General features: G+C 32.6%; 1 protein-coding gene and 1 long non-coding RNA gene across 3 annotated transcripts; both read left to right on the forward strand.

Annotated features, from left to right (window-relative positions):
• Positions 1 to 11,073: 11,073 nt before the first annotated feature.
• Positions 11,074 to 41,565, forward strand: LOC127737405 (transcription initiation factor TFIID subunit 9-like). Its single transcript, XM_052248059.1, has 6 exons — positions 11,074 to 11,201; positions 17,306 to 17,442; positions 19,955 to 20,095; positions 30,972 to 31,056; positions 31,377 to 31,502; positions 37,497 to 41,565. The coding sequence occupies exons 1-6, from the start codon at positions 11,081 to 11,083 to the stop codon at positions 37,655 to 37,657; spliced, it is 771 nt and encodes a 256-aa protein (XP_052104019.1). The 5' UTR covers positions 11,074 to 11,080; the 3' UTR covers positions 37,658 to 41,565.
• LOC127737406 (uncharacterized) lies at positions 24,030 to 26,313 on the forward strand. 2 transcript variants are annotated; one of them, XR_007999479.1, is made up of 3 exons: positions 24,030 to 25,930; positions 26,006 to 26,262; positions 26,302 to 26,313. It is a non-coding gene; the product is annotated as an uncharacterized LOC127737406 (long non-coding RNA). The 2 variants fall into 2 exon arrangements; XR_007999478.1 differs by lacking the exon at positions 26,302 to 26,313 and having other exon boundaries at positions 24,030 to 25,852; positions 25,892 to 25,930; positions 26,006 to 26,284.
• Positions 41,566 to 72,089: the final 30,524 nt, after the last annotated feature.

The following is a 72,089-nucleotide window of genomic DNA, read 5'->3' on the forward strand; positions in this document are numbered from 1 at the left end:
GGATATTGCTTGTGTGTATAAGCAGACGTTTTCTATAATCGGTTGTAAGAATTCCGAAGAGCTAATATTACTTTTTTGTTTTGTATATATATATGCCTACTCTAAACAAAATCTGTTTACTTACTTACAAATGAAATTATTTCTTCCAGACCACTTTAGGATAATAAAACAAAAAATCAAAATCTTAATTTATTCTTGTTATGTTTTGAAATGACGCTGTTTCACACAAGTTTAACTCTTTCCTGCGTCGGTTTTGATTTAATATTGTCAAATCTGCAATATCCAAACATCACTTAAAGATACCAAGTCGAAGAGAAACACCTCACACCGCCATCGCCGGCAAAGAACGAAAACTGATGACTAAAAAACAAAAAAAACATAACATGAAAAAATTAAAAACAAAGCAACGCGAATCACATAAAAAAAACCTGGGATGATCTCAGGTGCACCGAAATTGTAAGCAGATTTTGCTCCACATGTGACATCTGATGTGATACTCGTGCCACTCTTATTTATGTATCTTACATCGAACATTTCAATTAGGGGGAGAGGGTATATTAAACTATTTGTTTGATTATGAATTTCCTGAGAAAAAATATATAATTGATTCAGAATGGTAGTGAAAGAAAATAGTTTGTTTCAAATGAAAATAAACTGGGAAATTAGAAACAAAAATAAATTATTGTTTCTGCATTTTATTGAAAAATAGCAATCCGAGACGATTTTTTTTATATATGAATATACTCAAAGTTGGTGTTTGAGTAAATGTATTTACCTTACCTCCTATACATTTCTGGGAATATGATCGGTTAAAAGCAACCGCGTGGAAGCCGTGTATATTCCATATTGGGTTAGAAGGCGGGGCTTATTTCAATACACGGTTAGTAGTGGTGTTACGTCCCTTTATAAAAACAACACGGTGTTGAGGAAAAATCTTAAAGGTTTCAACAGACGAAGAAAGTGAATTCTTGGTAGAGGGGTATAAAAATTGCGGTTTTTATCCAACGCAATCATAGGTTTGAACGTTGTTTTCAATTTAGACTTGTTTATACAGAATGTACATAGCCATGTATCACCATCTCTGCTGGTGATCCGATGGATAAATCTGTTGTAGAGTTGTCACTGGTTCAGACGTACTTATAAATATATATGCATACGAGTCTAAATTGAAAACAACGTTCAAACCTATGATTGCGTTGGATAAAAACCGCAATTTTTATACGTGTGCATGCAAAACAGATTTCTTGTAAGAGGGGTCTAAATACAACACAAACAACATTTTCCAAAAGACCAAAAAAGTGAAAAAGTATATTTTAACAAAACGCATTTGACTAACAGGTCGAACAACTTATGTTCTTAAACCCTGCTGCCTGCCATTGACGATTGCCAAATAGATTGTTCACAAGATAAAATGGATCTTTATATTAATTTAATACCAAACAGAAAACAATAAACTTGCGGCAAAGATGGTAAACCACGAACATGAGGTGCTAAACCCTGCTGACTGCCATTGGCGATTGCCAAATAAACGGACCACCGATGTAATAAATGGATCTTAATCATAAATTTTATACTAAACAGAAAACAATTATATATATATATAATTCGTCTAAACAACAGCCCAACAATGTTAGATCTGTAAATTTGCGGAAACAAATCTTTTGTTCTTCCCTGGCCGGGATTCGAACTCATGCAAAATCTGTTGTAGAGTCGTCACTGGTTCAGACGTACTTATATATATTTATATATATATATATATATATATATATGTAGGACTCTAAAGTGCGATGGGGACGCTAAAGTACGATGGTCACGCTAAAGTGCGATGCCCCCATTCGCTGAAGTCCGAAGGTCCGCGAAAGTATAGACGTAAGAAACGTAGTTTGATTATGACGTAAAAAGTCGTTTATACAAACCAAAAATGTACATGCCGGAAGATAAATTAAGAATATTTGATTAACAACTTTTAAACCAAATGTCCATTACTTAATTGATTTAAACCTAACCGTGCTTTTTCGGCTGAAGCAAATGTATTTTTTTCGGGTGCTGGAAGAAGGACTTGTATCCTGCAGTCGACCATTTTACTATATAGATACAAAATAGTATACGCATAAGTATCCGGTATCCTGCTTCTATTTGAAGCGAACGGATACATTTAAATCATTGTTTACGTTGCAGTTTACTTTGCGGTCACCGTTAAACTATTGTCGATTTTATTGAAAAGTGACGTCAGTAAAATGAAGGTACATATTTTCAAGCGTAAATTATAAATTGTCGGCTAAAACATAAGTTTGTACATTGTAGGAAAATATAACATGTATTTGTACTCGCTACGAAAAAGGAGAAAGCTCGGCGAACATCGCCTTTCTCTCGCATTTAAATAAATGTTACATATTCCGACAATGGACGAATTTTGTATTTGTAATTTTTACAATGACGACCGTAAGGAAGGTGTTCACATTAGTGATAGACTGTGTGAACGGCAAGCTACACAAATTATCCAAATATTTAATCCGCCCGAATTGTTAACAACCGACCAAAGAGCAGAAAACAGCCGAAGTCCACCAATGGGTCTTCAACACAGCGGAAAAATCCCGCACCCGGAGGCGGGCTTCAGCTCGCCCCTAAATAAAAATGTGTACTAGCTAGTTCAGTGAAAATGGACGTCATATTAAACTCCAAAATATATAAATGAACTAAAATTAAAAGACATACAAGACTAACAAAGGCCAGAGGGTGCTGGAAGAAAAACTTGTATCCTGCAGTCGACCATTTTACGATATAGATACAAAATAGTATACGCATAAGTATACTGTAACCTGCTGTCAATTTCATTAAAAAGTAACGCCAGTAAAATAAAGGTACATGTTTTCAAGAGTAAATTACAAATTGTCGGCTTAAACATTAGTTTGTACATTGTAGGAAAATAAAACATACTTGCTACGAAAAAGGAGAAAGCTCGGCGAACATCGCCTTTCTCTCGCATTTGAATTAAAGCTTATACAAATAAATGTTACATATTCCGACAATGAACGAACTTTGTATTTGTAATTTACATTGACGACTGTAAGGGAGGGGTTCTCATTAGTGATAGACTGTGTGAACGGCAAGCTACACCAATTATCCAAATATTTGATACGCCCGAATTGTTAAAAAAATCATTGTGACACCTAAATTACCTTTTTAGCAATTTTTGCAATTATTACGTGGTCGGTCTTCTAAATTTAAAAACAATCACTTAAGCCTACCGGAAAATTGTAAAGGCTATCACATATGTTATACCTTAGCGTACTAGCTTTTGCAAAAAAAACTCCTTTTTAACATCCATTTACTTTAACGTGTTAGGCCCTCGAACCTTACCCTATTGGTCCATTGCACTTTAGCGTGATATACTATCGTACTTTAACAAACACACAACCATCGCACTTTAGCGGGAGACACCATCGTACTTTAGCGTAGAGCATCGCACTTTAGCATACCATCGCACTTTAGAGTCCTACATATATACAACTCGTCTAAACATCAGCCCAACAATGTTAGATCTGTAATTTTGCTTTCGCAAATGTTTTGTTCTTCCCTCGCCGGGATTCGAACTCATGCTACTCAGATATCGTGACACCAAATCGCCTGCACTGCATCCGACGCGCAAGACCACACGACCACCTAGGCTTCACAAAAATAAAGCTTTCGGTGGCCGGGTGTTACCTTTCCTCGTCAGTTTTAATCTAGCGTCGTAATACAGTACATGATATATAAGGCATGAAGATGGAATTGTTACAGATCAGCTGAAATATCTATTGTAAAGGATCCTACAAATTAATGCAAGATACAATCACAGAAATAATTATATTTATAAGTACGTCTGAACCAGTGACAACTCTACAACAGATTTATCCATCGGATCACCAGAAGAGATGGTGATACATGGCTGTGTACATTCTGTATAAACAAGTCTAAATTGAAAACAACGTTCAAACCTATGATTGCGTTGGATAAAAATCGCAATTTTTATACATGTGCATGTTAAACAAATTTCGTACTAGAGGGGTCTAAATACAGCACAAACAACATTTTCCAAAAGACCAAAAAAGTGAAAAAGTATATTTGAACAAAGCGCATTTGACTAACAGGTCGAACAACTGATGTTCTTAAACCCTGCTGCCTGCCATTGACGATTGCCAAATAGATTGTTCACAAGATAAAATGGATCTTTATATTAATTTAATACCAAACAGAAAACAATAAACTTGCGGCAAAGATGGTAAACCACGAACATGAGGTGCTAATCAGTTTTTTTTTACACCATGTCCGGATTTCGACAATTAATGTCTCTTCAGTGATGTTAGGGATCGAAACAATATTTAGAAGGCCATATAATTTACCTCAATTTAGGATAGACTCTTGAATTTTAATGGACAAAAATCGCAATTTTTATACATGTGCAGTTTTTTTGTTGTAGAGGGGTCTAAATATATATATATATATGAAAAAAAATCTCATCTCGCACCTGGGGATGATATACTCGATCATACTCGTGTATAAAATTAAGATCATATTAGAGTTATCTCTCTTTATACAGCTGACCGGTGTGCTTGTAATGTGTAGTCACAGTGTGTGTATTGTTCTGATCCCAGACATCAATCATATAGCTTTATCATCACAAAAAACTTATAGCTTCAAAACTAATATGAAAAAAAAATTTAAATCATATTACATAGATTGATGACACACTGAACGGATAAAGTATTCAGAGGATAAACTTAGAACTTATGTTACATTCAAATCAAATTTTAGAACAGAAAACTATCTTTCCATTATGAGGAATTTTGAACAGGGACGACCCTTAACAAAGCTCAGAATTTCATCACACCACTTTAAAATTGAGTCCGGAAGGTATCGGGGTACTCTCCTAAATGATATAACTTGTACTCGTTGTAACTCTGTAGATGTGGAGGTTGAATATCATTTTCTATTTCAATGTGTTAAATTTGATGATGACCGCATGCATCTATTTCAAGAAACAACTAAAAGTTGACCCAATTTTCCAAATCTTAACTCAAGGGATAATGGTGTGGCTTTCTTGTCTGCCTCAGACACGAGGAGGACTGTGTGAATAACACAGCTTCTTGAGCACCACCCTAGGTGTCTGTTGCAGTAGGGAAACATACACTATTCTCAAAACCTTTTACTTGCAGTATATGTTATGCTGTGAATAAACTTGAACTTTTCTTACCTTTATAGATATAAGAAGATGTGGTATGAGTGCCAATGAGACAACTCTCCATCCAAGTAAAAATCTACAAAAGCAAACCACCACAGGCCAAAGCCCAACACGGAGCCCTGGCCCACACCGAACAGCAAGCCACAAAGGGCCCCAAAAACCAATAGTGCAAAACCATTCAAACGGTAAAACCAACGGTCCAATCCACACAAAAAATGTTTGTTTCTCCGCATCAGATACGAGGAGGTTTGTTAGATCTCTTAATTATAAGCTCACAATCCTAGAGCATCGTCCCTTGGTATCTGTTTCAGCTAAACAATCAAATATAGATATACATTTCCAGCCATGAAATATAAAAAATAAATAAAGAAAAAATAAAATAAAAATAACTGCAAATAAAATCTAGATAGAGGTCATTTGCCACATCTCTGGAGCAAGGCAACTTTTATTAAAATAATTTTTTTTATTTAATATATAATAGCCTGTACCACTCTATATCAATATTTTAGGTGTATTACATGACTGTTATGTAAAATACTGTATGTTGTAAAGATTATATTTGTATGCCCCCCTGGGACCTAATTTGGAAAATCAAATATCTTATATTTTATCTTATATAATTGTCAGGCTCATTTAAAATTATCAAATTCAGTTTGAGTGTTTTCTGTTAAAGATGTACAAGTGTTTGTGAATCAGTTTTATTTTTCTTTTCTCTTGATTCTGAGACTACTATAACACAATATTATTTATCAATATAATGTGTTATAGTAGTCTCAGCTTGATTGTATGCTTGTAATGCGTCCTTTGATGATTAGCTTTCAATAAAGTTTCGGGTGTTGGTTTCATATATGTGTGCTGAGATGTAAGTCTCAGATGTGCGGAATACTTTGTTTTATTTATTTATTTCGTAAACATTTTTATATTCGGTCAAAAGCTTTCCAGAGTCTTTTTTATCTTTCTAGAGCGAACGTACCAGTAACCCAGTAACCCGGAAAAAAACGCAACCGGTTCGGGTTACACTAATGTCCTGACAATGTCCTGACAATGTCCTGACAAAGTCCTGACGGATATGAAAATGCTAATTACGTTTTCATTATTTAAAGGATTTACTTTAAATTTGGAACCAAGCAAGATGACAACATTAATTTATTAAATAAAAGAAAAAAAATTAAAAAAAATATTTTTAAGAGTTAGAAAACTTGACCTGACCAACTTCGACTTTGAAATCACTAATGTCCTGACCGATATGAAACGGCTTAATACTTTTTTATTATTCACAGGATAGACTTCAAATTCGATATCAAGGAAGATTAAAACATTTAATCCAAAAATATAAGAAAAAAATGCAAAAAAAATAATTTTTAGAGTTAGAAAACTTGACCTGACCAACTACGACTTTGCCGCGATTAATGTCCGGACCGATATAAAACTGCTAATTTCCTTTTTTTCTTTGGAAGGATTGACTTCAAATTTGACACCAGACAAGAAAGTAATATTGATTTAATACTTATTTGAAAAGAATTGGGAAAAAAATACTTTAAGGGTAAAAAAACTTGACCTGACCAACATCGACTTTGTCGTGACTAATGTCCTGACCGATATAAAAGTGCTAATACTTGTAACATTGTTGGTATGATTGAGTTCTTATTTGAAACCAAGTCAAATTATAACGTTTTCTTTTTAATACTTTTTATAAAGTAATTGGAAAACAATATTTCATACGAAATAAAAACTTGACCTAACCACCTTCAATTTATTAAACTTAATACACAAACAAAAACGTTTTTAGTTCTTACCTTATATTGTCATTGAATTTATATTTATCTTATCCATAAAACACAACATCCAAAGCAAATAAATTTTGTTAAATGAAAAGATAGGGGAAATATGAGTACAAGTTGCTGACTGTGAGTATTGTTTACCCCTCATCACAACTCTACTTCATTTGATTTGATTAATAAGTGTGACTAATGAAACTAATTATTGAATTATTAAACCCAATTAAATAATTATAAAAGTGAAATGTAATTAGTTACCTACATTAATGATTTTAATAACTAAGTAAATGGAAAGGTTTTTTCTTCTTGATGTAACAATTAAATAAAAAAAAACTGTATAAAAGTAAACGCAAAGGAAGGTGATATGAACCATTAAAATAAAATCACACCTATATTAATTACTATAATCACAAATTGGAATGTTTTCTTTCCTATCTGATTATTTATTTTTTGTTTATCTAGTTATTGAGTGATTATACATGTCATATAAAGGCAGGAAATGAGATTCGTATTGTTTAAAAACGATGTATATACAAGCATATAAATTACAATTATGTTAGAATCACAAAGAAATAAAATAAATTAATACACACAATTTTCACTAACAGAAAAAAAGAAGACATTCAATTAAATTGAGTTCAATAAAGATAAATGGAAAAGAACAATTTAGTCACGATTACCTACCACAATGAAAAACGTTCATATCTAATATATAGGAGTTAACACAATACAACACAACACAACACAACACAACACAATACAATACAATACAATACAATACAATACAATACAATACAATACAATACAATACAATACAATACAATACAATACAATACAATACAATACAATACAATACAATACAATACAATACAATACAATACAATACAATACAATACAATACAATACAATACAATACAATACAATACAATACAATACAATACAATACAATACAATACAATACAATACAATACAATACAATACAATACAATACAATACAATACAATACAATACAATACAATACAATACAATACAATACAATACAATGTTCAAGCATCGCGATGTTCATCACAGTACCAATCTTCTGAAACTCCTGAACATGTCTGATGAACCCACTTAGTACAGCTGATCCGTCCTCTTTTCGCTTCACATCCAATCATGTTCTCAAAAACATCTGGTTTACCACACTGACAACTACACTCAATTCTTCTGGCAAAAATCCTAACAAAGTCTGTACTTGATGTTGTATTTTGAGGAAATGGTGTAAAATGTCCTTTTTCCAAACACGATATTAAATGTGGTCGCATGTATTTCTCAATAAACTTCGTACGTCTTTGAGTGTTGAGTTTTTCTTTATGACAATATTCCACCATGTTGGCAATAGCATAAACACCACAGTCATATCCATTTGTTTGTTGTTGAACATCAGGTAATTTAACAAGCAAGTTCTTTTTTCCATGAGAATAAATAGCTGATAACTGAATTTCTGTCGATGGTGTTAATCTGAAATCTTTACTGTAACTATCTAACACATAAACGGCACTATCCTTTTTAGTCTGAAGAGATGTAATCCAATGAGATTTTCCGGTATGGTGAATTTGCACACATGGTGTATCTTGACTGGTGAATGTCCCGAAATTTTCTGTCCAACACTGTTTATCTTCATCAAAAAGAGGCGCTAAACCTGTTGATTGAAATCCAGATATAATTGGAAATTGTTTCGCTAGCATATTCATGCACACATTTATAATTTCGGAACATAGCCATGAATTATTCTCCAACATAAGTTTGTGTTCTGTATTTAAACTTGCAACCCAAGGTGTATGGTTTATACTTTTAGCGTCTGTTGTTAATTTACGCTTTTTCATCGGAAGTCGGCAGGTACTCTTCGGTGACACGGACGGCGATATAAGCTGTATTTCATCCTCATCCTCCGAAAATCGCAATTTCTTTCCTTGTTTAGGTGTATCACAAGTGTTCATATCCTGTTCCTTACATTTGAATTTATTTTTTTTCTTCGATTTAGGTGTTTCCGTTGTGGACGATTGTTTTCCTGGTGTTTCTGGCATATCGATATTTTCCACTATTTCTGAATCCGGCGCTGGTAAAACTTCGGTGTTATCATAATCATTCGCACGTGGTTTCTTTCTTCCCGATTTTTTGTCGTTCCTTTTCAAATTTCTCTTGGATAGTAGTCTTAAATTAACAACTCTCGGTTTATTATCGGTTTCATCACCTAAAAACATTTTTGCAGCTAATATATGGTAACACTGTGTTGTCGATGGACACTGACATGTTTCTTTCGGTAGTAAGGTTACAGCATATATGTTTCCTTGAGTTCCCTTCACCATAAATGCCTTCTGCTGTTGCACAAATGTTACATTGTCGTTTTCTACTGTAAGACGGGCTAACGATTTTTGCGACAGATTCTTATCAATAATTGACACAACTTTCGGAATTTCGGTTGTTATTTCTTCACTGTTTTTAGTACATTGTTCACTATCACAAACCACACTTTGTAGTTCATTACTTTCGATATCTTCAATTAACGGCACACACTTTGAATCTTCACTTAACGGCACAGAATTTGAATCTTGATTTAACGGCACAGTTGTTGATGTATTTTCAGTATATTCCTTAACGCATTCTTCTCGCACAGAATCTATTTCGGACATCACATGTTTCACAATATCATCAGGTTTAATCACACGTTTCGGTATACAAATTTCATCTTTTGGAATGCGGGCGTGTCTGAATTCATGTCTCAAATTGTAATTTCCTACACCGGCTAATCCTCTCTGAATTTCTGTTATGTAGTATACTTGAAGGTAATACATGCTTAAAACGAAGCAATCAACAGGAAGCTCTTTATATTTGTTTAATCGTTTGATAACGGCATTCATGCTTTCACACGCATTGTTGGTAACACCAGAAAACGGATCATAAAGATTTTCGTACTTGTTAATTATCCACTTCCCACAATGAAATAATATATCCTTTTCCATTTTGTTGAAATATGAAACAATCGGTTTTGACCACTTTACCATAAGCAATTGTTTTTTCTCCTTGTATTCTTCAACACTATCACAACGCAGTAATTCTCTTATGTTCGATAGATAAAACGCAATGTTTTCCTGATCGGCACCCATCTTATGTAAATTAAATTTGGCATCGGTTATCAAATGGTTCCAACACATTATAACATCGCTATTCGGAAAATTCTTTTCTATTGCATTCACTAATCCTGGTTCACGATCTGTAATAAATGGCACACACTTTCTGTTTAGCTTCGGAAACACTGATGACACAAATTCGAAAAATTTTGAATGCATTTTTTCTTTCTTCCTTCCATGTATAAGAAATGCTACTGGCATGATTGGGCGGTCTTCAAAAATTATGTTACGGAACACTAGCGGCGACACATAGAAATCTCATATACATAGTCTTTCTATTTTTTAAACGAACATGTCTTTTTTTGGTGAATAGCCTATGTTGGTCAGGTCAAGTTTTTTGGTCTTTTGAATATTTGCTTTCTTTTCATTTCTTTTTATTTCTTTGTTAAATGTCGAAATCTTCCTTGCTACTAAATTTGAAGTTAATCCTTCCAAAGATAAAAAAGAAATTAGCAGTTTTATATCGGTCCGGACATTAGTCGCGGCAAAATCGTATTGGTCAGGTCAAGTTTTCTAACTCTAAAAATTTTTTTTTTTTCATTTTTTTCTTATATTTTTGGATTAAATGTTTTAATCTTCCTTGATATCGAATTTGAAGTCTATCCTGTGAATAATAAAAAAGTATTTAGCCGTTTCATATCGGTCAGGACATTAGTGATTTCAAAGTCGAAGTTGGTCAGGTCAAGTTTTCTAACTCTTAAAAATATTTTTTTTAATATTTTTTCTTTTATTTATTAGATTAATGTTGTCATCTTGCTTGGTTCCAAATTTAAAGTAAATCCTTTATATAATGAAAACGTAATTAGCATTTTCATATCCGTCAGGACTTTGTCAGGACATTGTCAGGACATTGTCAGGACATTAGTGTAACCCAACCGGTTCTTCTTTTATAGTAGACTTTAAAAATAAAAATGGCCGCTCCGGCGAAAAGCTTGCCGAGAGATGCTCAAATTATGACTGCTATTTTGAAAGATCTTGGTGTTACTGAACATGAGCCACGAGTCATTAATCAAATGCTTGAATTTGTTTACAGTAATTATTGACCTATCTTTATTGTGTTTGCTGTTTGTCAATAATTTAAATTATGACACATAATTTGGACTTGGTTGTTGCTCTGCATTTTCAATTTTTACTGTCAGATGCTTCCTCATCTTCGCAAATTATATAAAAAAATATCCCAAATGACCACAAAAGCTGAAGTTCTACAGCTGCATATAATCGTGATACACATTTATGATAAGCAAACACACAAGCGTAAAATATGCATCTGATCACAATCATGACACTGACGGGGTCAAAAATATCCCAGAGAAATTGCGGTCCCACCAATAATTTAGCAATAAGAAGAAAAAAATTAGCGACAAGAAGAAAAAAATTAGCGACAAGAAGAAAAAGTTAGCTACAAGAAGACAAGTTTAGTGACAAGAAAGTTTATATTCTATCAAACATTTTGTCAAAACAATAATCATGATAATTGAATAAATTTTTATAGAAAAAGTCAATTACTTACAGCTGATTATTTGTTGTTTAATAAAGTTTCAAATTTTGTATTATTTAGTAGCGCTGCGCTACAGTTTCGTTATGAATTTGTAGTTAAAAAAATATATATATAAATTATTTTAAAATAAGAATACACAGAATAATTTGTGTCATGCATACATGTATATATATTATATCACAATTTTTTTTTTAATACTTTTATCACTAAAATTCAAGCGACTGTGATTATATATATATTTATGGTCCTCTTGAGTCTGAAATAAATAAAGATCTTATTATTTGGTTTGAATCTTTGATATGTCAACCCTTCCGATTCTTACATAGGTACTATAATGAAAATACACATATATTAAAAAAAACACCCTTTAATGCATGTTTCTATATTTATTATAATAATTAATATTAACATTTCTTGATGCTAAATTAGTCTTCTTGACGCTTCTTGTCGCTCGCTAATTAGTGAGACTCAGAATTTTGATAGTAATGATAGTAATATTAAAATCCTTAAATAAAATATGCAATACAAAATTTGATGGTGTTTAAATAAACATCATTTAATTAAATCATTATTGATTGTAGTTACATGCATTAATCAATATTTTATGTAAGTTAATAATGGGTTTTGATAATTTCTCAATGAAGATCAAAAGTGAACGGATTGTGTTTGCAGCTTGGGTTATTGTGTAATCCTTACAATTCCAAAGGCAACAAATAAAAAACCTGTAAACTAGATTTTATTGTTTTAACATTACAAGACATAAGCATATATAAGCCGTATTGACTAAAAGCCTAGAAAAGACATTAATTACATTTTTAACAGAAGGATTATGCTCTAAAAATCATTTCATAGTTTGAAGTTCACTTTTAAGGCTCTTTGGTACAAATCATTCTGAGCATATGAAATATCTAAAATTAGTTAGTACATTGAAATAAATTAAAAAGGATTAACAATGATTTTTGTTCAAATACAGCATGTACATATAATTAAATAACAAACAAAATTAAAACCTATTAACAATTCAATAAACAACAAAATCATTATTGCTGATACCATGGTTGAGGCTATTCAGATTTTCTCCCATGCTAAACTATTAAAGAATACACAAGTTATCTCCCTTATTACATACATTGTATCAATGAAAATGTATTGAAACTAAGTCGACAATAAAGTTCAACTAAATGAATGATTAATGTTATGTGTCTTGTTTTAAAGACTGATTCATAATCATACATCTTGTTAACACCCAAAATACATATTTTACATATATAGGGCTATATATGTTAAAAGGTTTTGAAATCGTTATAACCAGAACGAAATGCCTGTTCCTGAGTTTTTTCAAGTTTTTTTTAGTATTTTGTTCTCCAGAAAAATGCCAAAAACAGACAGCAAACTTTGAATTTGACATTAAAGTAAGAATGATAAATGGATTAAAGTTTGTCATGAAGGATCAACAGTTTCCTATCCATGTCATTTAATTGTCTTGTAGAGGGCATGTATAGTGATGCTCATGTCTGTCTGTCCATCAAGTTTATGAGTATTGCTCAGCTTAGTGGGAATTACTGGGAAAACCTGGTTTTGAATTAAGCATAAACTGGAATAATAAATTTTGTCCATTAGTGGAAAATTCATTAAACTATATATATAATTGTATTTGAAAATACTAAACACCCATTAAAATCACTTCAATAGCTTAATTACTAAAATTCTATATTTCTAAATTCTTTATTATCTTTAAGCCTTACGGCTCATCAGAATAATCAAATACATGTACAGTGTATAGATATGGCATATTACAAACAATATTAACAATATGCATAATTAACAATAGCTGACGTCAGAAGTTTCATCAATACAAAATATCTTTTATTACAATAAACTGTTTCGTAATTTAAAAGAGAAATGTATATACTTTCCTAAGTTACAAAGCTGTTTTGTGTTTTCACTGGACTATTAACTTACAAGTTGATGGCCTAGACCAGTAATATATTTTTATATATTTTTTCGCAAATCAGTATATCTACTACATTGAAGGATGAAATGAAATTCATCCTATATTACTCCTAAATCACAAAAAATACAATTTCTTTCATTTCTATTAGTACCAACATAACGTCCAGTTTCAAATACAAAGGTTATGTGAAGACAAACGAATCCTTGTTATACATTTACGAAAAAGTACAGGAATGCATTTCTGTAAATAAAATTGCAAAACTACATTTGTTACCACATACTTATATAATCTACACTTTGCAGAAGAATCTAATAAAAAATGTATCTCTTGGTTAGCTTGATCAAACAAACGCTGTCTTATCAAAGGTAAATATGAGCTGTCTACATTTAACAACCACTGATTATCCCACAATTTATTCATACCAAGACTATATATCAATCTTTTTACATATGTTGCCCAATTCATACATTTTGAACAATTTAACACAAGCTCTTTATAACAAGACCTTAATATACAATTGTCACTTACTAAAATTTTGAACCAAAATTTAAGTATCCTAAAGTTACGCTCATACTGCAGTGGAAATCTACCTATATTTAAAGAAGACAATTATCATTGCAACAAACCAATATGATAGCGCTAAAAAAATATTTAAAAGAAAACTTATTAATAGAAAAATATATATTTTATAAAAATAAATGACTCAGTAGGGGGGAGAACTGCTGGAACCCCTGGACTCTTTTATTGTCATAACAACAAAGATAAACAACAGACACCATATGTTGTATAAACTAAAAACATGGACTACATGTATCTATCTGAGCAACCTTTGTCTTGCAATCATATTCTGCAATGTACCAAACTATTTCAGCTGTGTTTACTTAATATTACTTTCTTAAATTAATTAATTGATGGTTGTCTATTAAACCGTTGTACATCTTTTGCCATATATTATATTATGCATAGAATGTGTATAAATTACTATTATGTTCATGTGCAAATAAAAAGAAATTCATTATAAAAAAAAAAAATTAAATCATAAAATTGAGCAATCACTAAAATAAGTGATAATCATTTGTTCTAGTAGTACATCTGACTGTTTACTGTTAATGAGTTATAACACTTACCTTCAAATTTTGATAAGGTGATATGAATTTAACATTTGAGAAAATCTGTTAGATTTGAACGCAATATTATGAAACATTAAATACAGATCACATTCAATAGAATTTTGGTTTTGCATTTACAGTTAAAAAGTTTCTGCAAGTGTGAGTAGGGCTGCAAGGGATATTGTAATGGTCCCTGTCTGTTCCACAGTCCATCCTTTCGAAATACATCAGCACTTATAGACAGCTGTTTGACAGAAAGCTTGCATACAATGTACATGATAGGATGATCAAAAAATGTACATGGCTGGAAAAAAATGGATAATGTTTTATTGAAATTTACTGTTTTGGAATTCATTTTAAATTATAAAAAATATCTCCCTCAGGCATAGATCTGCTTCCTTGTCGCCTCAGGCATTGATCTGCTTCCTTGTCCCCTCTGGTAGAGATCTGCTTCCTTGTCGCCTCGGACATAGATCTGCTTCCTTGTCCCGTCGGACATAGATCTGCTTCCTTGTCCCCTGGGACATAGGTCTGCTTCCTTGTCCCCTCGGACATAGATCTGCTTCCTTGTCCCCTCGGACATAGATCTGCTTCCTTGTCCCCTCGGACATAGATATGCTTCCTTGTCTCCTCGGACATAGATCTGCTTCCTTGTCCCCTAGGACATAGATCTGCTTCCTTGTCCCCTCGGACATAGATCTGCTTCCTTATCAGAGTTTGACTTAACCTTTGGTCCTGTTTGGTATTATAATCTCGTCAAAGTTTAAAGTAGCTTTTGGATTTTTATGCCCCCGCCATAGCGGTGGGGGCATTAAGTTTTACCCTTGTCCGTCTGTACGTACGTACATACGTCCCAAAATTGGTTTCCGTTCTCTAACTTGAGTTTGCCTCAACCAAATGTTATGAAACTTATACACAATGCTCATTACCACAAAACACAGATCAAGTTTGAATATTGGTGGCGTCACTTTAACCGTTCTAGAGTTATGCCCCTTTATAAATGGAAAAATTGCAAAAATTTTAGTTTCCATTCTCTAACTTAAGTTTGCCTCAACCAAATGTTATGAAACTTATACACAATGCTTATTACCTCAAAACACAGATCAAGTTTGAATTTTGGTGGCGTCACTTTAATGGTTCTAGAGTTATGCCTCTATAAATGGAAAAATTGCAAAATTTTTATTTTCTTCTAAATATCAAGTATTTTTAAAATTAGAGTTATCTTCCTTTGTCCATGATTATAGTTGAATCAACTACAATCAATGCTTTATTCAATGCAATGTTTAATTTTGACTTCCACTGATAAAACGCAGATCAAGTTGAATTTGGGTAGTGTCACTTTAACCATTATTGAGTTACGCCCCTTTATAAATTGAAAGATTGCAAAATTTTTAGCTTCCATTCTGTAACTTAAGTTTGCCCCAACCAAACATTATGAAACCTATACACAATATTCATTACCACAAAACTAAGATCAAGAACAAATTTTTTGTTTCCGTTTTCTAACTTTAGTTTGCCTCAACCAAATGTTATGAAGCTTATACACAATGCTTGTTACTACATAATACAAATTAAGTACGAAATTTGGTGGCGACACTTTTACCATTCTTGAGTTATGTCCCTTTATAAACATAAAAATTGCTGAATTTTTTGTTTCCATTCTCTAACTTTAGTTTGTCTCAACCAAATGTTATAAAACTTTAGTTTGTCTCAACCAAATGTTATAAAACTTATACACAACCATTCTAGAGTTATGCGTGTTTACAAATAGAAAAATTGCTGAATTTTTATTCAAAATATTTTGCCTCTAGCATCACTGAAGAGACGCTGATTGTCAAAATACGCTTCTGGTGCAGGAAGTTTGGTACTATTTGGTACTTCAATATTGGAACGAAAATACTTATATATTGTTTTATTTAGGTTAACTGTTTTCAAATTTTTGAAATCATTGTGAAATGAGAAATGTATCATTGTGAATTGAGGAATGTATCATTGTGAATTGAGAAATGTATCATTGTGAATTGAGGAATGTATCATTGTGTCAGAATTGAGGAATGTATCATTGTGAATTGAGGAATGTATCATTGTGAATTGAGAAATGTATCATTGTGAATTGAGAAATGTATCATTGTGAATTGAGGAATGTATCATTGTGAATTGAGGAATGTATCATTGTGAATTGAGAAATGTATCATTGTGAATTGAGGAATGTATCATTGTGAATTGAGGAATGTATCATTGTGAATTGAGGAATGTATCTCCCTCGTGCATAGATTTGTTTCCTTGTTTATATTTGGTTTTACATTTAGACCTGTTTGTTTTTTCTTCAACATTTGTAATTGATTTTGGATTTTCAAATATTTTGGCTTCCAGCATCACTTAAGAGACATTGCTTGTTGAAACGCTCATTTGGTACAGTAAATTTGGTATTGTTGATGTTATTTATTCACGGTATTATAATTATATACATGTAGTAGACTTCAATTACAAAAAAAAAGCCTAAAACACAATAAAACCTGTTATCTATGACACAATGTACAAAACATACATGTATATCTGACTGTATAATTAACAGGATATGTATCTGATATATTAGAAGATGCCAGAGTATACTCCAGTCATGCTAGCAAGAAAACTGTCGATGCTGATGATGTCAAGCTGGCCATACAATGTAGAATGGACCATTCCTTCACATCACCTCCACCAAGAGATGTAAATATAGTTGTAATTTAAGGTTTTTTTTTTTACAGTAGGGAGTTTGGTTATGTTGGCAGATCTTTGATAATCTCTGTTTTTTGGTAAAGATGGCATGAAATGCAATCAAAACCCTAAGTACTGACTTGATTTCTATATCTTCCAAGGTTTATCACTACCTTTGATAGCCCAAACAAAATAGTGCAGTGAAATGACCATTATTTAGATCCTATCCAGTCAAATGTCATGCAATTTATTGATGATATGTTATACTTTGATATTTAAGTTACAATATTATAATATGAGCAAGGAAGATAACTCCAACTCAAATTTTTAATTTGCCTAGCAAAATACAATGTTTAATTTAAAAATTCACAAAATTGCTAAATGAAAACAATCTTTACCCTTCATCGCTCACATAACCATACTGACTCATTAGACCTTGACACTTGATATAGACACTTGTTCAAAGATTGTATGTTTACAATTTGGTGTGTATTTGGTCTTCGTGTAGTTGGGTTTATCTCATTGATCAACAACTCTGCAACTGCTTGCAATTTTTTTCACTGTAACAGAGAATTGTATGTAAAAAAAAAATATTCATAAATAAATTGTTCAGCCTCTGAAATTGTGAACTATGATTAAATTCATCATAAGCCTGGTCACTTTAGTGTAGGAATGTCATTCATTATTTTCTATGACATAAGCATTTTTGATCTAACACAACCATTTAACACATTTTGTAGAATACAATATAATTAACAGCTGTACCCTGACAGATGTTTGATTCATAAACATGTCTCTTTGATATGAAACAACTTGTTTAGATTTCCACTGTTGAGCACATAGCAGATTGCTAGTCTTCTGTGGGTTTTTGTATTAATTAATTTTTGGTGTTCTCAAATGACATTTCTTGATTTTACTTAAATATGTGTATGTCACTCTAGGAGTGGGAACTAAATCACAATCACCTTTGTAAAATAGATAAGAATTTTATCAGTGTCACATTGATTTAATAAAGAATGCTGGTTGTTTGCATTGGCTCTTTGAAATGTTAATTTAAAATGTAAAATGGCTGTTAAAGTTCACACATGCTTAGAGTATACATGCATGGTATACAGTATGAAGGTGGCCATAATTAACCTTGTCGAGAACAGATTTACTTTAGTTATGCCTTAATTCATAGACAGTTTAGTTATTCATTTGTATTTCCATAAGAATAAAGGACATGGTGTAAAAAAAAAAAGCACCATCTGGCCTTAAACAATGAGAAAAAACCCTTCCATACACATGGAGCACGCTATTAAAAGGTACGGGAGAAACAATTTGAAAAAACCCTACCATACACACGGAGTAAGCTATTAAACATTGTTAAAAGGTCCGGGTTGAGCAATGAGTAAAAACCCTATCATACACACAGAGAAAGCTATAAAAGATCCTGCTGCTCTTTTCACAAAAAATCTTTAAGAGTATAAATACTTTTAAGTCATACACATTTCAGTATAAGATTTTTAGGCAGAAAAGTGTCACTGGATGAACAATGACAAAACCCCTACCATACACATATGATAACCTATAAAAGATTCTAGATTAAGAGAATGGAAAACTCCTACCATACACACACAGTAAGCTATAAAAGGTCCTGGATGAACAATGAGAAAAAACCCTATCATACACACGAAGTAAGCTATGTAAGGTCTTGGATTATAAACAAAATGGAAAACCCCTACCATACACATAGGGTAAGCTATAAAAGGTCCTTGATTAACAATTAGAAAAACCCCTACCATACACATGGGGTAAGCTTTAAAAAGTCCAGGAGGAACAATGAGAAAAACCCCTACCATTCTTGTGGAGTAAGCTATAAAAGGTCCTGGATGAATAAAATGGAATACTCCTACCATACACATTGAGTAAGTTATAAAAGGTCCAGGATTAACAAAATGGAAAACTCCTACCAAACACATGGAGTAAGTTATAAAAGGTCCTGGATGAACAAAATGGAAAACTCCTACCATACACATTGAGTAAGTTATAAAAGGTCCTGGATGAACAAAATGGAAAACTCCTACCATACACATTGAGTAAGTTATAAAAGGTCCTGGATGAACAAAATGGAAAACTCCTACCATACACATTGAGTAAGTTATAAAAGGTCCTGGATGAACAAAATGGAAAACTCCTACCATACACATTGAGTAAGTTATAAAAGGTCCTGGATGAACAAAATGGAAAACTCCTACCAAACACATGGAGTAAGTTATAAAAGGTCCTGGATGAACAAAATGAAAAACTCCCACCATACACATAGAGTAAGCTGTAAAAAGTCCTGGATTAACACAATGAAATAATTCAAAAGAGTCTATTAACAAAATCATGTGGTAAGCCACATTTGAATAATATTAGTTTATTGTCTTGATTTTTTCTAAATATATAAGTTTGAAGACTGAAGGAAAGAAATGGCAAATTCAAATATGATAAATATCTAAATAACAGGTTGTACATTATTATTTCTTGTAAATATTTCCAGCTTTTGATGGATATAGCTAAACATAAGAACAGCCAAGCTTTGCCTTTGATTAAACCTTACAGTGGACTGAGGCTTCCTCCAGATAGATACTGTTTATCTGCACCCAACTACAAGATGGCCAGTCATAGAACTGTCAAAAAGGTAGGTTAACAAACAAACAAACAAACCACTAAATTGTCAAAAAGGTAGGTTAACAACAAACAAACGAACCACTAAACTGTCAAAAAGGCAGGTTAACAACAAACAAACGAACCACTAAATTGTCAAAAAGGCAGGTTAACAACAAACAAACGAACCACTAAATTGTCAAAAAGGTAGGTTAACAACAAACAAACGAACCACTAAATTGTCAAAAAGGTAGGTTAACAACAAACAAACGAACCACTAAACTGTCAAAAAGGCAGGTTAACAGCAAACAAATGAACCACTTAACTGTCAAAAAGGCAGGGTTTTAGCTAGGATTTTGTCAAAAAGGCAGGGTTTTAGCTAGGATTTTGTCAAAAAGGCAGGGTTTAAGCTAGGATTTTGTCAAAAAGGTAGGGTTTAAGCTAGGATTTTGAGGGCTTTAGTCACTTTTGTATGATTGCTCGTCTGTTTCAAAATAACAAGCTTTTTAAAAGACAGTTATAAATGGATAGTATGTAAATAATAGAACTTAAAAAGCAGAAAAAATGAAAGGTCAGTGTCCTTTGTTTTTGAGATATAATCAATTGAAAATTTGGCAGGTGATAATTCTCTCTAAATTTTTTATACATTTAACATTGGCACATTTTTTCTTTCAAAAGTTATGAAAAAATAACAAGGATATTATAAGATTTTTAAAAATGGCTTTTTAAACTCATATGTTATAAAATTATGAAAAGAAAAGTAGGAGTTAGCAGGCAAACTTTTTATACTAGGCAGTACATGGATAAAACTATTGGATTCTGATTATCTGACAAAAAGTCATAAACAAGAGTAGCGAACATCCGTAACTTAAAGTCATATGAAACAAGTTTCTTGAGATTTTAATGTTATCGAAATTAATAAACCAATGCATGCATATATACTATACTAAGTCTTCCATGGACATTTTTTTTTATATTTATTACACATCTACATGTATAACATATTATCGACAAATAATATTTCATTCTGTGGTTGTTGATCACAAGCTAATTAACTTTCGAGTTTGTTGCCCAAGTTTACCGTATCGTGACATTGATAAACAATAAAAAGAGAGCATGTGGAAAACATGACAGATAAGTGAATTGAAAGAGCCATGACATTTGTTTTTATATTTTCCATAAGTTCCCATTTGTTAATTAAACTATTCCTTAACAGTTGTAAAATCTTTAGCTGTATTAAATTTGTTCTTTAAGAATCTTTTATTACTATTTACCTTCAAGAGCACTTTTTTTTACATTCTTTCATCCCGGTTTTGCCCTCGCACTTGTGATGTGTGGTGGCAGAAGTTATAATGAGAGGTCTCCTAGTTAAGGTCATTGCATCAGGAAAATAAAGGCAAATTAGTGTCTGGGAAGTCAATATCGGTACATTTATGAAGATTTTGATAATGTAAAGGATTATCTTTTTAAAAAAAAGTTCAGGTTCATTTCTTTTAGAGTAAAACATAGCCATTCAAGTATATAAAACATATTCAACTTTTTTTTTAATTTGAAGTTTCTTATGACTTTAAATTACAATTATCAGGAATTTGCTTGAAACACTAAACAAAATTATATAACATGAGCATTTTGTGCAATTAAATTTATTTGTTTATTCTCCATTACAAAAATGTATATTGAAATATTTAACAGTATAAATTATATTTGTACATATATATTTGAATACAGGAAATGTATTTTTTCTCAAAGAAAAATGAACACTGATTTAAATAAAAATTTGTTATTTAATTTTTATACAACGCAGTCGTATATTGGTATGACGTTGGCTTCGCCATCGTCGTCCAAAGACACATTGGTTTTCTCACAATAACTTAAGTTTAGGTGAATCGATCTCTATGAAATTTTACCCTAAGGTTCAATACCACAAAAGGAAGGTTGGGATTGATTTTGGGGGTTATGGTAATAACAGTTAAGGAATTAGGGGCAAAAAAAGCATTTTTGTAACTTCCAGACAATAACTTGTGTGTTAGTGTATGGATCTCTCTGACATTGTACCATAAGGTTCCATATCACAAAGGGAATGCTGGGATTGCTTTGGGGGGTAATTGCCTCAAAATTTTAGGAATTAGGGGCCAAAAAAGGGGGAAAAAACAATCATTTTTCTAGTTTCATGACAATAACTTGTGTGTAAGTGTATGGATCTTTCTGAAATTGTACTACAAGGTTCCATATCACAAAGGGAAAGCTGGAATTGAGTTTGGGGGTAATTGCCCAAAACGTTTAGGAATAAGGGGCCAAAAATAAACATTTTTCTAGTTTCAAGACAATAACTTGTGTTCAAGTGGATGGATCTCTCTGAAATTGTACTGCAAGGTACCATACCACAAAGGGAAGGCTGGGATTGATTTTTTTGGGTAATTGACTCAAAATTTTAGGAATTAGGGGCAAAAAACAAGTATTTTTCTAGTTTCAGGACAATAACTTGTGTGTAAGTGTATGGATCTTTTTGAAATTGTACTACAAGGTTCCATATCACAAAGGGAAAGCTGGGTTTGAGTTTTGGGTAATTGCCCTAAACGTTTAGGAATTTGGGGCCAAAAAACAAGCATTTTTACAGTTTTCAGACAATAACTTGTGTTCAAGTGTATGGATCTCTCTGAAATTGTACTGCAAGGTACCATACCACAAAGGGAAGGCTGTGGTTGATTTTGGGGGTAATTGCCTCAAAATTTTAGGAATTAGGGGCCAAAAAGGGGAAAAAAACAAGCATTATTGTCGAGCCTTCGACTTTTGTCGAAAAAGGGAGACATAGCGATCCTCTATTCTGTCGTCGTCGTTGTCGTCGTTGGCAGCGTCCACAAATATTCACTCTGTGGTTAAAGTTTTTAAAATTTTAATAACTTTCTTAAACTATCCTGGATTTCTACCAAACTTGGACAGAAGCTTGTTTATGATCTAAAGATAATATTCAAAAGTAAATTTTGTAAAAAAAAAATTCCATTTTATCCGTATTTTACTTATAAATGGACTTAGTTTTTCTGCCAGGAAACATTACATTCACTCTGTGGTTAAAGTTTTTGAAATTTTAATAACTTTCTTAAACTGTCCTGGATTTCTACCAAACTTGGAAAGAAGCTTGTTTATGATCATAAGATAGTATCCAGAAGTAAATTTTGTAAAAAAAAATTCCATTTTTTCAGTATTTTACTTATAAATGGACTTAGTTTTTCTGCCAGTTAACATTACATTCACTCTGTGGTTAAAGTTTTTAAAATTTTAACAACTTTCTTAAACTATCCTGGATTTGTACCAAACTTGGACAGAAGCTTGTTTATGATTAAAAGCTAGTATCTAGAAGGAAATTTTGTTAAAATGTTGTTCCATTTTTTTCGTATTTTACTTATAAATGGACTTAGTTTTTCTTCCAGTTAACATTACATACAGTCTGCAGTTTAAGTTTTTAAAACATTTATTAGATTCATAAACTATCCTGGATTTTTACCAAACTTGGACAGAAGCTACTTACAATCACAGATAATATAGAGAGGAATATTTTTATTAATTTTTTTCCTCATTTTTGTTGAGCCTGCGATTAACAGCAAAAGTAGGCGAGACACTAGGTTCCTCGGAACCCTTACAAATTTTTCTAGTTTCAGGACAATAACTTGTGTGTAAGTGTATGGATCTTTATGAAATTGTACTACAAGGTTCCATATCACAAAGGGAAAGCTGTGTTTGAGTTTGGGGGTAATTGCCCTTAATGTTTAGGAATTTGGGGCCAAAAAGGGGCCGAAAAACAAGCATTTTTACAGTTTCCAGACAATAACTTGTGTTCAACATGTTCAAGTGTATGGATCTCTGCAAGCTACCATACCACAAAGGGAAGGCTGGGATTGAGTTTGGGGGTGATGAATCATAAGGGGGTTCAAAAAATTGTGGGGGGGGGGGTTCTTTTTTTCCTTCTTTTTTTTTCTTTAAAATTTTCCATTTTAAGTTGGTTATTTTTTATTTATATATAACAGCAAATAATAATGATATGGTTTGATTTCATCAAAAATTGAAACATTGGGGTTCTTTGATATGCTGAATCTAACCGTGTATTTAGATTCTTAATTTTTGGTCCCATTTTCAAATTGGTCTACATTAAGGTCCAAAGGGTCCAAAATTAAACTTAGTTTGATTTTAACAAAAATTGAATTCTTGGGGTTCTTTGATATGCTGAATCTAACCATGTATTTAGATTTTGGATATTGGACCATAATAAGTAAATTAAAAAAATTTAAGTTCTTAGACCACATTCATTCTGTGTCAGAAACCTATGCTGTGTCAAATATTTAATCACAATCCAAATTCAGAGCTGTATCAAGCTTGAATGTTGTGTCCATACTTGACCCAACTCTTCAGGGTTCGACCTCTGCGGTCGTATCAAGCTGCGCCCAGAGGAGCATTTTATTTCATTTGCTACTAGCCATAATGTATGGTTTTTGCAACCTTTAATTTTTTATGAAGAAATTATCAAGTTGACATTTAAGTGTTAAACAACATTTTATTTGATTAAATTTATTAGATTTAGTAAAAAATATTTGAAAAGGTCAGGGTTGTAAGAGATGTGTTTAAAATTATAAACTGTATTATATATTGAACTTTTTTTTAACAAATTATCTGTTGCTAATGAATTCCGATGTATTCAACTTTGAATTTGTGGTATAGTCAAACCTGGGTAAATCAGACCCTGAATAAACTGGCTTCCTACATCCATTCTGGCTGAAGTCCCATTATTTCCCCTTCAATTCCTTCGCAATAATACCATCTTAAAACCAGATCCTGTGTATTCCGAATTCCAATCTTATTATGCAGCCCCAACACAATTAATTGCATTAAAAGTAACCTGTCAGATATAATTTAACAGTGACTATTGATCCAGTATTGATCGATGTGCACTCAAAACAAAGTTACTTACACAAGAATGATCCTTTAGAGTATAAAACTAGTAAAGACAAACATGAGTTTATTGTAGTCAACTGTTTTTACACACACAATTATGTTGTCATCTAAAAAATAAGTTAGCTCAAACAAGAAATGTAGAATTTATGTATGCCAAAAAGAGAAAAAAGGATTATGATAACAATCTAAATACACTGTCGATGAAAAGGTATTTTATTCAGGAATCTTAGGAAATCCCTAAGAAAACGCAGAAAGATTTTGCATTACAGTTTGCGATTGGAAAAAAAAACTGTCTGACACTTTAAGAGAAGTGATAAATGTAAGACAATTTATATGGACAATAAACTTGAGAATGTTTTGACTTAAGTAGTCTTTGTTTTGAGTGCACATCGATCAATACTGTATCATTATTCACTGTTAAATGAATTTAGAAAAGTTACTTTTACTGCAATTAATTGTATTGGGGCTGCATAGTAAGATTGGAATTCAAAATACACAGGAAACCAGTTTATTCAGGGTCCGGTTTACCCAGGTTTGACTGTACCACAAATTTAAAATTGAATACTTGTGAATTCATCAGCAAAAGCTTATTTGTGAGAAAGAAAAAAAAATAAAATTTAATATCAGTACATAAGTTTTAAGATATTTCTTATAAGACCCTGACCTTTTCAAAATATTTTCACTAAATCTAATAAACCTAATTTAAAAAAAAGGGTTGTTTAACACTTAAATGTCAACTAGATAATTTTCTTCAAAAAAAAGTTTTAAGGTGGCACAAGCCAAGTCTAATAAAAAAAAAAAGTTTTAAGGTGGCACAAGCCAAGTCTAATAAAAAAAAAGTTTTAAGGTGGCACTAGCCAAGTCTAATAAAAAAAAAAGTTTTAAGGTGGCACAAGCCAAGTCTAATAAAAAAAAAAGTTTTAAGGTGGCACAAGCCAAGTCTAATAAAAAAAAGTTTTAAGGTGGCACAAGCCAAGTCTAATACAAAAAAAGTTTTAAGGTGGCACAAGCCAAGTCTAATAAAAAAAAAAGTTTTAAGGTGGCACAAGCCAAGTCTAATAAAAAAAAAGTTTTAAGGTGGCACAAGCCAAGTCTAATATAAAAAAAAAAGTTTTAAGGTGACACAAGCCAAGTCTAATAAAAAATAAAGTTTTAAGGTGACACAAGCCAAGTCTAATAAAAAAAAAGTGACACAAGCCAAGTCTAATAAAAAAAAAAGTTTTAAGGTGACACAAGCCAAGTCTAATAAAAAAAAAAGTTTTAATGTGGCACAAGCCAAGTCTAATAAAAAAAAAGTTTTAAGGTGGCACAAACCAAGTCTAATTAAAAAAAAAGAAAGAATTCTTGTTCTGCTAAACTTTATAATTATTTCTGTAAAACTACTTTAACTCTTTTTTAACAAGACATCAGGTTCTGAGGTTCCTACTTTTGATCCTTACTGCAAAATCATTACAGGGAACCGCAACGTCGTCAAAGATAAAGAGGTTATGAACTTTCTCAAAAAGGACTAAAATATCATCCTTTATTGAAAATAAATCTATAGGAAAGAGCGTCCCCAGTTCATTTAAGATCTCTTTCATCCTATTGTTAAAATTGATATAAATGGGAGAAAAATAACTTCTAATACTCCCTTAGCATTTTATGTTCATACTAGGGGACGAAGAAGCCAGCAATGGGGTAATGTATGACGTAAATACTACATGGATGTTCTTGAGAATGAAATGATTAATTCTTCTACATTCAAGGCCAAGTGCTCCAAAGAGTCAAATAGTACACAATTATATCAATACCACGTCTCAATTTAAGGTCTCTTCTGAACATTTAAATAAAATTGAGAATGGAAATGGGGAATGTGTCAAAGAGACAACAACCCGACCATAGAGCAGACAACAGCCGAAGGCCACCAATGGGTCTTGAATGCAGCGAGAAACTCCCGCACCCGGAGGCGTCCTTTTATGGGTCCTTTATAAAAGGTCACTTTTATGTATTGGTTACCTAAACTAAAGCCTGTCAAATATCTTTTAATCGTCCACCAGTAAGTTTTCTACAACTAATCTTTCTGTACTTTAACTAGTTTCCTGGCTTAGATAAAAGAACTTATTAGTAAATTCCCGTTATAATGATGATATTTACCTTATATCAGACGCAATAATTGTCCTTTTTGTCAAACCTGAAAAATTATGTCCCAAAAGCAAGAGATAGCTATCCTAGAGTCCGTCCCCATCCGCAAATAAAATTTCAGCCAAATAAGATCTACAAATAAGTCAACATGGAATATGTCAATTACCCCTTTTAGTAGGGATTTCCCTTGAAAGACATTGTTTCTCATTTTTTGCAGAAATTAAATTGCAAAATTCTAAATTGTCCATCAAAATAAGATATACTATAGCGAGAAACAAATTAAGAGAAAAACTGTAATCAGCAAAATAATCTATGAATAAGTCAACATAGTAGAAACTGTAAATTGACCCCTTTTAGGAGTTATTGCCCTTAAAGATGATATTTGCCCATTTTTACAGAAACCATAATCATGATATTAGATAGAGAGAAATTGTAAATATCAATGATTTAAAGCATTATACATGTAAGATTCACAAATAAGTCAACATGACAGAAACTGGTAACTGACTCCTTATAGGACTTATTCCCCCTGAATATCCATTTATACACATTTTATGAATTTTATGTAGACCATAATATAATGAGAGCAACCATGATTAGCAAAAATATTCAGAAAAAATAAGATCTACAAATAAGTCAAATAAGTCACATTGTGTCCATTGGTCAACAAACACAATAATTTCTGTATTCTCGTCCTGAAAATGTATAAAAGATTTGCTACTGCAGCATTCAGCAAGCTACTTTTAATCAAGAAAATTTATAAAAGATTTGCCACTGCAGCATTCAGCAAGCTACTTTTAATCAAGAAAATGTATAAAAGATTTGCCACTGCAGCATTCAGCAAGCTACTTTTAATCAAGAAAATGTATAAAAGAATTGCCACTGCAGCATTCAGCAAGCTACTTTTAATCAAGAAAATGTATAAAAGAATTGCCACTGCAACATTCAGCAAGCTACAATTAATCAAGAAAATGTATAACAGAATTGCCACTGCAGCATTCAGCTAGCTACAATTAATCAAGAAAATGTATAACAGAATTGTCACTGCAGCATTCAGCTAGCTACAATTAATCAAGAAATCATATCAATTTAACACTAGTAAGATCTTGGAACATATTGTATATTGTCTTTATTGGTACTAGCATTGATTTTGTTTTTAATGATTTTAAACATAACTGAATATGAATTGCTTGACCTTTATGAACACTTATGGTACTACATCCTGTAGATACTTATATTTTAGCATTGCACAATGTCATGATTTTGTCATTGTGAACTTTCCATTTCTATTCCTCTTGTTAAAACCACCTTCATGTCCTGTTTTCCTGGATAGTACCTTTACCAAATGTAACTTATCACCTTATTTTTATTTGAAATGAGAAACAAGACGTGTGCCACTCTACTCCCTGTTTTAAGTTGGATTTGTGTTAATTATTTTTTGGTTTTTATACGACCGCAAAAAAATTTTGTGGTCGTATATTGGTATGACGTTGGCGTCGTCGTCGTCGTCCGAAGACATATTGGTTTTCGCACTCTAACTTTAGTTAAAGTGAATGGATCTCTATGAAATTTTATCTTAAGGTTCAATACCACAAAAGGAAGGTTGGGATTGATTTTGGGGGTTATGGTACAAACAGTTAAGGAATTAGGGGCCAAAAAAAAGCATTTTTGTAACTTCCAGACATAACTTGTGTGTTAGTGTATGGATCTCTCTGACATTGTACCACAAGGTTCCATATCACAAAAGGAATGCTGGGATTGATTTTGGGGGTAATTGCCTCAAAATTTTAGGAATTAGGGGCCAAAAAAGGGGCAAAAAACAAGCATTTTTCTAGTTTCATGACAATAACTTGTGTGTAAGTGTATGGATCTTTCTGAAATTGTACTATAAGGTTCCATATCACAAAGGGAATGCTGGGATTGATTTTGGGGGTAATTGCCTCAAAATTTTAGGAATTAGGGGCCAAAAAAGGGGCAAAAAACAAGCATTTTTCTAGTTTCATGACAATAACTTGTGTGTAAGTGTATGAATCTTTCTGAAATTGTACTATAAGGTTCCATATCACAAAGGGAAAGCTGGAATTGAGTTTGGGGGTAATTGCCCAAAACGTTTAGGAAAAAGGGGCCAAAAATAAGCATTTTTCTAGTTTCCAGACAATAACTTGTGTTCAAGTGTATGGATCTCTCTGAAATTGTACTGCAAGGTACCATACCTCAAAGGGAAGGCTGTTTTTGAGTTTTGGGGTGATGAATCATAAGGGGGTTCAAAAAGTTTGGGGGGGGATTTTTTTTTCTTTTTTTTGCTTTTTTTCTCTTTAAAATTTTCCATTTTAAATTGGGCCACATCTAAAAATATTTTGGTTTGCCCAAACCCTACCCAAAGGTAGAGACAGTGGGTAGGTAGGTAGGCATTTTCTTCTCTTTTTTCTGCAAAGAGAAATTGAAGTGTCAGATTGTGTTTAGTCTTCATGCCTATCTGATAAAAAAAAAAAATTCACATCAAGACAATAAAAGATTTTGAGTAGGCAGATATTTTCTGGGTAGGTAGGGTTAGGGCAAACAAACATATTCTTTTTGATGGCCTTGGTTATTTCTGATTTATATATAAAAGCAAATAATAATGATATGATTTGAATAGGTAAATTAAAATTTTTTAAGTTCCTAGACCACATTCATTCTGTGTCAGAAACCTATGCTGTGTCAAATATTTAATCACAATCCAAATTCAGAGCTGTATCAAGCTTGAATGTTGTGTCCATACTTGCCCCAACTGTTCAGGGTTCGACCTCTGCGGTCATATCAAGCTGCGCCCCAGCGGAGCATTTTATCTGTATTGTCGCTAGTGTTTTGTTGTTGTTTTATTTTGTCAATGTTTTTTACATTGGTGTTGTCTGTTTTGATAAGACTTGATGATTTTTATTTGTCATCCTGTCTCCTTTTTTTTAGCTACAACCATAGTCAACATGCACTAAAAACTTGGGAGCTTAGCCTTTTGAATTTGTCTGGTTAATCATCAAATTGACATTTAACTGTTTAACAGCTTTCTTTTTTTTGTAAATATTTTTTTTGTGAAAATATAATGGAAAGGTCAGGATTGTGTTGTATACGTGACAAGAAATGTGTTAACAGTTATTTTTTCATATATGTCAAATTTTAGTCTGGGTTCAATTTGTATCTTTAATGTTTCTCACAAGAATTATCAAGAATGAAACAAATATGTGCATTTTATTCAACACAGATATTCCTTTTGATAGCCCTCATACATAAACATGATAAATTATGGGTCAGAATTACATGATTTTTTATGATTCTTTTTAAGAGCGATCATCCAAATGAATGCCACATTTACATAAAAACTGAAAAATCTTGTTAATGGAAGTTGCATTGACCTTTTGCTATTAAGGAGATACATTTACTATTATTCAGAGTTGTATATTCATGATGCTATGCATCACTCTCAAGCATGGCTGCACACAGAAGCCTTTATATTATTATTGTAAAGTACAATGGATACTGTACATATTGTCTTTCATTTCTATACAAACAAACCCAGCTCAGTATCATCGCTCATCAACTCCTTTACCATGTTTACTGAATATTTATATATTATACTAACACATACAGGCCATTTATGAAATTTTCGTCACATTTTTCTACGGAATTACAAAAAAGACCTCCTGAAATTTGTTATGAGGCGTCATGTGAACATGGTTTACCATATAACAGGTTTTTGGAACAATTTCTCTTCAATTTCCCGTTAAACTTGAAGTGGGGGTATCATTAGTGAGCAATAGCTCTCAGTTCTACTTGTTTAGTATAGTAATTAACCGTATTTCTGATTTTAGCAACAAGCCAGGATACAGTTTGGTCTACCAATGAGTCAACAGTTTCCAGGTTCACAGAGAATTAGTATTACACCACATGGAATCGGTAAGTTTTTATTGGTAACATGTTGTTTTTAAATGACTAAATTAAACACTTTTTTTTAGGTTTTTGGTTGTAATCTTTAAAACAATAATAGATAAATAGAATTTTGAAACAACAAACTGATCAGCTAAACAAGATCTACAAATAAGTCTAAGGCCAAAATCTTCAGTCAACTCCTGCAAGCGGGCGCATCATCTGTGTACCATGAACACATTCTCCATTTATTTAAGTCATAATTATTATGCAACCAGTGTATTTCTGCATGTTCCCTCATTTTTCTCAAGAAAATGATTTTAAGAATTAAAAGATGTTTTTCTTTTCAGCCAAATCAAGTGGTAATCCAAACCTAAGTGTCGTTACCAAAAATATGTCAGTTCCAACTGTTACCATAGTTACTAAACCACAAGCATCAACAGTGGTACAAAGACCAGCATTTAGAATATCAGCAGGTATATATTAATTTTTGTATTACATTTATAAGGTAATGCCATAACATATAATATAGCAATTTTCAGATGAAGACTCTTTTGAAGCAAATGAAACGTTAGTAAACTTACAAGTTTTGTAGATTCTTGTTCTTTTTATACCCCTGCTTTAAAAAAGTGGGGGTATACTGTTTAACCTCTGTCTGTCTGTCGGTCCATCCGTCAGTCCGTCAGTCCGTCCCATGAATATTTACGTCGCATCTTTCTCAGGAACTACATTACAAGGATTTCTGAAATTTGGTTTCAGTGTTTATATAAGTCAGCTATACCGTGTGATGCGTTTTCAGATTCATCACTCAACAACTTCAGTGAGCATTAGCTCGCAGTTTCACTTGTTTTATCCCAATCGATTAAGTGAATTTCTGTCAGTTTTTAGTCTATCTATGATGTCTGCTACTTACTTTAGTTTTATATGTCTGTTTATTAGATATTTTAAATGTTAAGTAAACAAAATTCATGCACTTTTCAGATCTAGGGAAATTACAGAAATTGACTGCATTTGAATCCAATGTTTGGTATTTATCTCTCCCATTTTGAGACACATATGTTTTAGTAGTGTTTCTACTTCTTCATCTGTTTCTTTCAACCGTCTTGTCTTGGTCAAAACTTGTTTATCCTTTAAATTGACTTCTGATAATTCATGTATAGTGTATTACCATGGAATGGAATATTGCATATAAACATTACTTTTATCTGACCTGATCTTTGAATTGAAGGTCAAAATAGGATATCTTGATGTCCAAAAACATAAAAAACATTCTACATAATGGGTTGTTATATTTGGTACATTGGTGCAAGAGGATGTATGTGACATCTAACCATGACCTTTGAGTGCAAGGTAAAAAATAGAATTCAGGAATATTTTCATGTCAACTCCAATACCATGTTGGGCCAAATGAGCTTTTCTCATCACTTGGCGTCCGTCGTCGTCATCCGTCGTCAGCTTTTTACAAAAATCTTCTCCTCTGAAACCACTGGGCCAAATTTAACCAAACTTGGCCACAATCATCATTAGGGTATCTAGTTTAAAAAATGTTTTCGTAGACCTCGCCAACCAACCAAGATTGCCGCCATGGCTAAAAATAGAACATAGGGGTAAAATGTAGATTTTGGCTTATATCTCTGAAACCAAAGCATTTAGAGTAAATCTGACATAGGGTAAAACTGATTATCAGGTCAAGATCTATCTGCCCTGAAATTTTCAGACAAATCTGACAACCTGTTTGTGGGTTGCTGCCCCTGAATTGGTAATTTTAAGGAAATTTTGCAGTTTTTGGTAATTATCTTGAATATTATTATAGATAGAGATAAACTGTAAACAGCAATAATGTTCAGCAAAGTAAGATCTACAAATAAGTTGTCATGACCAAAATTGTCAGTTGACCCCTTTAGGAGTTATTGCCCTTAATAGTCAATTTTTAACAATTTTTTGTAAATTTTTGTAATCTTTTACAAAAATCTTCTTCTCTGAAACTACAGAGATAAATTTAACCATACTTGGCTATAATCATTATTAGGGTATATAGTTGAAAAAATTTGTCCGATGACCCCGCCTTCCAACCATCATGTCCGACTTGGTTAAAAATAGAACATAGGGGTAAAATTCAGTTTTTGGTTTATATCTCTGAAACTAAAGCATTTAGAGCAAATATGACAGGTGGAAAAAATGTTCATCAGATTTAGATTTATCTGCCCTGAAATTTTCAGACGAATCCGACAACCCGTTTTTGGGTTGCTGCCCCTGAGTTAGTAATTTTACAAAAATTTGGCAGTTTTTTGTTATTATCTTAGATATCATTATAATATCTAATATCTAATACTATTAATTATGATTTTAACCTTATTTTACATGATTTCCAAAGCATCAGTAAATACAGGTGAGCGACACAGGCTCTTGAGAGCCTCTAGTTTTGTTTTTTGTTTGCTAATGCAAGACCTTTTTAGTGCACCTTAGGGTTTAGACCTGAGAGGGGGTTTTCATCCTCTTCTCATATAATAAATTTATAAATATCTGTAGCTACTACTGCTGGATTGTTTAACAACCCTGACTACCCATGATGGTCTCTTACAGTCAGTTTAAATATCTTTAAAATGGTTCTTATCCCCACCTCTATACCATATGTCCTCTACTGCTTTGATCTGCCTTTTGAAGTCCACAATAGATGTCTCTTTCCATATCAATTGCTTAATATCTTACAATCTGTTCAGAATCCACCCAAAACCATAGACATTTTTAAATGCCATTGCAAGACCTTTACAATGCAATATGAGTTTTGTCCTTAGGAGTCATGATATTGTAAATTGTTAATTTTATCTTTAACAGTTTAGATTTCCTCCCCCAAACCATATGCATTCTGAATCACCTTGACAAGACCATACATGGTTGGGAGCTGGGAGTCATTCCCCACTATCTCAAGTTACAAATGGTAAAATGCATTGAAACAGTTTAAGATTCCCACCCAATAACCCTATATTTTATTCTTATTTGCCATGACAATACAGATTTTTATATATTTTTAATAAGGAAATTTATCTATCTGGCCTTACATTTACTAAAATCTGTGAATTTAAAAAGTTTTGCAGATAAATTGATGTAATTCATGATAACTATTCTTTCTTTAATGCCTAAATGTTTATGTGTATTTTATCCTTTATTGTCCCACGTGTGACACGTTGTGGGGGACATAGAAATACCGAGCGTCTGTCCATCCGTCCGGTCTTGTTAGCACTCTCATGTGTACAATTCTTGCCAGATTTTTATAAAACTTATATCATAGGTTTATATCAGCAATATCTCGGACATTTTCGAAAATCAGTGCCTATCAACTATTATAAAAAGAGTTATGCCCCTTGGAAATATTAATTATATGGAAAATTTCATTGTTAGCGCTCTCATGTGTACAATTCTTGCCAGATTTTTATGAAATTATATCATAGGTTAATATCAGCAATGTCTGGGACAAGTTTTTAAAATCAGTCCCAATCAATTAATTTTAAAAGAGTTATGCCCTTGGAAATATTAATTATATATAAAATTGCAAGCAATTTGAAAAAAAGTTTTAATGAACAAACAAAAAAAAGTTTTTTTTTAGTTATTGCCCTTGGATAGATGTGCAACACAGGGGACGTTGGAACTTTATACTTTTATTATTTACTTTTATTTCTATGTTAGTTTAATTTGCCAATATATGCATTTGCTGTTGCTTCTTAGATTTTAATTAACATTATTTTTCATTACTTCAAAATGTCAATAAAACAGTAAATATTAAATGACAGATATGTGTGTAAACCTCTTCACAAAAAAAGTAGTGAACTTAACAAGTAATACTCATGTTTTGATTGCTGATGGTCACAGAAAAGAAGAATAAGTTAAACAAACTTTTAATACCCTTTCATCATGTTCATATCTCTTTGGCATCATGAATGAACAGGAATCATGCATACTTTAAGATAACAATGTCCCTTAGTTTAAATTTTAACTAAAGGTAAGGAGCAAGGTTAAATCTGACTCATTTAACCAAGGATTAAAAAAAGGGTTGAATTTACCACAGGATGAACAACAGAAAATAATTGTGGGTTAAATTTTTATTTGCCCGTTTACGGGACATATTTTGGTATACTGTTTTCGTCAACATGTCGGACAATAACTCAAAAACACTTTAACCAATTTGCATGAAACTTTGGTGAATTGTTTATATCTATTGACGTAAGCTCCCTTACGATTTTTATAAATTTTAGATGGGGTTTTTATTTATTAAAAAAAGGGGATTTTCCAGTTATCGGACAATAACTCAAAAATGCTTTGAGCAGTTTTCATAAAATTTTGGTGAATTGTTTATATCTATTGACGTAAGCTCCCTTTCAGTATTTATAAATTTTAGATTTTACGTTTCTGAGTTATGGGGTTTTATTCATTAAAAAAGGGGGATTTTCCAGTTTTCGGACAATAACTCAAAAATGCTATGAGCAGTTTTCATGCAACTTTGGTGACTGGTTTTTATCTATTAAAATAACCTCCCTTTAGTTTAAATATCTGATATGACATTGGAGGAGTTATGTAACTTTATTTGTTGAAAAAGCGACGGACATATCATGCGCTCATGGTGCAGGTCTTTATTACCTATGCTATGATATTTTAACCCTAAATTAGGAAAGAACAACCTGGTGATGTTGGATGGGCAGACAGAGAAAAATGGATATCTAATTTGTGAAATCAAATCCTTCTACAGTTTTCAACCAATAGCCCTGAAATTCTACAAAGAAATTGCACAAATATTGAAGTTGTGCACCTGTCTTGGATTTTTTTCCCTTTTATGCAGACTTTGGAACTTTTTTGTGTTTTGTGTAATCAACTCCCCTTACAGTTTTCATTTCAGATCCCTGAAACTTCACAGAAAGATTGCACATATGTTGAACTTGTGCTAATATGGAATAATTTGAGGAACTTTTTCTCATTTTTCCAGACTTAAGAACTTGGTTGTTTTTCATTTAAATTTACAGAATGTGGAACCAATTTTTATAACCCGGATCCTTGAAACTGCACAGAAGTTGTGCTCCTGCTATTATGGAATTATTTGAATAATTTTTTCATGTTTCTCAAGACCTGGGAACTAAATGATTCAACAAAAATTTCAAAAGATGGAAACAATTTTTTGTTTTTAACTCAGATCAGACCATTCTCAATTGTTTAAGAAACAATCCATGCAATCTGCCAGCCATTTTAGTTTTTGATCTATTTTTTCAGGACAGCTTCATTTGGTATATAGAATCATTGCAATGTTTGCATGTCTGTCAAACATGTGTCACCTGACCTTTGACCTTATTTCAGAGTTCAGTGATCAATGTTATAATTTTGATGGATGGAAGAATGCCTGTTTAATGTTCAGTGGCAAATTAAATGCATTTCAGGACGGGAACATTATAATGTGATATGAATATGAACCCTGCTTTGTACTAGGCAGACACGCTGAGCCAGTTTTTTTAGAGTGCTAGTTCACAATCTAACAGCCTGCAGGAAGATATGTTACTTTACTTGGACACATTATTCTGACTCCAAGCTATAGTCTTTGCTCTAACTCCTAATTATATATAAACGCCACATGCTTAGAGAAGAAGCAGAAAATACAAATTTGAAAGTCTTTGGTTTAACCCTGCTAGGGATTTATGTTTTTGAGGTTAGGTTTTGTTTCAGATTCCATAAGTAATAGGTCAACTATATTTGATGTTTAGAATGAGTTGAACATGTCTATCTGACATTTGATCATTTTTACCTTGACCTCATTCTCATGTTAAGTCGGACTCTAAGTATTAGGTCAAATGTAATTGGTGTAAAGGAAGACTTCTAACATAAGATTCAATCACAATCAGTAAAGCAGGCAAGATATTTCAGTTTTGTACTCATGTGTAGACATTCAAGTCATCAAATTTGAATGCTGTGAGTTTGAACCCAGCACATGACAGGTAGGTTCAATTCCAGTCTTAATTGACTTAAGGATTGTCAGTTTTCCTGCCGAAGGTTGTGGTTCTCTCTGGGCACTATGGAACACCTGTGGTTCTCTCTGGGCACTATGGAACACATGAATATGTCTGTAAATTAACAAATTGAAGGACAAAGATAAAACTGATTACAGAAATTTGACTATTGTGATTCCAATTACAATCTTTTTTATCTCATATGTTACAGGTTACAAAAAAAGTAAACAAAACTTCATTCATTTGTTATTATCCTTTATTACAAAAGTGTTTTTCTTTGGATTTGGATACCTATTTGTTAAGAAACAATGAAGATAAGAATGTATTTCCAATTTTGTTTTCTCCTTGCACATGTCACATTAGTCTAAGCTAGGTAGGTGCTGTGCATGCAGAAACAGTACAGTAAAGAATGTGTTAATTAATTAATGCTAGCAAACATATTGTTTTATATTGCATCCTTGTGACTTTGTATTCTATATTTTCAAGGTACAAGTTTACAACCCATTCATGCCAGTCAGCCTATGTCATCCTCACTGCATCCTTCAGCTTTGTTGTCTAAGACATTACAGATATCACAGTCTACAGCCTCACTCATATCTAACAATTCTCTTAAAAGGAAGCATGATGATGATGATTATGATACATAACATGACAGATATTTTTATACATAACATGACAGATATTTTGATACATAACATCACGGATATTTTGATACATAATATAACCTCAAAGATATTTTGATACATAACATTCACAGATATTTTAAAAGTTTTTGAACAAGTGAAATAGACAAGATGTGTACTGCATTCATTTTGTTCATACTGTAAACTTAATACATATTTCAAAACTTCTCTATGAAAGATTGATTTTTCATTTGGTTGTCAGCCAGAGCTTTTTTCTTTTTAGCTCACGGGGCCCAAGGGGCCCCATGTGAGCTTATGCCATCACTTGGCGTCTGTCGTCCGTGTAAACTATTTCAAGAATCTCCTCCTCTGAAACTAACGGGCCAAATACCTTCAAACTTTAACTGAATGTTCCTTAGGGAATCGAGTTTATAAATTGTATCTGAAGTTTTGATCCATCAACAAACATGGCTGCCATGGCTAAAAATAGAACAAAGGGGTCAAATGCAGTTTTTGGCTTATATCTCAAAAACTAAAGCATTTATGGGCAAATCTGACAGAGTAAAAATGTTCAATAGGTCAAGATCTATCACCCCATGAAATTTTCAGACGAACCAAACAACCCATTGTTGAGTTGCTGCCACTAAATTGGTAATTTTAAGGGTATTTTGCAGTTTTTGGTTAATATCTTGAATATTATTGAAAATAAAGATAAACTGTAAACAGCAAAAATGTTCAGCAAAGTAAGATCTACAAAAAAGTTAAATGACCAAAATTGCCCAATTGACCCCTTAAGGAGGGAATGCCCTTTAAAGATGATTTTACACAATTTGTTCATCATGTTTGCTAATATTTAAAAATCTCCTCTGAAACTACTGTGCCAAATACTTCCAAACTTTAACTGAATGTTCCTTAGGGTATCGAGTTTATAAATTGTATCCGAAGTTTTGATCCATCAACAAACATGGCTGCCATGGTTAAAAATAGAACATAGGGGTCAAATGCAGTTTTTATACGACCGCAAAAACAATTTTGCGGTCGTATATTGGTATGACGTTGGCCTCGTCAGCGTGGTCATCGTCATTGTTGTAGTCGTCCTAAGACACATTGGTTTTCGCACTCTAACTTTAGTTTAAGTGAATGGATCTCTATGAAATTTTACCATAATGTTCAATACCACAAAAGGAAGGTTGGGATTGATTTTGGGGGTTATGGTACCAACAGTTAAGGAAATAGGGGCAAAAAATAAGCATTTTTGTAACTTCCAGACATAACTTGTGTGTAAGTGTATGGATCTTTATGAAATTGTACTACAAGGTTCCATATCACAAAGGGAAAGCTGGGTTTGAGTTTGGGGATAATTGCCCTAAACGTTTAGGAATTTGGGGCCTAAAAGGGGCCTAAAAACAAGCATTTTTCTAGAATCCAGACAATAACTTGTGTTCAAGTGTATGGATCTCTCTGAAATTGTACTGCAAGGTACCATACCACAAACGGAAGGCTGGGATTGAGTTTGGGGTGATGAATCATAAGGGGGTTCAAAAAATATGGGGGAGGGTTTTTTTTTTCTTTAAAATTTTCCATTTTAAATTGGTTATTTCTGATTTATATATAAAAGCAAATAATAATGATATGGTTTGAATAGGTAAATTAAAAAATTTTAAGTTCTTAGACCACATTCATTCTGTGTCAGAAACCTATGCTGTGTCAAATATTTAATCACAATCCAAATTCAGTGCTGTATCAAGCTTGAATGTTGTGTCCATACTTGCCCCAACTGTTCAGGGTCGTGGCGGTTTGCAGTGGTAACAAGCTGTGCCCAGCGGAGCATTTTATTGGCTTATATCTCAAAAACTAAAGCATTTATGGGCAAATTTGACGGGGTAAAAATGTTCAATAGGTCAAGATCTATCAGCCCTGAAATTTTCAGACGAACCGAACATCACATTGTTGGGTTACTGCCACTTAATTGGTAATTTTAAGGGTATTTTGCAGTTTTTGGATATTATCTTGAAGATAAAGATAAACTATAAACAGCAAAAATGTTCAGCAAAGTAAGATCTACAAAAAAGTTATATGACCAAAATTGTCAATTGACCCCTAAGGAGTTATTGCCCTTTATAGTCAATTTTTAACAATTTTTTGTAAATTTTTGTAATCTTTTACAAAAATCTTCTCCTTTGAAACTACTGAGACAAATTGAACCAAACTTAGCTGCAATCATCATTAGGGTATCTAGTTTAAAAATTGTATCCGATGACCCCACCTACCAACCAACATGGCCGACATGGCTAAAAATAGAACATAGGGGTAAAATTCAAGTTTTGTCTATTATTTTTTGAACCGTTATAAATAGAGAAAATCTGAAAGGGGCAAAAATTTTCTGAATAATGAGCTCTACCAATTGTCCATATATGTCAAAACTGTTAGAACTATTCTTATAGGAGTTATTGCCCATAAATGACAAATTTTACCATTTTTTTTCATTTTTGCCTATTACCATGAAAACTATGATATTTAGAGAGAAACATTTTTTTTTCCTGTTGTGCCTTATATGATTTAAATTGTAATAGATAAATAAACACTTTAAATCACATAAATGATCAGCAAGGCCAGATCTATTAAAAAGTCAAATTTTGCCGATGTAGTTAGTAGACTGTCACTCTTCATAGGAGTGATAGCCCTTAAATGAGGATTTTTTTTACCCTCTTTTGTGTTTTGAGCAAAAACTAAAGAAGATAGAGAGAAACTTAACAGACTAAAAGATCAGTAATACAAGATCAACAAAATAGAGATTTTTGTCATGAAGTCTATTCTCCTCTACAATGTTGGAGAGTGTCCTTTGTTTGATATGCACATAGACCAAGGTGAGCGACACAGGCTCTTTAGAGCCTCTAGTTATTAAATTTTACTGTTTTTGTTTATTTTCTTTAATATTATAATAGATAGAGAGAAAGCATAAATAACAATAAATGTTCAGCTAAGTAAGATCTCCAAATAAGTCAACATGATCAAAATAGCCAATTCACCCCTTAAGGAGTTATTGCCCTTAAAACGTTTTTTTATGCCCCATTTATGGACATTATGTTTTTTGGTCTGTGCGTCCGTTAGTTCGTTCGTCCGTCCGTCTGTCCTGCTTCAGGTTAAAGTTTTTGGTCAAGGTAGTTTTTGATGAAGTTGAAGTCCAATCAACTTGAAACTTAGTACACATGTTCCCTATGATATGATCTTTCTAATTTTGATGCCAAATTAGAGTTTTGACCCCAATTTCACGGTCCACTGAACATAGAAAATGATAGTGCGAGTGGGGCATCCATGTACTATGGACACATTCTTGTTTTTAAATTTTTTGTGAAAGTCTAATTACTTTTTCAAAAATCTTCTTCTCTGAAACTACTTGGGCAAATACTTAAAAACTTTAATTGAATGTTCCTTAGGGTATCTAGTTTATAGATTGTATTCAGGGATTTGATCCATTCAAAAACATGGCGGCAGTTTCTAAAAATAGAACATAAGGGTCAAATGAAGTGTTGGCTTTCATCTCAAAAACTAAAGCAGAAAGAGCAAAACTGACATAGGTGAAAGTGTTAAACAGGTTTTAATCTACCTGTCAAGTAATCTTCAGACCAATAGGACAACTTATTGCAGGGTTATAGAAATAGTTATTTTTTAGGAAATTTTTTACAGTTTTGGGTTATGTATTATCTTTAATATTATTATAGAGAAAGTGTAAATGACAAAATTGTTCAGCAAAGTAAGATGTACAAATAAGTCACATGCCTGAAACTGAAATTACAGGTGAGCGATATCAGGCTTTCATGAGCCTCTTGATTTCAAATGCTTTCAAGGGAACTGGTTTGTGCTATAGATTAAGAAACAAATGAGAGTCTTCAGATAAATGTGATTTTAAGGAATAAAACATTTGTACAGATTGACTTTTAACAATTATCCAAACCCCATTTATAACTTGCTGATATTCTCACGTTTTTCCGTTCTTATTTGTATTGATTTATCATATCACAGACAATATAGTCTGTATGTTAAGTAGGATTTGACCATTGAAAATATAAAGTTTCAAAACAATTTTTCTTTTCAAAAATCTTCCAAATTCATAAGAATAAGACATCAGTTTGAATTTGTGAAATTACAATACATTGTTAATAAGTTTCCATAGGAGATAATCTAAAATCATTGATCAGTTGAAATATTTATCTTATCTCCCTTTAAAACTTCAAGAGAACATATTTAAGCTTTAAGTTCATTTCACAAAGTATTAAAGAGATTCATTTAAAGTAAGCTTTGTATCATGCATAGCAAAACACCATTTTAGAGGAAATGATTGAAAAACTTAAATTTACACATTTTTTAGCAGTTCAAAAACTAATCATAAAAATTATCAGCAATACAATATCTACCAAAAAAAATGCCAACATGACTGAAACCTCAAATGTATTAAATTTCCATAGGAGATAATCTAAAATCATTGATCAGTTGACATATTGATCTTATCTCCCTTTAAAACTTCAAGAGAAAAGTATTCTAGAGATTAATTTAAAGTAAGCTTTGTAGCATGCATAGAAAAATGCCATTTTAGAAGAAATGATTCAAAAATTTAAATTTACACATTTTTTAGCAGTTCAAAAATTACTCCCTATCACCTTTTGAATGACAATTACAATAAAAGAATGTATAGAAATTCTTATAAACAATTTCATAATAAACAATCAAGTGGAATTAAACTCTATTAGGACTTTAAGTATGCTTTATTTTATCACCTTGCACTTTCACGACTTAAATGTGGTTTTCTACAGCAGTTTTTTTTCAAATTTCTGACCAGTTGAACAATTTGGTTTGATAAAACAAATTGCAATTTGGTCAGAATTTAGAATTTATTGCAATAGGTGGAGAGCAACACTTACAGTAAAACAAAAAGGCCAACATGACTGAAACCTCTAATCTATTCCTTACAAGAAATTTAGATTGTTGGGGACTTTATTTTTTTTGTCTTTGTGTCTGTCTGTTCTTCTTTCGACAGTCCATTTCGGTTTAAGATTTCTTTAACTTTTTTTAAGATAGTTTACTATGAAGCTTTGATCACATCAACTTGAAATTAAGTACACATAACTATTTTTATGTCAACTTATTATATTCCAAATTAGTTTTTGGATTTTGCTATAATTGACTGATCAGGTTTAAGGTTTGTCTACAATCAAATTAAAAGTTAGTACACATGTTTATTATTTATAAATAATTAGTATTTTGACCAAGATTTAGTTGTTAGATGATCAAGTTCAAGTTTAAGTTAAGGAATGTTAGAATTTTGGTTTTAGTAAGTATACCTTGAAGATGTGATCACATGAACTTGAAACTTACTACATATGTTCTTTTTTATATGAACTGCCAAATTAGGGTTTGGACCCAGCGTTTGTGGTACACTGAATTTGGAAATGTGAGAGTGCAAGGAGTCCTTGCTGTCATTGGAATTCATATTCTTGTTTCTATATATTATGGTTTTCAAGATAGACCCTCTCATTTTACCATTATTTTCCTTCTTTTTTTTTTTTTTGCTATAAGAACCATGTTTGTTGTTATGCAGGGACAAAAAAACACATACATTATGCTAGGTAATTCAAAGAACATTCAGCCTAGTGTTTATTGAATATGCTCTTTAACTTAGAATTATATTTGGCCTTCTTTTAATATTTTGATTCGAGCGTCACTGATGAGTCTATTGTAGACGAAACGCACGTCTGGCATACGGAATTTTAAGTCTGGTATCTATGATGAGTTTATTTAATAGGGATGTGCGAGTTTCAATTTACTACTATCAAGGCTGATGTTACGGAGTACACAAGAAGAACTAACAACCAGGATGGTTTACAGCTTATTCTTTCACAGTTTTAATTGAAATTGATGATAAAAGGTTATACAGAGTGGGAAATTGCGTCCTGTATTGTCAAGAGACAGACAAATATTTGATGTTAAAACAAATACTGAATGAAAAAGGAGAGAAATTCCTTTAGTTTTTTTCAACAAATTCAATCACACCAGAAGTCCTAGTCATGTACCTAGTGATGGACTTTTGAATACATGTAGCAAATTGTGAAAATGCTTTACAAATCATTGGCATTAATCAAAAAAGGAAGTGAAAAGAAGGATCCTTCAATGGCTTATAAAAACACAGAAATTAAGCAGATACGCTAACATCAACTCAAGAGAAAAAATGAAAAATAATGCATAATTCCTGTATGTGGCGGTTTTATATTATAAGCCATCAACATCAAAATCATAACAGCTGAAGCAGGTGTAGGTTTGTTGCAAATGTTTATGACACAACACACAAAAGGTGCTAATATGCACTGAATCAAATTTTAAGATTTTATTCAAAATTACCATTTATTTGAATGTCAAATAATGACAACCGTTCTGACATTATCCAATGACATTTTATTTTTTGATGTTTTGGTATCGATATTTTTCTATAATAAAAAAATCGATTGATGCAGCAACAGATTACTACGCACCCTCATCTTTCGAGGGGCATTAGATGTCAAATTTATGATCATAGATTTGACTTAAATTCTCATATTTGATTCATAACATACTAAAACGTAATTCCAAATGACAAAAAGTCCAAAAGAAACAATAAACAATGCATAGACTCGCTATCAGCATTTCCTGCGTATTTTAGACTAGACGCCATCTAATTGACCATTATGATTACCTCCGAAGACAGCCGATAGTAACTCGACCCTATATAAACAAATATAAATAGACGGAGAAGCACATGGAGTTATATTGTCTTAGAATCTTTTCAGTTCTGATAAACCAGCTTTTTTGCCCTTTGTAGACGATTGAGGTTTGGAGAGATCGTTCTCAACAGGATCTAGCTATTGTACCAAAAGTTGATAGAATCTTTTTGTGTAATAGAGCTGTAATTGGCAAGTCCCCCAGAAAAAGATATACCCCAGCATTTGACGCTCTAGTATGAAGGTTCTGAATTTGCTTTAAATTTATTGCATAAAATATCCATACGATAAATGTCATTAGATTAAGATTCACAATTTCAAGTCCAAATAGCAGACACGGAACCACATATGTTGACTATTGTTGTCAATATAATGGAATTTTACACTACTGTCATACAAGTGAGAGATTTAGCTAGCTATAAAACCAGGTTTAATCCATCATTTTCTACATAAGGAAATGCCTGTACCATGTCAGGAATATGACAGTAGTTCATTCGTTTGATGTGATTTCGTTTGGTGAGCTTTTGATTTTGCCATTTGTTGAGGGACATTCCGTTTTGAATTTTCCTTGGGTTTGGTATTTTTGTTGTTTTACTTTTTACATGAAACATCTGGGTTAAGTCCATTTGGACCATGTAAATTTGTACCGCATCTTTTGATTTTTGTCTCACCTGCGACCAGTATGCGAGACAAAAGGTTACAATCTGGCAGCGTAAAGTATTTGTATAAAGACCTGGATGCTTTATACCTTGTATGCAGATACCTTATGATAAGAAGTTTCCATCTATCATGTTGTCCTTGACCTCATTTTCATGGTTCAGGACCTGCTTGAAAAAAAAAGTTTTTTATCATGTGATATTCTTACTAATGAGTAATAGGATAACTATAGTTGGTATGTATGATCCTTGCATCCTCTACATGTCCATCAGATAGGGTTCACCTGACCTTGACCTCATTTCTTGGATCAGTAATCAAGGTTATAGTTTCATGATTAGGTCCGTTTCTCAGATACAATAAGCAGTACGTCAACTATATGTGGTGTATGGAATGATTGTAAACTGGTAGTCTAGCAGGTTTCATCTGACCTTGACCTCATTTTCATGGTTCATTGGTCAATGGTAAGTTTTTGTCTTTTGGTCTGTTTTTCAATTGCCATAAGCAAAAGGTCAATTATATTTGATGTACAGAATTATTGTAAGCAAACATGTCAGTCTGACAGGATTTTCTGACCTTGACCTTAATGTTATGAATCATTAAAAATGTTTTATCTTACTGACTTTCAATATCAAAAATCAATGGTCAGTAAAGCAGGCGAGACATTTCAGCGTGTGCACTCATGTTATATTTAGCGAGGGCATATTGCTATACCCAGTTACCCTTGGTGTCCCTAAAATTCGTTGGAAATGATTATGTTTAAACTAGTAGCTATAGCTAGTGTTCTATATAGGTCTAAAATGCAATTACACTTGAATATTTGATTCACTTTCACCTTTTACTTCACTAAGTGCTTACATTAGAATAGTCTCGTTATCGTCTTTTATAATTCAGTGTAAATGAATCTAACACGAAAAAAAAATGATATAGCAGACACAAGTGGTTATCAGTAAATTGGACATTGCTTTGGACTAACATTTAAGCAAGTGTATATTCTTGTAATTCACTTCCCTTTGAACTTACCTGACCCAAAGGTCCAAGTGAGCTTTTTCGCATCTTCGCTAGCCAAGGGTTACGATCCACTTCCCTCCTCTCCACATCTTCGCTAGCCAAGGGTTACGATCCACTTCCCTCCTCTCCATCCTTGGCGGATTGAGATAGAATTTCGGAGACACAAGGTAATGATTTTCATTGGTTGCAGTCGAAACTCGCTGCATCCAATCAAAAAGCGTCTATAACATGATCACGTGTAAATGTAGAAAGTGTATGTTAACAATTGCCATGTGCTTATTGTACAACAAGTCTTTACATCCCTAAACATACGACTATATTTAGTGACAATTTGAATGTTTTTAATCAACTAATAGAAGTTCCTGTGTATGTTTCTTGCACAAATGTATGAATGTCAACGTATATTTTCGTTTCCTGCTTAACCAAGTGTGTAGAATCTAGACGCTACCGTGTTTTTACTTCCAAATTGAAGAGTTCAAGTGCTACCATTGGTCAAGAATAATGTATTCGGAATAGGCGTGACTTTAATCTACCGATAGATGGCGCAACATTGTTATCACAAATGCTGGCTTAATCTGCTTAGGGTGGAGAGGAGGGAAGTGGATCGTAACCCTTGGCTAGCGAAGATGGCTTTTTCGTCACTTGTCCGTTAATGTATACTGTGGCAACAGGTATTTAGGAAGAGTAAAGTCAATGCATATTGTAGTATCAAGTGTCCTTGAAGAGTAAGAAAAGGGCCAATGGAACTTTCTAATCACTTGTCGTCCGTTACAGCACAACACTTGAGAGTGTAGGTAAAGGTAATATCTTTGGTAAGCTTGCTTGCTAGCTGAACCATGAAATCATTATTAGTTAAGATACTACCTTCCTTATAGTTAAGTAGAGAACAAATCAAAAGTAAGGTAGGTGCATAAACATTGTGAAACAAGTTAAGAAATATGTTATCTAAATTTAAGATATAGTGTCAATTATAAGCTAATTCACAAGCATGTTGTAGGTGTGTTTGATTTGTCAATTTAATTTTTTATAATCAAAACAATACAATACCATTTTTACAATAGCATGGTAAGACAGTCAGGATTCAACTTCGTCAAAATTATCTCCCAATTACGCCACCTAATTTTTATAATCGTAAAAATGGAAGCCATTGTAACGATAACGCGCTGTCAATTTAGCTCTTGAAAACCGATAAATTTATCAACTGGCATCATTACGATCCTTATATGCCAGTTGTATTTTAAAAAACAAACGTACCTACTAGCTATTGAGTATCATTTAATGTACTTTTATGCATTCATTTTGGTCAACTATTGTCTGATCGATTGTCAGGGGGGATTTTCGAAAGTTCAAAAATATTTTAAAAAATTCTAATTAAATATTCATGGAAGGGCAGACTAAAAGTTTTCAGAGGTTGAAGACTAATTACCTTAGATAACACACACAAAATTTGAAGTTTTTTTTTTAAGTAATGCATTTTTAAGATCCACTTGAAAAGTTTGTTAGTAAAAATTTGTTATTCGAACATACCTTCTCTGTTGAATCTGAAGCGAGATGATGTATCAAATATTTTTTCTTTCATACGTTTTCAAGTCAGAATAGTCAACTCAAACACGCCTGAACATAAAAAAGTTTTCTCGACTTTCTCTTTTCGATGAAAATATTGCCCATTTTGGGGATTTTTTCCCAAAAAAACTGTCGCCGGGGCAGAGATGCAAATTAATGCTTCAAAAAGATCAATCTATTATATTTCTTTGGAATTTTTTTCGGCGGAATTTATGCTGATGCACAAAAAGATCCATATGTATTTGCACCTACCACAATGGACTGTTTTGTAAAAAATTGTCTATAATTTTAAAAGTTTACAAATATCTCGAAGCTCCATACAACAATTTAAGTAAAAGCACATACATAAGATGCATAAAGCTAATGTATACTGTAGTATCAAGTATCCTTGAAAAGAAATAAAATGTTTACTGTAGTATTATGCTTGACGGGTCAGCACCTGGTATCCATGAAGAGTAAGGATAATGTATACTGCAGTATCATATAACCTGGGAGCGTAATGGCAATGATTATTGTAGCACCTGGTATCCATGAAGAGTAAGGATAATGTATACTGCAGTATCATTTAACCTGGGAGCGTAATGGCAATAATTATTGTAGCACCCGGTATCCATGAAGAGTAAGGATAATGTATACTGCAGTATCAGGTATCCTGGGAACGTAATGGCAATGATTATTGTAGCACCCGGTATTCATGAAGAGTAAGGATAATGTATACTGCAGTATCAGGTATCCTGGGAGCGTAATGGCAATGATTATTGTAGCACCTGGTATCCATGAAGAGTAAGGATAATGTATACTGCAGTATCAGGTATCCTGGGAACGTAATGACAATGATTATTGTAGCACCTGGTATTCATGAAGAGTAAGGATAATGTTTACTGTAGTATCATATAACCTGGGAGCGTAATGACAATGATTATTGTAGCACCTGGTATCCATGAAGAGTAAGGATTCTGTATACTGCAGTATCATGTATCCTGGGAACGTAATAGCAATAATTATTGTAGCACCCGGTATCCATGAAGAGTAAGGATAATGATACTGCAGTATCACATATCCTGGTAGCGTAATGGCAATGTTTATTGTAGCACCCGGTATCCATGAAGAGTAAGGATAATATATACTGTAGTATCAGGTATCCTGGGAGCGTAAAGGCAATGATTATTGTAGCACCTGGTATCCATGAAGAGTAAGGATAATGTATACTGCAGTATCAGGTATCCTGGGAACGTAATGGCAATGATTATTGTAGCACCCGGTATCCATGAAGAGTAAGGATAATGTATACTGCAGTATCAGGTATCCTGGGAACGTAATGGCAATTATTATTGTAGCACCCAGTATCCATGAAAAGTTAGGATAATGCCTACTGCAGTATCAGGTATCCTGGATGGTATAGTTACAATGTATTATTATATAAATAACACATAGCTGAGAGGATGATAGAGCAGATTGTTACCCCGAGAAAACATTGTCAACTGAGGCGAAGCCAAGGTTGACAATGTCTTTTCGAGGGGTAACAATCTGCTCTATCACCCTCTTAGATATGTGTTATTTAATTTATTATACTGGATGTTCTGTTATTACTGTCTATTAAATTTCAAATTCAAAGTAATAAACTTTGACGTTTTGTACATAACAACCATCCGTATTTAATAAAGCGCACATTTAATCAAGCGTCTCCGTGAAGGGTAATAGAGTATTTGCCATGGGATAGAGTAAATTATCTCCCTCGTATTAACCAATAAAAATCTGGCATTTTGACATGAAGTATGATAAACTGCAATATAAGGTATCACGAAAAAGAAAGTCAATGTATAATTTTGTGTCAGTAACCTGCGAGATTAAGGGCAATGCAAACTAGAATCAGGTATCCAAGAAAAGTAAGGACAATGTTAACTCAAGTATCAGGAATTCAGAAAGTGTAAGAACAATGTATACTGTAGTGTTAGGTACACTCGATGAGTAAGAACAAAGTGTACTGCAGTCTCAGGTATCCAGAAAGAGTAAAGACAATGTATACTGTAGTAACATGTATTCAGGAGGAGTAAGGACAATGTATACTGTAGTAACAGGTATTCAGGAGGAGTAAGGACAATGTATAATGTAGTAACATGTATTCAGGAGGAGTAAGGACAATGTATACTGTAGTTACAGGTATTCAGGAGGAGTAAGGACAATGTATACTGTAGTAACAGGTATTCAGGAGGAGTAAGGACAATGTATACCGTAGTAACAGGTATTCAGGAGGAGTAAGGACAATGTATACTGTAGTAACAGGTATTCAGGAGGAGTAAGGACAATGTATACTGTAGTAACAGGTATTCAGGAGGAGTAAGGACAATGTATTATAATGTAGTATCAAATATCATTAAAAGCTAAGAACAATGTATACTGTAGTATCAGACATCCTGGAAATATCAGGGGAATGTATACTGTGGTTTCAGGTATCATGGAAGGGTTAGGATAATGTATACTGTAGTATCATGTATCCTGGAAGCGTAATAACAATGTTTATCATAGCATCTGGTATCTAAGAGGAGTAAGGACAACGTACAATTGTATACTGTAGTATCAGGTAACCTGGGAGCGTAACGGCAATGTTTATTGTAGCACCTGGTATCCATGAAGAGTAAGAATAATGTATACTGCAGTATCAGGTATCCTGTATGGTAGTTACAATGTATACTGCAAGATCATGTATCGTGGAAGGGAAAGTCAATGTTTAATTTTGTATTAGTATCCTGAAAGGACAATGACAATGTTTACTGTAGTATCAGGTACTAGTATCGTCAAAAGGAAAAGTAAATGTATTATTTAGTATCAGTATATTGGAAGGACAATGACAATGTATACTGTAGTATCATGCAGGTATCCTGAGTAGGTAAGGACGATACTTTCTATAGTATCAGGTATCCTATGAGGGTAAGAACTGTATATAAAGTATCCTGGAAAAGAAAGGTCAATTTTAACCTTACTTTTAATTATTCTTGAATGTTGAAGACAATATATTTTGTAGTGTCAAGTACCTATTTTTGTATGATAAGGACCAATTATATAGTTGTAAAGGTTTTCCTAAGTAAACTATAGTATCGCGCATCGTGGATGGGAAATGATAAAGTGTACTTTAGAATATGATATTATGCCATGATATGTTATATAGATACAATGGATAAGCGTGGATTCTTGAAAAAGAAACCATGAGCCCGGAGGGCGAATGGTTTGTTTTTCATGAATCTACGCTTATCCATTGTATCTATAACTTAAACTATTGTGTTAATTTCTTTTCAAAATTAAAGCCTTTTCTTAATTAGAAGGTATTGTAAGTGAGTTTAAATAACCATGTTATCGTGTCCAACGATGCATTGATAAATCTCAGATCACAATTAATTGGTTAACAAATACAAATATAACACTTCTACCTTTAAAGATCTTTATATTACCAGGCATATGAATATTATCTGTTTATACAAAATAAGACATATTCGAAATTATTTCTAATAAAATTGAAAATGGAAATGGGGAACGTGTCCAAGAGACAACAACCCGACCAAAAAGCATATATAAAGTATATATAATAAGTATGTTATCGAAATTTTTCTAGCACTCTAGGCACATCACGATTTTCTCGCATTTTGCGAACAAACCTTTGTAAAATTATGTAGTAAAACAGATGAAATCATACTATATTTATAAAACAAAAATTGACAAATAGAATGTAATCATTTTTGTTTCAAACATGTGAAATAGCCAATAATAATAAAAAAAAACCGGTAAAACTCGCTATTATTACAAAAATATCCACTATAACTTGCAAAATTAGAAAAAAAAACAGGATAACTTAAGAATTGGAACAACAGAGAGAATACAGGGATTCGAACCTACACCGACAAATCCCGATCTTTAACTCATTGATTTTAACCATGCTAACCTCGCGGCTACCAACTCATACTATACGACTGCCTATTGTGTCTATATAAAGGTACAAGCCCTGTGTGTCCGATGAACCGATGTATATCAGATGTTCATTTAAATATATATAATAAACATCTATAGTGTAACCCATTGGTAGCCGAGAGGTTTCGTCGGTGTGTTGATGTCAGTCACACATAACAGATTTCAAGGAAGGGTTCGATTCCCAGTGAAGGCATATAAAAATTACAAAAATTAAAGGTAAGTTTTTAAATTAATTCCATTAGTGAACAGAAATCAGTAAATTAGCCAATTCAAACTTAATGAAATTAGGCACACAAAGGAAACAATTGAATATAATTTGGTGAGTCAATTTCAGCGGCAGATTTAGGGAGCGTTGATTCTAGGAAAAGAATCCACGGTAAATGAATAGGCTGACGTCACCACAATGGTTTAATAATAATGAACACTATTGTATCATATATCCTAGCTACAACATCATATAAAACAAGAATTTCATTGTCAAGTAAAGACGACACAGAGGGCAGTATAATTACATTTATTACAATAACTAGTGTTTACAAACAAATTAAAGTTAAAACAAAATATAATATAGCAGTGTACAAAATGGCACTTGTGTGTCAATCATTAGGTATACGTTGGCCTAGGAATGAGTGACTAGATCAGTACATTTATATTAATTTACACTCCAAATGATTTTTTTAATCGAATCTCTGTCTGTCCAGAGACTGATTGTTAAATACATAAAAGTTTTTTAGAACGTTTGGATTCTCACAGCCCGTTATCCAAATAAACACATTTTCTTGGCATAATTTTCTTAAGTTTCAAAATTTTTACAGGACCTCATCTTCCAATTCCTCCTTGCAAAGTTGACTTATACGCTCAGGAGCTGGAAAATGTTTGTGTCTTCCTTTTTCCAGCTGATGATTCCCAATTCTATGCTTTCTTCATACTTGTCTTTGCATAAAGTTTAACAGGTTTAAGTAGGGTAAGAAATTAAGTTATGTTTTAAATTATTTATATTAATATTTCTAGCACCAACGAATATTTTCACTTTTACACTAATTCATATATTTTCCTTTTTTATGACAAATTTTTTACACGAGGTTTATAACTACAACTTTAGCATGCAGTTTTCAAGTATGAAATGATAACAAAGTGAGTAAAAGAATAATCCTTGAGTTTTGAGGGACGGCCGCAACCCATATTCTGACCCTAAAGTAAAAAATTGGCTAAATTTTGCGGACAAATACATGTATCGATTCCATTTATTAGAAAACACTCAGACACATTTAAACGTGTAACAGAGGTCAAATATATAATACAATATATGTAAATAACATGACAGAAGAACAATTAAACATATTAAAGTCAATACACATAGCTCATTAGCATCAAACAGTGTGAATGATTATGCAAAAAGATATACAACAAATATGGATCGATATGACATAAATCAAAGAAATAAATTAACTTTTCTGATGAACAAGGATAGCTTTCTGTATAGTTCAGTATTACAATAAGACAGTAAACCTTCAAACTTGATAATGTTCGGGTAAGCTGTGTAGTACATAGGTATGTATTTGTTTCTTAATGACACAATATTTTCATTTTTACATATAAACAAAATATGGAATTCATCTCCAATTATACCATTTGTACATAAGTTACATGTTCTATCCTCCCTTGGGATATTGTACCAACGACCAGTTTCTATAGGTAAATGTAAATTAGATGTACGTAGTTTGGTTAACCACGTTAGATTAAACTCACTAAGTCTCAATAAGTGATTTTCCAAACAAAACTGTTTTTTGAATATCGAATACAAGAGGCGACGGGAGGAGTTTTGTATATTACTATACCATTTTGGTATAACTTGGTCACATAAAATTTGCTTCACAACAATTTTATCACAAAATACAAACTGGTTTTTAAAAATGTAACTCATTCCAACTTCATTAAAAATAGTTTTTACACATTTAATCCATTTGAAGGTATATTTAGTTTTAATTTGTAAGGATAACATCAGTTGATATAAAATACTACTTAGTTTAAAATCATATTGTGCAAGTCTTGTCCAGGATGATACCATTCTAAGTTTAACTTTAATTTCGAGGGGAAATCTCCCAAGTTCACCTAAAACCATAAAATTGGTGTAGTGTTCCTTACTTTGAGTACTCTTTTACAAAACTTCAAATGGATTTGATCAATAGTTTTAAGGTTTTCGTATCCCCAAATTTCGGATCCATACAGTAAAATTGGTTCTATCATCGAGTCAAATAGCTTTAATTGGATATCAACAGGTAAAGACTCATTTCTGATAAGTTTATAAACACAAAACATTGCCTTTTCTGCTTATTCTACAAGTTTGTTCTTAGTCTCAATAAATGTACCATTATATTTAAAGATAACTCCTAGGTAAGGATATGTATTTACAATATCAAGAATTTGACCTTGTAATGTAAAACTGTATTGTGGTTTACTTTTCTTTTAGAAAAGATAATAACCTTGGTTTTATTTACATTTACTTGTAGTTTTAGAAAAGATAATAACCTTGGTTTTATTTACATTTACTTGTTGTTTCCACAATGAACAATAAGACTGAAATATATCAAGAGCTTTTTGTAAACTATCTTTACTCTTTGCTAAGATGACTGTGTCATCCGCATATAATATAATAAAAATTTTATAAAAAATATGAAATTCACTTTCAAGTTTCTCTTTAATCATTTCTAAGGGCAGTCCATCTAGCTGACAAAAATAGTCTTCAAGATCATTTAAAAAGACACCTGTTAGACATGGAAAGAATTTTGACTGAGAGTCATTAAATTGAACACAAGATTTAATTCAACTATACATATTAAACACAACTTTAAAACATTTCCCTTTAATTTCACTTTTTTGTAATTTTTTCCACAGCCCTGTACGCCAAACAGTATAGAATGCCTTTCTAAAATCCACAAACGTACAAAAGAGTTTCTTCCCAAAAGAGAAGTACAGTTCAATAAGTGCGTGTAATACAAAATATTATCTTGTGTAGAATATCCCTTACGGAATCCAGTCTGGTTCCTAGATATAATATTCATTTCATTTGCAAAAATATTCAGTCTAGTATTTATAATGGACGTGAAAAGTTTCCCAAGGCAACTGATGAGAGTAATTGCTCTATAATTATCAGGATCAATTTGGCATCCCTTGTTTTTGACAACTGGTTTAATAATACCAGAAGTCTAGTTTTCAGGTATAATACCTGTATTCAAAATGAGATAAAACAATTTACAATAAATAAATACTAGACTAGGAGGCGAATATTTTAAATATTCGTTCAATATTTTGTCCAAGCCCGGTGCTTTATTATTTTTTAATTCTTTTATAGCTTCACTCACTTCCAGTTCAGTTATGACTCCGTTCAAGATCTCATCACAAATAGGATTATTACAAACATCATTTATATCAAAGTTCTCCTCATCATCATCACCGACATAGTCACCAGCTTTTAATTTTTTGAAATATTCATAAAATGTTTCTATGTCTATATCTTGATTTTCTTTTCGCCTACTAGAATATTTATGTAATGTTTTCCAGAAAGCCTTAGTATCCGATCTAGATAAAGACGTAAGCTCACTGGAACATTTCTCAGAGTAAGCTTTGAAATTTGTGATCAGAACCTTTCGGTACTCCTTTGCTAATCTATTCATGGAGTCTTTATTTTCAGCTGTCTTGATTTTTGAGTAATAATCCCTGGCTTCGTGAAAAGCATTACGCTTTATTTTACATTCAGTATTAAACCATGGTTTAGTATCACTTTGTTTTTCTTGCTTTCTTTTTCTCGAACCAAAGACAGAAGATGCGGTATTCATCAAAGAGCTACCAATATCATGCAGTATACCGTTAATCTGTTCAGGCGTGACATCCTCAATATTTACATGATCGAGTACACCGTTCACCTGTTGTAATAATTGACCTATGTCATCACTGAGCACCCGTTTAAATTCAGGTGCCTTTTGAGGGTTCCATTTGACGTAAGTATTACCTTCGTTTTTATTTTGTTCTGTCTGTAGTGCCACTGGAGGTGCACTGTCAATCGAAAAATGTAATCGACAATTAATGAACATCAGAGAACATGGGGTTAAATCAAATACCTCAAAATCTGCAATATCATCAAATAAATGCGGAGATACAATTAAATAGTCAACGAGGCTTGCATCTTTGCAAGTAGTATTACCAATACATTTGTCTTTACAAAGACGACCATTTGCCATAGAAATTGAACATCGTTTACATAGTTCCACAAGTTTTTTACCATATTTATTGACGCGTGTATTGTCTAAACTAAATCTTGCAGTAGGGATACCTTTTTCTGTCATAAGATTGTATAACATAAAATTTTGATCATTTGACACTTCAGTATCAATGTTTAGAATATCAAATAAATGTTCATCTATTTCAACAATGTCACTTAATCTTCTGGTTCTTGAATTAAAATCACCGACCAAAGCAACTTTTTCAGTATTTTTTGAAAATTTTAACAGTTCTTCTTCCACTTCGGTGAAGGCATCGTCTGATGAGTATCTAGAAAATTCAGGTGGAATGATAAACACAACCAAGTAAAACAGAAGAGTTCGAATTGTTAAGTTTTGTATGGTCTTTTAAAATTTCAACCCATAGAACAAATTCTGACTCTGATTTAAAAAAAATCAAAAATGTTGACAATCTTTTCTTATATATAATTATTATACCACCAGATGTTTTGTTATATTTTTTTCTGTGTTTGGCTACAAAAGTATAATCGTCTGGTAAATTCAAATGGTCAAATTTGTCAGTTTTAGACTCTACAAAAATTGAGATATCATATTGTTTAATAAGCAGTTCAAAATTAAGGTTTAACAGTTTCGACTTAATTCCACATACATTTAGAAAAGTAACATTGAGTTCATTACAATTGACAGTAGAATTACCGTTTAGTTATTTTCGTCTGATGTGTTGTACTAACTTTCATTGTTCAAACGCACCGGTTGTCCAGTTATTGTGTGATTCTCTTGATGAGGATGGAATTCGTAGAGCTGGCCGTCGACATATAGCTTATCATAAATAAGTTTGACTTTCTTTTTCTGGCGTTGAAATCCCTTAAGCTTCGGTATGAGTTGCTTACGTCGACTCGCTCGTAAATTTCTCTTGGGTACTGTTGATAGACTGAAAATTCATGCTTATTTTTCAATTTATCGGCTGCAGCTTTTCTAACTCTTTCGTTGTCATTATAGAATGTAAAACGTGCAATTATACTTCTATGTTTTCCATCCTGTCGTTCACCGAGTCTGTGTACATTTTGAAAGGAGACAGTATTAGCATCAGCGATACCCAGTTCGTAATTAAGAAAATCACGTAGTACATTTTTCGGTATTTTCTTCATAACCATGAACATTTGGGATGCCAGCAAAAATTAAATTGTATTTCATTGAGTGGGTTTTGAGATCTAGAAGTTTTTCATAGTTTTCCCTTTCAAGACTCATATTATTTTGTTCTAGCTGTCTGACCCTGTCTTCAATATTATGATGATGCTGTTCTTCAGCTTGTAATATTTTGGATTGTTTTTGTTGAACTGTTTTAATGTTTTCGATTTCTGTTTTCATTGAAGTCTGACATCTAACACATCTTACATGTCTTACTTTGCTAACCTTTCATTTAAGGTTCATCAAAAGGAATTGAAAAATATGACCGTGTTTACACCACAAAATCTACTATGAGTACAGACAAACTGATGCATCTAGGAAAGATTTAAGGCATGGCAGGACCTAGATATATAAAAGTTATATGTAGTCTATGTTTCTGTTTTCAACTCCCTCAGACAAAGTTGACCTTAGATGGATTTGGCTATTTGTTTTAGGTATTATTGTCATATAGCTCTTCAACTGTTTCGGTACTTATATATCCCTCGGATTTCAAATGTTTGGCTTTGAGCGTAAATCCAGGAAAGCGCTTCGGACGCATGAAATTATTAAACGTGTTGTTTTCAATTTTTTCAGAAAATTAAGAATTTACCTGGATTTTGATGTGCATTTTTTCCAGTCTGCAGAAGATAGCAAAATAAACAAACACACGAGTTTCATTTGATACGGTCCACTAAGTTACACAGTTTAAATCACCTATTGTTTGCAGATGTCTATTGTCCGTCTATTGTCCATTTAAATCACTACTACTCACAACATTGATTATATGAGGGGAGCTTCTCAAACTTTTTCCCAACTTAGTTTATTTTTGCACCTTCTGCAGGAATGAAACAAAAATGAATAGCAAAATCCAGAAAAGATATAATTTTCTGAAACATAAAATGCATTTAAAATTTAATTATCTAGGTCCTGCCATGCCTTAAAACTTCTCCAGGTGCACAGGTTTGTCAGTACTCAGAGTAAAATTTGTGGTGTAAATACGGCCATATTAGAAAAAAGATTATGATGAACCTTAATATCATTTCAAGGCGTTGGATACGTTGGTTAGTGTCTTTTCTTAAACTTTCCTTTGCCAACAAAGGTCTCGATGGCGTCAACTTAGGCAATATCCTTCATCATAAATTAGTTCAGTCGAAAATACCTCCTTATTTTAAAGATCGGTCTGTACCAATAATTTCTTATACCTATACCAAACCAATTGCAACTAAACTTTTCAATTACAAACACGTTTTGCAGGATCTCAACATTGACGACTTCAATTCTAAACCTCCTGATTGCACCTGTGCTAGTTCCCAATTCACATATAATCCGGTTGGCCACGTTATTACCTGGGACCTCAACATTGTCAATAACACTTCCATGCGAAATTTGTTATCCAAAGGTCCGAAATATCGTGAGCCTAAATCCATCAATTGGAAATACAACTTAAAAATACTGATGGATTCAGTCGAGGATTATGCCAGGCAATGGGCTAAACGCGAGAAAAAAGACGTAGATACTCTTTCCGAATGGATTAAGGCTGTGAGGTCGTTGATACAAATCCGAATTAAGAAACTAAATGGGTCTATCAATACCCACGTTACGTCAATTTTTAAAGACCCAAATGTTGCAAAACACTTGTCCTACCTCCATGACAAATATGTTGTTGTCCCCGCAGATAAAGCTCCAAACAACATCGTTTTTGTGTGTAAATATCATTACATAAACTGCTTGATAAATGAATTAGGTATTGACAATTCATTTGGAAACTCAACATATACCCTCACGACACTTACCAAAGAGGAAATCCTGGATAATCATAGGTCTGTTCCATGTTCCTTTGGAATTTCAACCAAAGATGAAGAACTGTATCTTCCATCACTGTATTGGATACCTAAACTACATAAGTGTCCTTACAAACAACGGTATATTGCTGGGTCTTTCAAGTGCTCCACGAAACCTTTTTCTAAATTATTAACATCTATTTTATCAGCAATCAAAGCCGGGCTCCAAGGTTATTGTGAAACTGCCTATTCCAAAGATCTTTTAGAGTACATACAATCTAAGACTCTCTCATCTTGCAATAGTATTAAAACATTTGACTTTTCTACACTTTACACAAGTATTACCCATTCCAAACTAAAAGACAAATTGAAAGAGTTGGTATTACTTTGTTTCATCAAAAAGAATGGCGAACGTAGATACAAGTATCTTGTCTTGGGGAGGGATAAATCCTACTTTGTAAAGAATCACTCTGATTCAAACAAGAAATTCTCTGAAACTGACATTATCAAGATGCTTGATTTCTTGATTGACAACATATTTGTTACGTTTGGAGGACGTGTTTTTCAAGACTGTTGGAATTCCAATGGGAACCAATTGTGCCCCTCTTCTTGCCGACTTGTTTCTTTATTATTATAAGGCTGACTTCATACAGGAACTTCTTAGGAAGAAAGATAAAAAGTTAGCAATATCCTTTAACTTTACGTTCCGCTATATAGATGATGTTCTCTCACTAAATAATACAAATTAAGTGACTATGTTGAACGAATCTATCCCATCGAACTAGAGATAAAGGATACTACAGATACAGTTAAGTCTGCCTCATATCTTGACTTACATCTAGAAATTGACAATGAGGGTCGGTTGAAAACAAAACTTTACGACAAAAGAGATGATGTAAGCTTCCCAATTGTGAATTTTCCATTTCTATGTAGCAACATTCCAGCAGCGCCTGCATACGGAGTATATATCTCCCAATTGATACGATATTCCCGGGCTTGTATTTCCTATCATGGTTTCCTTGATAGAGGATTGCTGCTCACAAGGAAGCTATTAAACCAAGAGTTCCAAGTGGTGAAGTTGAAATCATCCCTTCGTAAATTTTACGGACGCCATCACGAGTTGGTTGACCGTTATGGAATAACTGTTTCACAGATGATATCGGATATGTTCCTTATGTCGTAACTACAATACCCTTCTCTTTTCACGAATGTGACCTACTGGATTAGACTATTTACCGGATTCGTAATAACATTAGCAACACGACGGGTGCCACATGTGGAGCAGGATCTGCTTACCCTTCCGGAGCACCTGAGATCACCCCCAGTTTTTGGTGGGGTTCGTGTTGCTTAGTCTTTAGTTTTCTATTTTGTGTCATCTGTACTATTATTTGTCTGTTTGTCTTTTTATTTTTGACCATGGCGTTGTCAGTTTGTTTTCGATCTATGAGTTTGACTGTCCCTTTGGTATCATGGCATTCGTCCTTCTCTTTAATATTATTTCAAGGCGTTGGATACGTTGGTTAGTGTCATTAATACTATTGAATATCATTTGTTGTGAAAGATATGCTGGGATGTCTGACGATAAAGGTGGAGGTAGAAAGTTTGGCACCAATGTTGGCTGTGGTGGACCGTTTGCTATACCCGGGAGGGGAGTGCTCTTTAGTATCGGCCGGCTCGGGCATTGTAGTGGAATATTTGGACTACATGTAAACGTTTGGTATTTAGAACTCATTTGAATAATGTTTGTGTTTTCTGGTTGACCAATATATGAGCCGTGAAGTGATTCGTGTGCTTGAGTGAGAACATCTGAAATGTTTTGACTTTGTGTCGCCATTTTGGACGCGGCTTTGTTTGGGGGAGTCAAACCTGTTTTTGATGAATTATTCCTATTCTTGCGTTTTTTCCCATCAAAATGAATAAATGTCAATCCTCTGATCATATCTCTGATCGATTTTCACTATCATAATGTCAAAAACCACATTTAAATACACTAGAATTACTTTTGTATCGAAGCAAATTTTTTCTTATGTCGCGTTCATTCCCTCATGTTTTTTTTTTTCTTTCCTTTTTTTTTTTTTTTTTTAGAAAGACTTGGTCTTTGTAAATGGACCAGGTGTGGAACACATAACTCCCAAGTATCTGTGATGTTTTACATTTTCTAAATTATCATTGATTGTAATTTTTTTACGTAATAGGCAACCAGATGTGTTAAATATCACACGTTTATTTTTTACAGTTTATTCTCAGTTTCAACTATAAGCAATATGATGAAACTTATTAAATAACTCCCTTTAAAGAAATGCACTTTTATTAATGAATAACCCATTTCTTCCAAATTTACAGAAAGTAGCACGCGGCAAAAGATAATACAATCAGAATATTTAATCGTGACATGGCTAGGAGTCAGGAATGTACTTCGTCATAGTTATTTTCCCATAAAGCAACCTATTTTTTCCAATCGTAAAAATAGAAGCAATTGTAGGGTTTACGCATTGTCAATTTAAGTCTTGAAAATTAATAGATTTATTCTTATGGCATCATTACGATCCTTACCTGACAGTTGTATTTTTAAAGACAAATGTATCTCCTAGTTATTAAGCATTATGTAATGTACTTTTGCGCGTTTTGTCATCTGATTTGTTGTCAGGGGAGATTTTCAAAATTTAAAAAAAAAAAAAAAAATCTGATCAAATATTTCATGGAAGGGCAGTCTAAATATGTTCAGAGGTTGAAGACTATTTACCGTAGATAACAAGCACAAAATTTATTTTGAAGTTGTGCATAAAAAAGATCCACTAGTAAAGTCTGTAGTCAAAGGCTTTCAGTTAAAATTTATGGGTTGTTCGACTTTTCTCTCTTTTGAGTACATTTAATGAATAGATTAATTAATATGCCTAAATTTTAATTACGAAATAAGTGATTGAAAATTAGATAGAATACAAGACAAGACAAGACAAGACAAGACAAAACAAATACTTTATTAAAGTCTCACCTTATGTACATACATATAAAACATATACATATATAAACAACAGCGTATACATAAGCCACTCTAAAAAGAGTTACGAGAGACTGGTTAAAACACATATACATAAAAGAAATGTATATACAAGCATTAAACCTATGTGCTACATCGAAAGATATAATTTCAGCTTATACATAAAACACTCAAAAAAGAGTAAAGAGAAACTGATTAAAACATATTGACATAAAACATGTAAAAGTAATGTATTTACAATCATTAAACATATAAAACACTTTTTCTTTTTAATAATATATCATGGCAGATTTTGGCAGTGTAAAATTGCATATCATCATTATTAAACATAAATATAAGTTTTTCATCATCAAGCATATTTATAAAACTATCGTCAAAGTGACTAGCACGATTAAAAAAGCTATCACGTAAATCTGCATATATTGGTCATTGCATCAAAACATGTTTTTCATTTTCAATATCATTGCAATTAAAACACAACCTTTTTTCTAAACATATTTTCTCGTATCGTCCTGTTTCTATTCTAATAGGTGCAACGCCACACCGAAATTTAGACATAGCACTCCTGTATTTACCAGGCATATTTTTAATCAAATAATTCTAAACACCATATAAACATTTGAATTCTCTGTAAGTTCGTAATTTACTTGTATCATTAGACATCAATTTTCTTAACCAATCCTGCTTAAAATTTTCAAATAATACATTTTCGATACCTTTTATATCATTCTTACTTAAAATATAATTAGTATTACATAAATTATTCATACCAAGATTAATAAATTTGGCATTTACTCTAAATTGCCAATTTTTTATTCTACCCTTTCGATAGGAATTACTCCATAAAAAAACTTTTTTATTCAACCTCTCATCACACATTTTTGTTAATCGTGACCAGTTTCTAAATACACAAGACCATTGCTTAATACTACAAGGCAATGTATACAAGTAACAAATACACCTTAAATTTTAATATTTGCAGTACCACAAAGCTTTGTTTGCTTTGTTATTCAAACACACCTACTCTGTAATTGTTATGACTCATTAGAAAGGTATTTCACTTAACTCATATACTTCATTTCTTAGTACTGTCAATTTTTAGTATTATTATATCAACATGTTTACGTTTTCAAGATAAAATAGTCAACTGAAACACACCTGAACATAACAAGGTGTACCCGACTCTTGTCGATGAGATAATTGCCCATCTGTTAGGATTTGTTGCTAGGGGCAGAAATGCAAATTGATGCTTTAAAAGAGAGGCGAAAGATACCAAAGGGACATTCAAACTCATAAGTCGAAAATAAACTGACAACGCCATCGCTAAAAAAGAAACAGACAAACAGACAAAAAACAGTTCACAAAACACAAAATACAACATAGAAAATGAAGACTGAGCAACGCGAACCCCACCAAAAACTGGGGGTGATCTCAGGTACTCCGAAAGGGTAAGCAGATCCTGCTCCATATGTGGCACCCGTCGTGTTGCTCATGTTAATACAAAGCCGGTGATAAGTCATTCGGGGAAAATGGGACAGGATTGGAGCATCTCCGTTGTCAGTTGTGAAACAGATATTCCATAACGGTCAACCAATTCATAACATTTACAAAAGGATGATTTCAACTTCACCACTTAGTACTCTTGGTTTAATAGCTTCCTTGTGAGCAGCAACCCTCTATCAAGGAAATCATGAAAGGAAGTACAAGCCCGGGAATATCATATCAACTGGGAGATATATACTCCGTATGCAGGTGCTGCTGGAATGTTGCTACATAGAAAGACATGGACAGTTCACAATTGGGAAGCTGAAATCATCTCTTTTAAAAAGATCAATCATATTTCTTTCTGTGGATTTTTTTCGGCGGAATTTATGACTATGTACGCATCTACCACAATTGACCGTTTTGTGAAAAATTTGTTTAATTTAAAAGTTAACAAATATGTTGACGCTCAATACTAAGACATAAGTATAAACACGTATATAAGGTGCAAAACATTCTAAATATTGCACCTACATTAAACTTTTGAAGCCGATAGAAAGTTCAAACAGATTAAACAAAAAAATTCAAATATACCAACTTCGAATTTTTACCTTCTCAAATAAAGAGTTAAATTTCTTCTGTTTCATTTCAACTTGATACCAGCCTGTAGCATAAAAATGAAGTAAAAATAAAACACATGACAATATAAATCAAATGAGAAAACGGGGAGTTAATATAAAAAGATATATGAAGATTAAAATAAATATTTTATCCACATACGATTTTGTGTTTTAAACCTAGACCTTTAAGTTTCTTCTTTCGGTTTTGTAACGGTTGTTTACCTACACAGTATGTTTGAAAACAACATTGTAATATGAGATAATCAGAACAGGTATTAACAATATAGTCTATGGTGAAAGCTACCTCGGAAGGTTAAGATTTATACATATTTTACCATCAGATATCCTGTTATAGTATGGACAATGTAAAAAGTAATATCATGTTATCTTAGTATATGTAAGAGAATGATAATCCCTTTCTTTATGATTAAGTACGAGCGTTATCGAGTACTTAAATGTATCATGATGAAAGGGATTATCATTCTCTTACAAACTTAGAATATTGTTAAGTGCTCAAGGCTCAAATGACCTCTTGATTGGTTTTATTCAAGAATTTGTTTCATTGTCAGTGCAATCTTTATAATTTATGGATGACTTCCCTTTTAGGCATTTCATTTATGTATTGGTCTTAGTGATATAAGGACTTACTTTTGATTTGGGAAAGTTTAATAAATTGTGTTTTAGACATTAGATGACACAACGTTATAATGAAATGGTAGAAACTGCACAAGTTTCCTAATTGTGAGTGTGTGTAAATTATGTTTTAACGAGGAATTATCTTTTTGTTTATTTACAGTTCAATTTAATAAATTCAAAATCAGAGTTACAACTAGTTGTATTATACAGCCAATTTTATTCCAGCTCTTTACATCAAATACTACTTAATTAACTAAAATTTAAATGTTCAAAGAGAATGCATTTTCTAGGAAATTTTAATTCAAAAGTAAATTCAATTTCCTATATGTACCGGTATATTGGAAATGACTATTCTTACTAACTTCGAAAACAGTAATCTGAGTTTTGATAAGCGTAATAGCTAAAGATTTAGGTTAAATTTAATTTATTATTTTTAATTTTTCCTTCTCTTCAGCATTGCTTTGATATTGCTTAGGTTCTTTTTTGTAATTTGAAAGTTCTAAATATTCACATAATAACACAAACGGTATCAATTGACCTGCACAAGTAAACTTCAAACTATTTTAGATTATTTTTGTATGTTTCAAAATTCAACTTTCAATCAGTAATCCTAAAAAATGTGCTTCGACCGAAACGCAAGTTATGACAACAATACCTTTAGCACATACCTACAACTTCTCGTCCAATCAAATTGCTTATATTTGCCTTCTAATTTTCAAAGTACATACTTTTTCCGTGTACTAAGTAACTACGCATGAATGACCACAAGAGTAGGATTTCATTGTATCGTAATCAAGATATTTAAAACAAATATTGCCACTGGCTCTAAATTTCATAGTATATACCTTTCCAACTAACCTAGACGTAGATATGTTAACAGAACATTAGACTTAAATATATTGTCGCTCAATTGTTGTGGGATTATGAACAGAATGCAATATCCTAAATTTATAGAACTAATTAAATGTTATGACTTTATCTGCTTGACAGAAACAAAAACTGATGATTTTGATAATGTTGATAAACCAGGTTATACTTTTAAATTGAAAAATAGAAAAACTAAATCAAAAGTCAAATCAGGTGGTATTGCATTTGGATATAAAAATGAATAAGAAAATTATGTACAAACAATAGAATCAGAGAGTTACTGTAATTTAGTATTTTGGGTTAAAATTTCAGCCAATTATTTAAAAACAGAACAAGATGTTATGATTGGTACAGTGTACATACCACCAGAAAGTTCTACTTATAAGGTACCAAATTCAATAAATATATTTGAACAAGAATTTCTAAAATTTTCAGCTAACCATGAGTCTATTTTGCTTACAGGTGATTTTAACAGTAGAACTGCTGCCAATTTAGACTTCTATGAAATAACAAATACCAATCATGACACATAATGATTTTTCAAACAATCTACACAAGTTTCATATGTCACGTATTAGAAATAGTTGCGACAAGACAAAAAACCACTTTGGAAATCTACTTTTAGAAATGTGTAGAAATAACAATCTGTTTATTTTAAACGGTAGGGTGGATGGCGATAAAGAAGGCTTGTTTACTTGTCGCCAGTCTATTGTGGTTGACTATTTTATATGTACATATAATTCGTTATCATGTGTTTTAAATATGTATGTACTTGATTTTTCTGTTCTTTTTTCCGATGTTCATTCGCCTCTGAACTGTAAGCTAGTCTTCAACTCGATTGATAATGTCGATGAATGCGATGACATTTTAATAAACGATTTGGCATGCCATGAAAGAAAATGCTTCAAAAATGGGATCGTGAAAAAGAAGCCGAATTTCTGAGAAATATCGATGGAAATAAAATCGATCAATTAAATAATGATTTAACTATGTTGAATACCAGTATACTGGCTCAAGAAAATATTAATAAAATAGTTGAATCTGTAAATGGTTTGATGCTGGATTCAGTCGAAAAGGTCTTTGGATCATTTAGTTATAAACGACATGAAAACAAATGTTGAAGAAAAGTTATTAAACCTTGGTTTGACCAAATATGTTGGGAAAAAACGCGGTGCTTTCGAATAGCAAAAAGAAGATATAAATACAATAAAACATGTTTAAAAATAGAGGAGATGAAGAATACAGAATGTGAATATAAGAGGCAAATGAACATTTCTATTAATAAGCATAAAAAAGCCGTGAGAAAAAAGATGAATGTTTTAAAAAATACTAATTCTAAAGAATTTTGGAAGATATTGAACTCGTATAAAAAAAGGAATAATATTCCTGTTGATATACTTTTTGAATTTTTCAAAAATTTAAATTCGTCAGATTCTGATGCTGGTGAAAAACTATTCCAGATGAGAATAACGAACTTAATTCACTATTAAACAGTTCTATTACGGAAAATGAAATTTTTAAATGCATTCAAAATCTTAAGAATGGCAAAGCTTGTGGTGATGACTTCATTATTAATGAATATCTTAAGAGCACCACTCAGATTTTCATGCCAATCTATGTAAAACTGTTCAATATTTTTTTTTCTTGGACAAGAAAAGGGGTGGGCTTATCTCGCCCCGTTAACACAAAGGTATAACAGTATAGGGTATTTAACAGGTTTGGGCTCATATAGCCTTTATTTTAGTGAATTTTCTCAGTTTGAAATTGTTCTTTTTATCCACTTCTTCGATGTTCAGCTGACGTTCTTCTGAATACAAGAAATTCCTCTTGTCTCGTACGTCTAGCCAGTGGTCATGGCTTCTTTTGATGTCGTTGTAGAGAGTTGGTTCTTTTTCTTTCTCGATCAGTTTGTAAGGATACATCTTATCTGAATAAACAAGGATAAAACTGTTTTCCTTTTCGACCTCGAACAGGAAGGTCTTTTGTGGTAGATCGAGAGTTATCTTTCCTATACTGTATCGTGTAGTTCGTTCAGATGTTTCCATTCCTGCATAATTTGCTGAAAGTTGACCCTCAGCACCTGTTGTGCAGGCGGGATCCTCGTGTGGTGTACATGATAGTTTTCTGTCGTCATTGAGTACTTTGACTAACGCTTGTTATTGTGTAGTCATTTCCTCTGTAGGTGGAGCGGTATATTCTCCGTTCTCTTCGGTATTGTTGGATGTATCTACATCGGGGTCATTTTCTAAACACTTTTCTTGAGCGGGTTCTCCGTTCCCAGTTGTCGATGGAGTGGACTTCTTAGCTATAAAAGCTTCTAGACGGCGTTTATTTCTGTCTGTTCTAGCTTTTGATGACTTTTTCCGTGTCTTTTGTAATGTAGGTGACTCGGTCTGCTCTTCATGTTGTCTGGACTTTTTCCATCTTATTACTAGCTTGTAAAACTGTTCAATATTGTATTTGATACTGGAAAAGTGCCTGAACTTTGGCTTGTTGGTAATGTTATACCTTTTTATAAAAACAAAGGTGACCAATCAGATCCTCAAAACTACAGACCAGTAACTATATTAAGCTGTATGGGTAAACTTTTCACGTCAATTTTGAATTTAAAACTAAGTATTTTTTTGAAAGAATATTTGTTGTTAAATGAAAACCAGTTTGGTTTCAGAAAGGGCTATTCCACTATAGACAGCATATTTACTCTGCATATTTTATTTGAACTACTGAGACAAAAAAAAGAAAAAAACCTTTTTTCCTTTTATTGATTTTGCTTAAGCATTCGATACAATTTGGAGATCTGGTCTTTGGTCAAAACTCATTTTACATACAGTGAATGGGAAGATGTATAATACTATATTTAATATGTATAAAAATGTCAAATCACGAATTTTCAGTGATGGTGAGTATTCAGATTACTTTCCATGTAATGTATGTGTAAGACAGGGAGAAAATTTATCTTCTATACTTTTTTCTATTTATTTAAATTATTTGGAAAGCTTTTTCAGAACAAAAATATAAATGGTTTGAAATCTTTATCAGATCAAATAGAGAACGAGCTAAATATGTATTTAAAACTGTTTGTTGTATTGTACGCAGACGACACTGTACTTATGTCAGAAACACAAGCAGATCTACAAAAACAATTAGACGCTTTAAAGGAATATTGGGATAAATGGAAATTGAAAATCAATGTCCCAAAAAGCAAAATAGTAATTTTTTCTAAAGGTAGACCACTACAAAATGTTATTTTTTTTAATATGCTGATATTGAGTTAGATATTTTTGAAGAATTTACATATCTTGGTGTATTATTTTCTAGAACAGGAAGTTTCACAAAAGCAAAAAAGGCACAATCTGAGAAAGCAATAAGGGCTATGTACGATATTCTAAAAAAGGGGAGATTACATAATTTAAACATTAAATGTCAGCTCAAATTATTTGACAAAGTAGTTAAGCCAATATTATTGTACGGGTGTGAAGTCTGGGGAATGGGTAACACCTCTGTTATAGAATGTGTTCATCTTAAATTTTGTAAACTACTGCTTAATCTTAAAAAATCGACTCCTGATTACATGATATATGGGGAACTTGGCCGATTCCTACTGGATATTTTTATTAAATTACGTATTATTAATCATTGGGCAAAGCTTGTAACTGGAGAAGAAAAGAAACTTCCTGTTATTCTATACAATCTTGTTACTGGTAGTTATAACGGAAATATGGCTTGGTGTGAGAATGTAAAATCTGTGCTTGATAATTGTGGACTATCAAATATATGGAACACTAAATATTTTATAAGTAAAATCTGGTTGTATGATACTGTTAAATTAAGATTAACTGACCAGTTCAGACAGACATGGTATGCTACTCTACAGAATTCTCCCAAAGCTCTAAATTATAAACTATTCAAAAATAGTATAAATTTCTAAACCTACTTTGATATTTTAGATGACAAAATTATTGCTTCTTTTTGTAGATTTAGAACTTTGAACACAAACATTCCTATCGAAATTGGTAGAAGGAAAAATATTCAGAGAGAAAATCGTATTTGTACTTTGTGTAATTCCGGTGATATTGGCGACGAGTTCCATTATATTTTAGAATGTTCGGCAATAGACGAAAGTAGACAAATTCTACTAAAGCATCAACTTGTAAACAGACCAAATATTTTAAAATTCAAGGTCTAATGAATAGCAACAACCCATCTGAACTAAACAAGCTGTGCAAGTTTATAAGAATAATTATTAATTGCCTAGAATCTCCTGGGTAACCACTTTATGTCTCTACTTTACATTTGTATTTAACATTTGTACTATGTATGTTAATTTATTTGTATATGTCTCTATACCATTGTACTTTGGTTTACGAGAATAAAGATATATATGGTCAGTTGTAACTCATTTATAGGAATTTTTTGTTTTGAACTGTAAACAAAAGGATAATCCCTTACTAAGAACATGATTTACATTCATTCTTCACAATTAAGGAACACCAAATTCTACACTTTTATTGGTCGAGAGCACTTTGCTATATTCTAGAAAAGTTAGGGACAAAGTATAAGGTATAATTGTAAAAAAAACAATATTTACTAACAATTAAGTACTAGTATTCTGGGTTTGATTTATGTTCAACATATTTTATTCATTAAGATATGAAAGGGATTGAGCAACAGACACAGCCTATAAAAGCTATCTCCACCTTACATGAACAAGGTATAAATCATATAACAACTGTATTTAAGATAGTAGAACTACAGTCGATAAATGCATGCTGCTTATGAGCACACACAAACAAATACATATTTACAGTGTTCATTACAAAATGTATAGGCAATTAATCATCAGTTATTCAAGTGCCTATTCTATGTGGGTTAGAGGCACGAGGATAAAAGCTTATGTGAAGGGTTACTGCCAGTCACCACTTATTAAAAAGTAGTGCTGCATATACCTACGCGTATAATCATAAACAATACTATAGGTGCCTGTAGGTCACACCAAAATTTATCTGTACCATAGATGCCTGCAAATCACATCACTTAATATCTGTAACATAGCCTATCGTTTGAGTCTGCAGGTCACAATGCTAATTATCTGTACCATAGCCTATAATATGTGCCTGCATGTCACATCTCCATAGATCTGCACCATATGCTATTAAAGGTGCCTGCAGGTCACACTTTCATTTACATATATGTATGGTAGGTGCCTGCAGGGTACATCACTATAGATTTGAACCATATATATAAAAGGAAGATGTGGTATAATTGCCAATGAGACAACTCTCCACAATAGACCCAATGACACCCAATGCCACAGACATTAACAATTATAGGTCCCCTTACGACCTTTAACAATGAGCAAAGCCCATACCGCATAGTCAGCTATAAAAGGCTCTAAAATCAGTGGCGGATCCAGAAATTTTCATAAGTGGGGGCCCACTGACTGCCTAAGAGGGGGCCCGCTCCAGTCATGCTTCAGTGATTCCCTATATAATCAAGCAAATTTTTCCCCAAAAAGGAGGCCCCCCCCTAAATCCGTCTCTGAAAATGACAAATGTAAAACAATTCAAACGAGAAAATGAACGAAAAACAAATATGTAACACAGCAACATATGACAACCACTGGATTACCGGTTCCTGACTTGGGAAAGGCACATACAGAATTAGTTGGAAGGCGCCAACCCTCCCCTAACCTGGGACAGTGGTGTAACAGTACAACATAAGAACAGACTATACAACTTACTAGTAGTTGAAAAAGGCTTAAAGGCCTACGATACAGTTTCGATCCCATGATGATTTTTTTACGAAAATTTGCATACAAGCTATTTTTCATCTTAGCAGTTCAAATATACCTTCATGTGCTACTTTAAGAGATAACAGAGGTAGAAATTTTAGACTTTTACTCAAAATTTCGGTTTTTTGACATTTCCATCCTTTGGATAGACACACCTAACTTTTTTATTTCAACAGATAAACACAAGCGGATTCTTATAGAAACATTATGAAAATCTTCTTTTGCAGTTTTGCGGTTTATTAATCAAATTAAAAAAATGTCAATGTTGACTTTTTCATTAAAATTGGTACAAATTATCTTCATACGTAATCAAACCTAATTAATAATGCCATTTTAAACAAAAGAGGGGTCCATGTACTCGTTTTCAGGTTAAATCAGTTTAAATCACAAAAAAACAGTAGACAAATGTATCTTTTCCCGATATGTCACAGTTTGACGTCGCGAAAATAACATTTTGCGTTAGAAATGCATTACCTCCCCTGTAAACGTATCGTATGCCCTTAACTCATCAGATGGATACAAATAGAAATACATCATGATCTAACAAAAACACAAAGTGGACGTGGAACGGTACTTGTACATGCAAATAACAACAAAAAAAACAATCAGTACAGATCTGAGAGTACTCGCAGTTATCATAGGTGCCTGTATGTCATTTCACTTATGATCTGCACCATAGCCTGTCATAGGAGCCTGTCGGTCACTTCACTACAGATCTGCACTATATCCAATCGTAGGTGCCTGTAGGTCATACAACTTTTTAGCTGCACCATAGCCTATCATGGATGCCTGTAGGTCACACTGTTATTTATCTGTACCATAACCTATTCTAGTTGCCTGCTGGTCACATCACCATATATCTGCAACAAAGCCTCTCATATGTATCTGTCGGTCACTTCACTACAGATCTGCACTATATCCTATCATATTTATCTGTAC

This window comes from Mytilus californianus, unplaced genomic scaffold (genome assembly GCF_021869535.1).
Source record: "Mytilus californianus isolate M0D057914Y unplaced genomic scaffold, xbMytCali1.0.p SCAF_4, whole genome shotgun sequence".
In the NCBI taxonomy this organism is placed as follows: Eukaryota; Metazoa; Mollusca; class Bivalvia; order Mytilida; family Mytilidae; genus Mytilus; species Mytilus californianus.

What these genes read in the sequence shown, in the direction of transcription:
- LOC127737405 (XM_052248059.1), top strand. Translation starts at nt 11,081, where the DNA reads ATGGCCGCTCCGGCGAAAAGCTTGCCGAGAGATGCTCAAATTATGACT. An exon ending in AATGCTTGAATTTGTTTACA is followed by an intron (nt 11,202 to 17,305) that starts GTAATTATTGAC and finishes TATAATTAACAG; the next exon opens with GATATGTATCTGATATATTA. An exon ending in AGCATTTAGAATATCAGCAG is followed by an intron (nt 31,503 to 37,496) that starts GTATATATTAAT and finishes TATATTTTCAAG; the next exon opens with GTACAAGTTTACAACCCATT.